Source organism: Schistocerca cancellata, chromosome 7 (genome assembly GCF_023864275.1).
Source record: "Schistocerca cancellata isolate TAMUIC-IGC-003103 chromosome 7, iqSchCanc2.1, whole genome shotgun sequence".
NCBI classification, from domain to species: Eukaryota; Metazoa; Arthropoda; class Insecta; order Orthoptera; family Acrididae; genus Schistocerca; species Schistocerca cancellata.
In genome coordinates, this window is record NC_064632.1 from 264,441,081 (window position 1) to 264,513,169 (window position 72,089).

Here is a 72,089-nt window from a genome sequence, read left to right on the forward strand (position 1 = left end):
GAAAGATTAAGGAAAGGCAAACCTACGTTTCTAGCATTTCTAGATTTAGAGAAAGCTTTCGACAATGTTGACTGGAATACTGTCTTTCAAATTCTGGAGGTGGCAGGGGTAAAATACAGGGAGAGGGAGCGAAAGGCTATTTACAATTTGTACAGAAACCAGATGGCAGTTATAAGAGTCGAGGGGCACGAAAGGGAAGCAGTGGTTGGGAAGGGAGTGAGACAGGGTTGTATCCTCTCCCCGATGTTATTCAATCTGTATATTGAGCAAGCAGTAAAGGAAACAAATGAAAAGTTCGGAGTAGGTATTAAAATCCATGGAGAAGAAATAAAAACTTTGAGGTTCGCCGATGAAATTGTAATTCTGTCAGAGACAGCAGAGGACTTGGAAGAGCAGTTGAACGGAATGGATTGTTTCTTGAAAGGAGTATATAAGATGAACATCAACAAAAGCAAAACGAGGATAATGGACTGTAGTCAAATTAAGTCGGGTGATGCTGAGGGAATTAGATTAGGAAATGAGACACTTAAAGTAGTAAAGAAGTTTTGCTATTTGGGGAGCAAAATAACTGATGATGGTCGAAATAGAGAGGATATAAAATGTAGACTGGCAATGGCAAGGAAAGCGTTTCTGAAGAAGAGAAATTTGTTAACATCGAGTATTGATTTAAGTGTCAGGAAGTCGTTTCTGAAAGTGTTTGTATGGAGTGTAGCCATGTATGGAAGTGAAACATTGACGATAAATAGTTTAGACAAGAAGAGAATAGAAGCTTTCGAAATGTGGTGCTACAGAAGAATGCTGAAGATTAGATGGGTAGACCACGTAACTAATGATGAGGTATTGAATAAAATTGGGGAGAAGTGGAGTTTGTGGCACAACTTCACTAGAAGAAGGGATCGGTGGTAGGACATCTTCTGAGGCATCAAGGGATCACCAATTTAGTACTGGCGGGCAGCGTGGAGGGTAAAAATCGTAGAGGGAGACCAAGAGATGAATACACTAAACAGATTCAGAAGGATGTAGGTTGCAGTAGGTACTGGGAGATGAAGAAGCTTGCACAGGATAGAGTAGCATGGAGAGCTGCATCAAACCAATCTCAGGACTGAAGACCACAACAACAGCATTATCTATGTGATCGTTCCAGTTTAAATTATTCGTTAATGCCTAAGAAGTGAGTTGTATAGACAGCCCTCAGATTTGCATGATTCGTCGTGGAACCGAAATTTAGTGGATTTGTTTTAGTACTTCACACGTTCCATTATTTAGAGTCAATTGCCACTTTTTGCACCATACATATATCTTGTCTAAAGCATTTTGCAATTGGTGTTGATCATCAGATGACTTTACATGACGGTAAATGACAGCATCAAGTGCAAACACATAAGAGAATTGCTCAGATTCTCTCCTATGTCGTTAATACAGCTCAGGAACAGCAGAGGGCCTATGACACTTCCTTGTGGAACGCTAGATATTACTTCTGTTTTCATTGAAGACTTTCCGTCAATTACTATGGACTGTGACCTTTCTAACAGGAACTCACGAATCCAGTCACAGAACTGAGACCATAGGCACGCAATTTGATTAGAAGTCGCTTGTGAGAAACGATGTCAAAAGCCTTCTGGAAATGTAAAAGTATGGACTCAATCTGACACCTCCTGTCAATGGCACTCATTGCTTCGTGGGAATAAAGAGCTAGTTGTGTTTCACAAGAACGATGTTTTCTCGAACGCTGTTGGCTGTTTGTCAATGAATCGTTTTCTTCGAGGTAATTCATGATGTTCGAACACAGTACGTTAGTGATATGGGTCTGTAATTCGGTGGCTTACTCCTACTCCCTTTCTTGGGTATTGGTGTGACTTTTGTCACTTCCAATCTTTAGGTACGAATCTTTCGACGAGCGAGTGGTTGCACATAATTGCCAAGTATGTAGCTTTTTTATGAACATACTCTGAAAGGGACCTAACTTGTGTACAATCTGTGCCAGTGGCATCCCTTTATTAAGCGATTTAAGCTACTTCGCTTCACCGAGGATGCCTATTTCTAAGTTACTCATGTTCGCAGTTGTTCTTGTTTCGAATTCTGTAATATTTACTTCGACTTCTCTGCCAAAGGAATCTCGTAAAATCGTGTTTAGTAACTCTGCTTTAGTGGCACTGTCGCGAGTAACATCATCATTGTTATCGCGTAGTGAAGTTACTGATTGCGTCTTGGCTCGGTGTGCTTAACATACGACCAGAACCTCTTTGGGTTTTCTGCCAGATATTGAATCAAGGTTTCGTTGTGAAAACCATTAAAAGCATCTAGCATTGAAGTTCGCTCTAAATTTAGAGTTTCTGTAAAACTTCTCCAAGCTTGGAGCTTCTGCGTTCTTTTAAATTTCGCACGCTTTTTTCGTTGTTTCTGCAACAGTGTTCTGACCTTTTTTGTAAACCATGAAGGATCGATACTTTCTCTTATTAATTTATTTGGTCTGTATGTTTTAATCGCCATCAATACCATTTCTTTGAATTTAAACCACATCTGGTCTAGACTCACATGGTCAGATTCGACGGAGTGGAGACTGTCTCTTAGCAAGGCGTCAAGAGGATTTTTTCTGTTTTTTTAATAGGTATTTAATTAAAGCTTTTTGTGTTATGGTAGAATATTAGTTGATTAAGTGTCGTACCAGAATTTTTCTTTCGCGAACTCAGGGTTATGAGAATCTTTGGAGATGACTGTATCGGAGAAAGGAAGTAGTATAATCGATTACGATGAATTAAACTAAGTAGAATGAGGATTTGATATTTCGTCGACATCAGCGTCTTTTTAGACGGAGAACCAACTCAGACAGAACTAGTTGAGCGTTGAAATCAGGCACTACCTTCTCGAAGTTGCTAAAAAAGTACGCACGCAGGCGCAATCTTTCACAAACCACACAAAAGAATCACCTACTACGAGATCAGACAACCGTGAAGGCCAGTGGTGCAATGCGACATGCGACGCGGCTTTGGAGATGACTGTATCGGAGGAAGGAAGTAGTATAATCGATTACGATGAATTAAACTAAGTAGAATGAGAATCTGATATTTCGTCGACATCAGCGTCTTTTTAGACGGAGAACCAACTCAGACAGAACTAGTTGAGCGTTGAAATCAGGCACTACCTTCTCGAAGTTGCTAAAAAAGAACGCACGCAGGCGCAATCTTTCACAAACCACACAAAAGAATCACCTACTACGAGATCAGACAACCGTGAAGGCCAGTGGTGCAATGCGACATGCTTGCGCCCCTTAGGCCGATTCACCGATGAGGTAACTCAGCTTTAAGAAACGCTCTTGCGGGTGCTAGCGCAATGGAGCTACGTCTTGTAGAAAAATGAAGTTTTTGACATGTTGTCGCAATTGCGAAACAAACCGTATCTCCAACATGTTCAGGTATGTTAACGACGAAACGAGCGAGCGACCTCCCCGCGGCTATCTTATGAACTGGATCTTACAGCTGGCGCCGAGACAAACTTTTAGTATCGATGCATACGTTAAAATTCACCCCAAATTTTTATCTTCATTCACACAGGAGACAGTCTTGTGGTATCTGATGTATCTTCTTGAGGCAGCCTGTATTATGTATTGTTCTCATAAACAGCCGGAAAATATAGTAACACAAAAAAATAATGAAATTTCGGGAATACATTTGTCTAGGTAATATATTTAAGAGATTAACATTGCACGATCTCGGGTTAATGTAAGCGCGAGATAAGCCATTGCAAACGTGAACTGCTGGCACATTAATAGCCGGTGTAACCGCCAGAATGTTGAATGCAAGCATGCAAACGTGCACTATGGAGGTGGAAAAGAATGGATGCCTTCCCTTCCTCGATGTGTTCGTCAAAAAGAAGACTTTGGTACATTGGGACATTCTGTTTATAGGAAGCCTACCCACACTGACTTGAATCTGCGAGCTGATAGTTGTCACCATCCAGCTCAGCGTGAAGGATTACTTCGCACCTTGGTTCACAGGGCCCACGTTATCTCAGACCCTGAAAGTTTGACACCTGAGCTATCACATCTCGAAGTAAACTTTCGTCAGAATGGTTATAGTGAGAGGCAGATCAAACGTGCGTTGCGCCATCGGCCTTCTGTGCAACGGGTGAGTGACGATAGCAACGAAGTGGCACCTAAGTCTACGGCCTTTTTCCCATACGCAGGAAGCATTTCCAACAGGATTGGCCGTATTTTGCGGAAATATGATGTGAAATGTGCTTTTCGACCGCCTTCTAAGATTAAGGCCCTGTTGGCGTCCGTAAAAGATGATCTTGGTTTGCGTAAGGCTGGGGTCTATCGTATTCCATGCAGTTGTGGCATGTCATATATTGGTCAGACAATCAGGACTGTGGAAGACCGGTGTATTGAACATAAGCGTCACACACGGTTACAACAGCCGAGCAAATCCGCTATTGTAGAACATTGCCTTGACACCGGTCATCCTACGGAATACAACAACACGGAGATTCTGGCTTGCACGTCCAGCTATTAGGATAGTGTTATTAAGGAAGCTGTTGAAATCAAACTATCAAGCAACCTTATTAACAGAGATAGTGGATTTTGTTTAAATGCTGCTTGGAATCCGGTTCTGTCTCTCATAAAAAAAACAGAGGGACAGAATTAGTGCTACCTCACCTGTTGATTAATAGTAACTATCGATATTTCTGATGTTGGTTATCTTTGTTTGTGTTGACACTTGTTCTGTGTGTGGTGTCTTCCTTGTTCCTCCTCTGTGAACCGAGGTATTAAATTTCCTTGCACATTTCTTCTTCCTTGCATTTGTGCCTTGAGAATGGCAGGGTGTGCTCCTGTCGAAATATCGGCGGTGTTCGACGTCAGCCGGCAGCAAACCCGTAAGTTATTTGTTCATGCATTGTGTTGTACAAGTGCCGCAAGTCAGTTTGTAGGATAGATTTTCATGCCTGTTGCACTTGGTCGGTCAGCGTAGGGACTGTTAATGCTGCTTGTGGATAACGCTGGTGTTGGCGTCCGACGATGTCCCATATGTGCTCGAATGGAGACAGATTTGGTGATCGAGCAGGCCAAAGTAGTTATGTCGACGCTCTGAAGCGCATATTGGATTACAACGGCCGTATGTCGGCGAGCGTTATCGTGTTAGAAAACAACCTCTGGAATGCTGTTCATGACTGGCAGCGCAACAGGTCGACCTGTCAGAGACCATAACTCCAGGTGTAAGTCCAGTGAGTCTAGCATGCGGACAGGTTGGTTGCAGGCCCTCAACTGGGCTCCTTCAAACCAACACACGGCCATCACTGGCACCGAAGCAGAACCAGCTCTCATGAGAAAATACAACAGACCTCCACCATGCCCTCCAATGAGCTCTCGCTTGACACCACAGAAGTCGAAAATGATGGTTTGGGATCAGTGGAATGCACGCAACAGGGCGTCAGGCTGAGAGCTGTCCTTAAGTAACCGATTTGCAACACTTCGTTGTGTCACTGTGCTGCCAACTGCTGCTCAAATTGCTGCTGCAGATGCAATACGATGCGCCAGACCCATGTGCCCAACAAGATGATGTTCCTTCTTGGTAGTGCCACTTGGCCATCCGGAGCCAGGTCCGTACATTCCCGTGACCGCCGCTGCCAATAATCATGTACAGTGACTACGATACATTCCTGCTCAGTCTTTCTACAATATCGCAGAAGAAACATCCAGCTTCTCGTAGCAGTACTAGACGACCTCGTTCAAACTCAGTCAGGTATTTATCATGGCGTCTTTGTCGCCTTAAGGGCATTCTCGACTAACATTAACTCACCAGATCTCATAGGTAGATAACGCTCACGACCGTTACAGCGCGCATTTAAAGCAAATCTGATTTGCATCTTCGCAGTGGCACTATTGGTGCCACTTACGTGACTGGCTGTAGGAATCAGCATGAGTTTAGAAAAAGACGATCGTGTGAAACCCAGCTCCCGCTATTCGTCCACGAGACTCAAAGGGCCATAGAAACGGGTTCCCAGTTAGATGCCGTGTTTCTTGACTTCCGCAAGGTGTTCGATACAGTTCCCCACAGTCGTTTAATGAACAAAGTATGAGCATATGGACTATCAGAGCAATTGTGTGATTGGATTGAAGAGTTCCTAGATAACAGAACGCAGCATGTCATTCTCAATGGAGAGAAGTCTTCCGAAGTAAGAGTGATTTCATGTGTGCCGCAGGGGAGTGTCGTAGGACCGTTGCTATTCACAATATACATTAATGACCTTGTGGATAACATCGGAGGTTCACTGAGGATTTTTGCGGATGATGCTGTCCTGCCTTGACACCGGTCATCCTATGGAATACAACAACACGGAGATTCTGGCTTGCACGTCCAGCTATTAGGATAGTGTTATTAAGGAAGCTGTTGAAATCAAACTATCAAGCAACTGTAATGCAATGTAACTGAGGATTTTTGCAGATGATGCTGTAGTATATCGAGAGGTTGTAACAATGGAAAATTGTACTGAAATGCAGGAGGATCTGCAGCGAATTGACACATGGTGCAGGGAATGGCAATTGAATCTCAATGTAGACATGTGTAATGTGTTGCGAATACATAGAAAGAAAGATCCCTTATCATTTAGCTACAATATAGCAGGCCAGAAACTGGAAGCAGTTAATTCCATAAATTATCTGGGAGTAGGCATTAGGAGTGATTTAAAATGGAATGATCATATCAAGTTGATCGTCGGTAAAGCAGATGCCAGACTGAGATTCATTGGAAGAATCCTAAGGAAATGCAATCCGAAAACAAAGCAAGTAGGTTACAGTACGCTTGTTCGCCCACTGCTTGAATACTGCTCAGCAGTGTGGGATCCGTACCAGATACGGTTGATAGAAGAGATAGAGAAGATCCAACGGAGAGCAGCGCGCTTCGTTACAGGATCAGTCAGTAATCGCGAAAGCGTTACGGAGATGATAAACTCCAGTGGAAGACTCTGCAGCAGAGACGCTCAGTAGCTCGGTACGGGGTTTTGTTAAAGTTTCGAAAACATATCTTCACCGAGGAGTCAAGCAGTATATTGCTCCCTCCTACGTATATCGCGCGAAGAGACCATGAGGATAAAATCTGAGAGATTAGAGTCCACACAGAGGCATACCGACAATCCTTTTTTCCACGAACTATACGAGACTGGAATAGAAGGGAGAACCGATAGAGGTACTCAAGGTACCCTCCGCCACACACCGCAGGTGACTCGCGGAGTATGGATGTAGATGTAGATGTAAATTGCAATATACAGCATCTCTCAGATGAAACACACCTACCAACTTCTTTTATGTTGCACAATTCCTTCTTGGTGTTGCGATTTTATTTCCGTCTGTGTATGTATCGTTCAAAACCATTGTGTTGTGTGTGTGTATGTATGGCTGAATGGGATCAGCCGAAAGCCATTCAAAATAAATAAATAAGAAAACGTCATAAGCCAAGGATGTAACTGACGGAAAACTGCTCTAGGTCATAGAAAAACAGCCTGGTAGTTCTTTTGCTTGACAGGCTGTAACTGCTGTAATAGTGTCTTCCTTATTTCAAAACAAAACAAAAAAAATCGTCTTTTGAACAATGTTCAGAGAGTAAAATACTAATGTGGATTTAATTTCTGTTTTTACGTTTTTTGATGCGAATAAGTCATTGAATTCTTATAAGCTTTCGACATTGACAACAAAGATGTCACAGGCTTTCTTTTCTCCCTCTCAAGTGTTCTTTCCGCCTGTAGTGTTGCTTCGCCACGCAAATCGCGCTCCAGATCTAAAAGAACGCGGTCGTACGTGTAGCCAGCATTTTTGCCTGCAGTACTGTATTTGCTCAATTCGCTGGAAGATTAGCGTCACTTGGAGACTCGGTGCGAAACTGATTCATATGCACTTCGTGAGGCAGCGCGACGTTGTCGACCTACCTTAAATAGACTAGTAAACGAACGCTTGAGACGCGCCAACTCCGTGGTCGTGAACGCGCGTTTATGCGCTTTCTCAGTAGCGTAAGACAGAACAGAAGACCGTCACCATCAAACAGAGGCTGTCGTTCTCATAATAAACTCAAAACAACATAATATTCCCGGAAAAGCAGGCACGTACGAAGGCGACCTGCCTCCGTATTGACGCCACTGTTTTGAGTCACATGCGTAGGCACGGGCTGGCGATTGGCTACGGCTGCCGTGACGTACAACCGCCGGCGCCTCCTATTGGCTGTCGCCCCGCCACGCGCTTCCAAGCCTCAAGCTTTATATTCACCGCCTGAGGCGAAGGACGCGCCAGTTCGAGAAAAAGCGCGCCTGAGACTTTACAAATAACGATTTGCGACCTGTTTTCGCTGTAGTGTGCATCGAGAGCGGACCGAAGATGAAGGCAATCGCACTTGCTCTAGTTTTCGTCTTTGCGGTGATCGCCGCGACCAGCGCCTTCCCGAGTGAGTATCGCTCTCATTTCCAATTTGGACCTAATTTTGTTAGTATTACTGGGCTCAGTTATTAACCTTTATCAAGGTACTACGTAATGTACGACTCGCTCATTCATACTCGCTCCTGAAGTTCATCGCTATAAGTTCGTCCGTATCTCGCTCGGAGCTGCACCTGGAAGCGTTGTGACAGAAGTTGCGCCATTTAAAGTTATAGTTATGTTTTCCGCGATCTGATATGTTTCCGAAGTTTATTATGCTTACTATTTCCAAAGAGCCCTCGCTGTTACTATCAAACGTTACTACTCCTACTTTGTGATCATATAGCAGTATACTTTTGGAGAAAGAAAATGTGAGTTAGTGCAGCACTCCAAAAAATTTCTGAATGCATAAAAAAATCACTTTTGGGTGTGTCTAATTAAGAATCAGTGTAATAACAAAAAAAGGTAAGAATTTCCTCGCAAGTATTGGAACTGTTGAGGCAGCAAATAGGAACCACTCTGAAGGACGGAGGAGATACTGTTTTTCATTTGCAGTACTTTAATAACAGATATGTAATGGGTTAGTACCAAGATAATTCTCGAAGATTCACGGTTCTGATTACGGTAATATATGTTAAGAACGCATGTGAATGGTACGGTATTTATCCAGTCTCGTTACTGAATTGGGCAGTCGTCCAGTGAGAAATGGGATTTGGGTTGGATCAGGTAGATGACTAACTGGCATCTTGCTTTATTGGTACACAGGTTAGCCGAGATTAGGGTCTTTATACGTAGCCTAATCGTTACTTCGGAGTTTTCACATGCTACTTGTAAGGAATGCCACTTTTGGGTTATTCCTGTAACAAATGCAGTTTTTAAACCGTAGCTTTACATCGTTACTGTAGAGATAGTATTCGAAAAGAGTCTATATTTAAATAACAATGCTCCATTCTGTCGCACATTCGTAACAAGTTTACTTGATAAAGATACTTCAGTAAGAGTTCCACTCAATATTTCGCGTCTGACAAGGCCTCGAGTGTATTGTTGTTCCTGTAGACATTTCCGTTGTTTCTTTGTAAGTTTACCATTCTGTACATTGTCATCTCTTAAATGCACGAAGAGATAAGACGTTGAGCCATCGCAAACATTTACGTAAAGTGATAATGAACCAGGCACACAAGAAAATGTTATGGCACTGACGAGGCATTATAGACAGAACGTTACGCAGTCAACACTTTCAAGTTTGTTACATGTACGTCATTAGACACGATTTTTTTAAAGCAGTTGTACGTTGTGTGCGCGCTGAATACACTGTTCTGGCTAGTATTCCAGCGACCCATTTCCGACCCTTTCGGAACAGCTGCATCGGCCGCGTTCTTAATAGCAAGTCGGGTCAGATGTACAGAAATAACTCCCGACGCCACCACGGCGATCCGCTTGGAATACCGTTCATTCCTAACAGTTGTTACACAAATAGGCCGTTTGGTCATACTCTCTGTTTGCGACCCGAATACCACCTCGTATGCACGCCTGGCTCACAAACAAACAGCGTTTGCATCCTTAAGAGTTGCGTTTGTTATACGGCTGTCGTTTGTTTTGCATCGAAGCGAAGTCAGCAAAGCACTATCCCCGTTCTGACGATGCTACACGTGACTGTTCTGGAAAACAGTTGCGTCAGGCTCATCAGTGCAATGTGTCGCAACGTTAAATAGGCAGGTGGAGAATGTTACGACACGGAAGACTGGAGGTGTCGAAGTCAAACTGGGCGTCTATAAACAAAAATAATCAATTCTATGGTGCTATACTGCTTTCGAATTTTCGACGGCTGAAAGAAGACTATGGGGCAGAAATTCCGAAACAGTAGCCAACTTTAATAATACACTTCTAATGGCCCGTGCATCAGTGAATGGCGGTCAAGAACAGCACTGCACAAAAATAATCGCTATCTTCTGAATGGGTGCGAGACGCTTACATGGTACTTGTCTGTACTTACATGTCGTCAGTTTACAGCGACGTCCGGTGATTCCGCTTTCCTCCCGGTTCGGAACGGATCAGTTACTACTTCTTCTTCCGCAGATTAGTAAATAGTTTAGTGCGCGTTATGTAAATACATCATTGTAGCACAATCACCAATTTAGCTTTGTGGCAATATATTGTCTATAATCACATATAACGTTAATTCTACTTGTGTACCCGTATAGCAGCAATAGTAATTCAAGTCCACAATCAAGCTTTTCACAACCGTTTCATGTAACTCCTCTGACTTGCACTTGCATGAAGCTCTTTGCATACAATAATTCTCGTTATAAATGCGTACTGATTTTAACAAAAGTTTTGATGAGAATTGATCTGACATTGTCGTGATACTGCAATCAATGTTCAACATAATTTTACATTCCAGTGGGTATTATGTGAAAACTTGCTTTTATTCATTGACCTTTGGAGGATAAACATACAGCAATAATTAAAAAAGTCAGCGTCTCTATCATAGCTGGAATATCAAACGCTTTCCAAAAAAAAACCGCCACACACACACAGAGCAGATGAAAGCTTGTTGTTACAAACTAACTTAATGTTGCAGCAAAGCAAAAGGGATTTCATTTAATGTGACACTGATAATAGGTAGGTATCCTTAGAGACAGCTCACCATCTCAACTGGAGAAGAAATCGACCTTACTTTATTGAAAGAAAATCCTAGTATTTGGGTGAAATGATTTAATAAAATCACAATCAAACTAATCCGAATGGCAAGACGCGAATCTGAACCACACTCGTGTCGAATACGATTCCAGCGACTTATCCACTGTGACTCTTAGGGTGGTTGCAGTGCAGAAGCAACTTCGTAAGTGCATTGTGCTTGTATAATACTGAATATTGTTTCGCGCATTGTCATACATATGTTCTGTCAAAGATGGACGAAATATTATCAACGCAATTGAGCTGAACATTCCAAGCACTTACTTCTTCTTGCAATTGTAGTTGGTTATTGTGTTCTAACAGCAACAATCTCGTTATTTGAAGGTTCAAGATACGTCAAACCCGTGATAGATAAACGAACCGTTATTCAGCATTTTTAGTCATTTCTCTGTAGAAGCACTGAGATACTACGCGTACTAACGCCACTGCGTTAAAAAAATGTGAACACAATCAGTTTTCAATTTTTTAGGTCTTCTTATTTCCCTCACAGGATATACACCCTGTGGTCATTTAAAATGAAAAAAAGCTCCTACGTTCCGTATCTGCTTACCACAACGAAGCGAATTAGTAGTAACTCGATCGAATCCGATTGAATGGCTAAAGATCTGTAATTCAGGAGTATTGGGCGTAGGAAGAAACAAGTTTAGCATCTCGTAGACAAACGGTTCAAATGGCTCTGAGCACTATGGGACTTAACTTCTGAGGTCATCAGTCCCCTGGAACTTAGAACTACTTAAAATTAACTAACCTAAGGACATCACACACAATCATGCCCGAGGCAGGATTCGAACCTGCGATCGTAGCGGTCGCGCGGTTCCAGACTGTAGCGCCTAGAACCGCTCGGCCACATCGGCCGGCATCTCGTAGACAGACGTGTTAGTTAAGATGCAGCACTCCGTCATATTACACACACACACAAAAAAACGAAGGAACTGCCTAGGTTCACCAGAAGGACGAGTGGGATTCGACCCTTCCAAATTAAAGTGCAGTACTACTAGCCACATGAGCTTGGGACTCTGTTGCGTGTGGTGGTATCTGAAGTATTGCGACTCCGAAAGAATTTGTGTCTATCTCGGCCATGTTAATGTTTTTCATTTGTTTCCATTAAATCGTATAGCTGTGGCCGTAACGTATTCGCAGATTGCGAGTAGATTTCATGAGTCAAGGTTGACAGCTCATTAGTTGCCGGCTATGCGATGGCACAGTAGTGCTCAATATCAAAGAGCTGTTTGCTTTTTTCGAATGTGCGGACTATAGACACGTACTGAAGGATAGCTTCGTAGCAACTGCTATAATCACAAAATTTGTATTGATTCAGAGCAGTTGGATGGATAGAGCGACAAGAAGCATTGCAAATGCGTCTGCCTTTGGTTCCTGAATAGAACGGGAATTTAAAACATATATGTCTTCCCTTTTTTCCTGTTATTTCCTAATTACTATCGCTCGAAAATATCTGCCGCCCATAACGCCTGGTAACGTGTGCGCTAATGGACAAGTTTAAGATGTTGTCAATAGACGGCACTGTTATTTCTTTTAAGGATCTTTTGTTTCCTGTACAGACTGTCGGAAAAGTCACGCAAATAGAGTGGAGTCCTACCATCATATATATTATTCCTCAAATATACATCCCTTTTTCTCAACATAGCCGGCCGGAGTGGCCGAGCGGCTCTCGGCGCTATAGTCTGGAACCGCGCGACTGCTACGGTCGCAGGTTGGAATCCTGCCTCGGGCATGGATGTTTGTGATGTCCTTAGGTTAGTTAGGTTTAAGTAGTTCTAAGTTCTAGGGGACTGATGACCTCAGATGTTAAGTCCCATAGTGCTCAGAGCCATTTGAACCATTTTTTTTCTCAACACATATTAATCGTGCAGGGATGAACGAGATATCATTAGAAAGATTTCTTAACCTTTTGACGTTGCATAGCGATTTTGCGCTAAAACTTACTATTTGTGGAAAATTTTAACATAAAAGAAACTTTTTAAGTGTCACAGGCAAAAGAGCATCACGGAGGCACAGCTCCATACCCATACTTTACGAAAGTAACTTATAAAACACGTATAAGAGTCTTCGTTTTCGTATGACTTTCCTAAGCGAATATACTTTCCGTAACGACAAATATATTTGTCATTGTCACCTTGAACTGTGATTTATCTACTACTACTACGGCATAACGTGCTTACTATTACTGAAAATGTTAGTCGAATTGAAGTTATAGGTTATGTGGCCCTACCATAGATCATAGATATAATTTATGGTCTATGGTCTCTCTCTGCACATCGTGCAAGCCAGAACAAACGTTTCGAATGCAAAACACATTTTCGGACACGTGGAAATGTATATACAAGAATGTATCACAAATTCGTGATTATTATTTAACGTCGTTCGGTTCATTTTCAAAGATACTTTCCATCCATTCCCACAACTACTCTTCTCCCAAATAGTCATTATTTAAAACTATAAAAATGCGAAAGTTTCGCACGTGTCGCCTTAAATTTACTTGACAGTTTCGTCGGAATATCATATTTAAATAGCCAAATTAGACACGCTAAATGAAGGATTTTGAACAGTTAGCTAAAAGTGAACGCTTGAATAACGCAATAATTCTTACTCACAGCAGTAATTGTACATAAACGTTGATTTCCGAAAAGCATTTGACTCAATACTGCATCTACGCTTGTTGTCAAAAGTACGATCATATGGACTATCAAGTGAAATTTGTGATTAGAGAGAGGACTTTTCGGTAGGGAGGATACAGCATGTTATCTTGGATGGAGAGTTATCGTCAGATGAAGAAATAACTTCGGGTGTGCTCCAGAGAAGTGTGTTGGGACCCTTGCTCTTCATATTGTATATTAATGACCTTGCAGACAATATTAAGAGTAAAATCAGGCATTTTGCAGATATGCAGTTATCTGCAATGAAGTACCATGTGTGAGAAGCTGTATAAATATTCATTCAGATGCTGATAAGGTTTGAGCATGGTGCAGAGTTTGGCAACTTGCTCTAAATGTTTAGAAACGTAAAATTTAACACTTCACAAAACCAAAAAATCTAGTATCCTATGACTACAATATTAATGGGTCAAACACTTTGTAGCGATGTGGAATGAAAAAGTCACAGAGGTTCAGTCGTGGGTAAAATAGGTGGTAAGACTTTGGTTTATTGGTAGAATACTGGGGAAGCGCAATCAGTCTACAAAGGAGGTTCCTTACAAATGACTCGTGCGTTTGGTTCTAGAATATTGCTGAAGTGTGAGGGATCCGTACAAGATAGGACTAGCAGGGGATATTGAACGTATACAGAGAAGGGCAGCACGAATGGTCGTAGGTTTGTTTATTCCGAAGAAGAGTGTTACAAAGACAATGAAGGAACTGAACTGGAAGACTCCTGAAGACAGGCGTAAGCTACCCCAAGAAAGTCTGCTACCAAAGATTCAAGAACCGGCTTTAAATGATTATCCTAGGAATATACTACATGCATTTCTCAAATGAAAGAATATTCGTCACTTCTTTTCCTTTACTTTATATACCGTTTACGCTGCTTGTACACCGCGTGCCAAGAGCTTGTTATGTAGCCTGTAAGACGAGGAATTAATTCGTTTTAGTTTAAGGCAAGACGAGGAGGAAGGGTCGCTGCTTCGAATCCCAGTCAGAGGTGGCCACTTTTTTATAATAGTGAAAGCTCTGAGACAATAACAGTCTGTTCCAGGGAATGATATTTCTAGTTGCGGTAGAGGCACTCAGAGGAGATCGAAATGCGGCATGTCGCGTGAGTCACACGGTAAAGGCGACGCGAGTGTGAGACGTGTGACCGCGAGGGGAATTCCGTCATAGCCTGCCTGTCGTATTCACAGAGCGAGTGATTCGACGCCGGTGGCATTTCCCGCGGGCTGCTCGCTCGGCCTTCAGAGTCGCACCGGCCGCCTGCCGGTTTTTTGTAAGGTCGCTCTGAGGTCGAAACTGGCGTGGAACAGGTAGAGGCAGGCACTGGCGTGTGGCGAACTGCACCGGCAGGCAGCGTGGGATTCCAGGTAGCAGCAGCCGATCTGACGGCGCCTGCCATTCCACGTTGTGCAACGACACGACACGACACACCACTTGCCGGCTTCCTAGGAGCGCAGACAAATGTGGTCGCATTAAGGGCATCGGCGGTCGTCCTTGCTGATAGAGGCTCCCGTAGAGGTGAAACCTCTCCCGTGTTCCTTTAGCAACCTGGGAGGGACAGACACGACAGAGATGGTAATCGGAAGAAGGCAAAAGGTCTAGAAACCTCGACGGATATATTGTCGGACTTTCCGCCAGCTGTGTCTGGACGAAGGACAGCCATTACTAGGCAAGAACGGAGGATTAAAGTTCTTGAGCAGGACGGGATGGGCAAGTTGTTACTTTTTTTTTAATTTCATTATTTTGGCTTTGGGTTACAAGGACCTTACAGCCAACAACGCTTATAAAGCGCCAAAGAAGCATAATTGCAAAAAAGTGAAACAGCACAAAATTACGAAGTTAGCATGCAGACACACTCTCTAAAGTAAAATAAAAGCGCAATTAGACAAAACCCAGACAGCCGGAGGCAGGGAGACCTCCCCCCCCCCCCCCCCCGAAATCCAACTTGGCGTCACCCCCACTTTTAACAAGCTGTAGATACTTACAATGTCAATAATAATAATAATAACATTTATTACCAGATACCCAGAATTAAAATTTTTAACAGAACAACGACTAGCTGATCAGATCCATGTAATAATCAAAAGTAACAGGATACCCCAGTCAGACTCAGAAAACATCAAACAACAAGTACAACAAATACTGGAACAAAATAATATGCAATCAGAAGAGGAAGAAAATACAGTAATGGACTCAAACAACCCAGAGCAAACAAACAAAGAACAACACGCATCAATTGAACAATTAGAGGAAAACGAAATCTTAAGACAGCCACCAGAACAAGTACAAATAGAACACGAAGTGACACACATGTTAGATATAAAAGAAAAATTTCAGCTGACATATATAGAATACAAAGACACATATACAGACATTAGACCATTCTTGCATAGATCCCCAAATAACCCACAAGTCGAAACAACAATAACAACTATCAACACAATCATACACAACAAAATGAATGAAAATACAACTATGGAAGAGTTACAAATACTGGTTTATATAGGAGCACTCACAACAAGAAGCGATAGAGCAATTAGATGAAAAGAAGCAGAAATTACAAGCATTGGCCAAACTACTTAGAAGATATAAAAAAAGTGAAAATAGAAGGAAACAAAGCCAAACATTCAACACAAACCAAAAGAAATTTTATCAGACAATAGATAACACACACATTAAAATAGACAATCCACCAAACATAACAGACATGGAACACTTCTGGAGCAACATATGGTCAAACCCGGTACAACATAACAGACATGCACGGTGGATACAAGCAGCAACAGACACATAAAGATGATACCACAAATGCCTGAAGTGATAATTTTGCAACATGAAGTCATCCGAGAAATTAATTCTATGATTGCAATACAGGATCAAACAATAAACACCAGATATTACAGCAAGCATATTATTAAAGATCCCAGTACCACAACAGATAAATGCAGACTTTGCAAACAACAAATAGAAACAGTAGATCACATCACAAGCAGATGTACAATACTAGCAAATACAGAATACCCCAGAAGACACGACAATATAGTAAAAATAATACATCAGCAACTTGTCATACAATATGAACTAATAAAACAACACGTCCCCACATACAAGTATGCACCACAAAATGTACTGGAGAATGATGAATACAAATTATACTGGAACAGAACCATTATAACAGATAAAACAACACCACATAACAAACCTGACATCATACCCACCAATAAAAAGAAGAAATTAACACAACTAATCGAAATATCCATACCCAATACAACAAATATACAGAAGAAAACAGGAGAAAAAATTGAAAAATACATCCAACTGGCTGAGGAAGTCAAGGACGTGTGGCATCAGGATAAAGTTGACATTATACCAATTATACTATCAACTACAGGAATCATACCACACAATATCCACCAGTACATCAACGCAATACAGCTACATCCAAACGTATATGCACAACTACAGAAATCTGTAATTATTGATACATTTTAAATTACCCGAGAGTTCCTAAATGCAATGTAACGTATACCACACAGTTAAAAGGAAGTCACGCTTGATCAAGGTCCACGTCACTTTCCATTTTTAACCAGACATAACGTCTGAGAAAGGAATATAACAATAATAATAAAGAAATAGCCAACAAAGCAGGTTTAAGAACTTCCGTAGAAAAAACAAAATTTATGACGAATATAAAGAATGCTCCAGAAATCCTAGTAAGAGATGCGGGATAAATAAAGAAGGTTAATAAATTTAAATATTTGGGAGAAATGATTCAAGAAAATGCATTAGAAAAATTCGTTATACAAGACAGAGTACGTAAGGTGCAAAGAGCATATGGTGTAACCAGGAAAATTCACAACAAAAGGTCTCTGTCTAAAAATTTGAAAAATAAAGCTCTACAACGCAGTAGTAAACTCAGAACGTCTCTATACTAGTGAATGTTTAGTAATGCGTTACAAATTACACAGACTTGGGAGTCCTGGTAAGAAGTTATTGTTGTTGTTATCTTTAGGGCGCTCAACATCAGTCGTCAGCGCCCGTACCTTGACTGTAGGAGGCGTTTGGGGCGAGAGCACACACCACGCTGAAGGCGATTATCATTACTTTAGTATCATTAACACCGAGAAAATATCTTTACGTACTGTATCTTTAGCGTGATGTATGTAGCTGTGTGGTGTCGGTGAGTGTCATGATACAGGTTAACAGTAATTTCATCTTCCTGAAATTACTGAGAGAAGGAAGCCTACTCTTCTTAAAGAGTCCCGTCTTCATGAAAGACTACGAGTTGTTTGCACCTTACCGCATTGAAACCGGTTGACTGCAAATCGTCGCCATACAAGCGCGGGTTTCGGCACTGCCGTGAATCATTTTACTTGCCTTTTTTTCCCAGCTCTCCAGGCCTAAGTGTCTTCCTTGTCTTTTGTCATGATCGTGTAAGAAACAGAGGTCGACAAAGTCACGCTGTTTGGGGGAGATGCATAGCGACGCGCCAGGGCGTCCTTTTTCCGGCTGTGCTTGCATTACGCCACACGGCGCCCACACGCCCGGCATACGAAATCCGTGTTGTAGTCCGTAGACTCGCTTGGGAACGCAGGTCACGGCATGTCGTCAACGTGACACGCCCCCGTAAGGACTTGCCCGCGGTTTAAAAGGCTCTTGAGGTCCTCCGTCCCTATCTCGCGACTCCGTGACGCGCATAGATATAGCATCTTCAGTGCATTGTTAAAACATAACCCCTCGTGAATGGTACGGCGATGCTTCGGCATATCCAGAACCTGTTTCAGGTAATTTGAGCTTCTGTATCAAAACCCCTCGACCATTACCACGGGTTAACCGGAATAATCGTGACGGTGTGCTGCTGACTGCCTTAAGACGGGATGTGACTGATGAACCCAAGAAGGACGAAAAAATACAGAACGGAAGACCATATTGTTGTTGCTCAGTGGTCTCGGATGACTGAAATAGCCTCTGTTGATCCATGTTGATCCGTCATGGCAGGCCGCGGTGGCCGAGCGGTTCTAGGCGCTTCACTCCGAAACCGCGCGACTGCTACGGTCGCAGGTTCGAATCCTGCCTGGGGCATGGATGTGTGTGATGTCCTTAGGTTACTTAGGTTTAAGTAGTTCTAAGTTCTAGGGGACTGATGCCCTCAGATGTTAAGTCCCATAGTGCTCAGAGCCATTTGAACCATTTTTTTGATCCATCATGCATAGGGTACATCCGTTGGTCGAGCAATTGTCAATGAAATCTGCCAACAGCCGTGTGATTCAGATGTTATTTTATTTTCCCTACCAGTTTCGGCATTACACTGTGGAGTCTTCAGGCCCCATGTGCATAGTGGTTTGTTGAAAGGTCTTCTCATACAATCTTAGGTGCTAGTTTTGGTTATAAATCTCCAGTCAGTTCACATCACAGGCGTATGTCCGATGTGCAATGGTCACAGATGTAGCTGGAGTATTGCTTTCAGTTTAGGGGAAAAGAAACGAGGAATGGTTTAAGACGATTGACGAAGCGTTCATTTCAAGCAAAGAAAACTTTGGCGGCAGCAGAAGAAATAAGACGTTAAGAGTAATAAGAGTAGGTATCGTCTCTTCAGCGCCTAGACAATCAGTTCGGTAACGAAGGAGTCGCAACCATCAAAGAGAAGCAACCATTATACTAGACCAGAGATTTACGATCATTTCTAAAGGGCACAACTAAAAAAAAAAAGTAGCAACGGAACTCCACGTTACTCACTGCCGACGATGAGGTAGTGATGGCAAATCACTAAACAATACGAGATAAATGAGGGCCGCCCCAAGTGCATCTTGTTTGTTAGTCTAAACATAGCAGTGTCGCCCCAGCCAACATGCCGCCCCCTGATCGAGGCACAGCTGCCTAGGGCGACACCCCCCCCCCTCCCCCCCACAAACACACTGACCGTCCAACACAGCCACCGCAAATGCCCATCGTTCTGAATGTGAAAACACTGCTCTGTAACAATTGTACTGAACATCACTGCATCTCTTATAATCGAGCATATATTACAAAGGTAAAAAAAAAAAATCGTGACGATTATTAATGCCCTGTCTCCACGAGAATAGGTCCAGTCTATTTTCTTTTACTTTCACAGAATGTCCTCGTTATTTCGACACCATCATCGAAGTAAAGAAAAACTGAGAATTTAAACTCCGAAGAAAAAAATCTATGTTGAGCTATTTCTTTCAGCTTGATGGATAAATTACACGATCTGAAAGCATCTCTCGCGTTCAAGGCAGTGTCTGTAAATAAACTGTCATGCACGTGTGTATTACAGACATTTCAGACACCTGAAATAACATCAGAAAATACAATCATTCACGCCATTTGCCCAAATGTTGGAATAAAAACAACCATTTTACGTTCGACGATAAGCTACAATTCAAGAGGCTGTTGCTGTTTTGTACACTATGTCAAATCCTGTTTTACCAATGCGCAAATATATCACACCGTTGTTTACGAAACAAATCGTGGGAGCCTCTCTTGTAATAGAACCTCCTATAAAATTTTACCGCCTCTGCCTCTCTTCCGTTACGTCGAAACCAGACTGACCTTAGTGTGAAATTTCTTTCATCCAGCAGACAATCTTTCACAATAGTATCAGATTTTTGCGTTCTAGTTCTGCAAGCAATTTGATCATCATATAACTCTTACTCATGCTTTTGTGCCCGGAAAACTTTAGCTTGGCTTGATGAATTACCCCAAAAAAATAATCCCATATGACATTATGAAATGAAAATAAGCATGGTATGCCAGCTTTTTCATTTTTATATCCCCTATGTGTGTGACAATTTGCGTTGCAAATGGAGATTTGTTAAGACACTTCAGCAGTTCTGTGGTGTGCTCCTCCCAGTTGAGTTTATTATCAAGCTGTAATCCCAAGAATTTAACACTGTCCACTTCTTCTATCTGTTTGTCATCGTATATTAGGCATATACTCGTGGGACACCCCTTACAAGTTCTGAACTGCATGTAGTGTGTTTTTTCAAAGTTTAGTGACATAGAATTGGCTAGGAACCAGTGATTAATGTCCACAAATATTTTAGTAGCCGATCTTTCTAAGACTACACTTGATTTGCTATTTATTGCAATGTTTGTATCATCAGCAAACAAAACGAACTTGGCATCTGATAATGTTACTGATGAAAGGTCATTGATATACACAAGAAAAAGTGAGGACCCTAAAATGGAACCTTGTGGGACCCCACATGTAATTAGTTCCCAGTTGGATGATGCCTGATACCTTAATACGTGTCTCTTTCCTAATAACACCCTTTGTTTTCTGTCAGAGATGTAAGATTTGAACCATTTTGCAGCATTTCCTGTTACACCATAATATTCTAATTTACTTAAAAGGATATTATGCTTTACACAGTCAAATGCCTTTGTCACATCACAAAATATACCAGTTGCCTGCAATTTTTTGTTTAATGAATGAAGCACATTTTCACTGTAAGTGTAAATAGCCTTCTCAATATCAGAACCCCATAGAAATCCGAACTGCATCTTATACAGTATGTTATTTGAGATAAGGTGGTTATAAAGCCGATTGTACATAACTTTTTCTAAAATTTTTGAGAATGCTGACAAAAGTGAAATTGGACAGAAATTTGATGCTATTTCTTTATCTCCCTTTTTAAACAGTGGCTTAACTTCAGCATATTTCAACCATTCAGGAGATATTCCACTGATAAACGACTGGTTACACAGATAGCTTAATATGTTACTTAACTCAGAATCACATTCTTTAATTAACTTTGTTAATATTTCAACACACCCAATAGATGTTTTTGAATTTAAAGACTTTATGATGGACATTATTTCTGCTGGGGTAGTGAGGGCCAAATTCATATTATAGAAGTTACTTGAAATGACTGGTCTTAGGTATTCCATAGCAGCATCTACAGAACCGGACAACCCCATCTTTTCAGTAACAAGGTTTCCAAGGTCGTCCAACCACCCACTTCCCACATCCGAAATACATGCACATAGATCGTCGTATATAGGAAATGTCTTAGGATTAACGTAGGTTAGCAAATAAGACAGGTAAATATTCTTGTACAAAATCTTTATTAACTTTTGCATATACATTTAGACACAGAAAATAACTCTTTCCTTCTTCTTATTAGGCGTAGTTTTAATAACGTCCAATTTAATTTTTAACTTATAACTTAAATCCACATCTGTATCATCTATTTCTTTCTCCAGCCAGTAATTTGACAAATACAGAGAAGGTATATTCTCGAATTCTAATACATACCTAATTTTCTTTCTGTAACATACTTGCTTTATGGCTTTAACTATTAGCTCGGTTCCTTCCTGCAGTTCTTCTAGCCGAGAGCATTCGGGGATTTTAATTTTTCCTCTTATCTCCTCCATGATGCTGTTGTTAAAGCATTCCACGTCTTCTTGCGTGTATGTCGGCAACCCTTCAGCTCCACATTGTTGCGGGAGTTCTGTATAGAACTTTAAGTTTACAACTTTTGCAAACGAGTGTCCATTAAATGTAGTTATTCCATCAGTTTTAAACTCGGCAAATGGCTGTTCTGTTGCTAGGTGGACAACATCCAGCTCGCCACACTTAGATAGAATGTAACCATTCTTTTTAAGCTGATCCAAATGAGAACAGAGCGTAATAAACACATTTTTCGTGTATCCCTTAATGTAGTAAACATCCTCGGTTTCTTTGATTATGGCCAGTGCTCCAACACATGGCCACTTTCCATTGCTGTTTACTGTGAATGCCAGTATTTTATACTCCCCCTTTGGAGACAGATTTCGCCACACCTTATTTTTAAAATGATATGTAAGCCTTGTCTGTACATTTTTAATAGCTTGTTCCTTCTCCAATGGCAGTTTGTATTCTTCCCGCATGGCAGTTGTCTTCGTCATATACTCTCGTTTTCTTTTCTTTTCTTCAAGGGCCTCCAGTTCCAATTTTCTTTTCCTTACACTTAATACATTAACTGCATTTAAAGGAGTAATTTCATTAATGGGGTATGGTTTAAGCCTCTTTGATACATTGGTTCTTTTTCTTAAGACTTGTGGTATAACATTATTTGTAGGAACCAGTCCCAATTCGGCGATATCTATATCGGATGGTATTGTGGAGAACAATGTTCTAGACTGAGAAAAATAAGTTTCTCCTGCTTTAACGTAACACTTATATCTAATACTTATATTATCTTTGTTGGAGTCAGAGTTAAGAATCTCCACGTAGTTCACAGGTAGACGGTTAAAACTGTATGCAGACAGAGCATAACCTATAAGCTTTTCTCGGTCTTGAGAGTCTGGCAGACTTACTTGCACACCAGTCAATTTTCGGGTGTTCTTATTGCCCCAGTAAACAAACTGCAGAACTTTATTAAACACCACACAACAACTGTTCTGTAAATTATTAGTTAACTGGCACCACATGGACGCAATTGGCACAGAATAAAGTGGAGCACATTGTAAATACTGCTTGTTGGTGTGTAATACACTTAAACAGCTTTGCAGTGGGTCGAACACACGATCTATTCTGCAGCTGTATATTGTAGCCTCCAGCCTGGTAATGCCATGCTCCTTAGCCAAAGAAGACGTAAAAGTTTCTCGTAGTCGCTTGTCTGGACACTTTATAAAATCTATAAGATGGTTACCGATAACTTTGTTTACTCCTGGACTTGTGATCTGACATATAAATTTGTTATACATCTTTACTCTATAATTGGAGCTCATCCACGTCAAACAATCTATTCCAGCGCTCTTATCGTCGTCCATAATCACATTGCTGCTTCCCTGGTGGTCTCCTTCCATGCAGAAGTCATGGGTAGATATCAGGTAGTCGCACATCTCCCTTTTATTAAAAATTCCGCCAAAGTCCTGCGTTATGTCTAAATCCAAAAGGTAAAAATCGTCTACAAGTAGCTGCTGCAATATTCCAGGCAACTCTTCCATTAGAACATCCAATTTAACATCGGCTAATTCCACTTTATATGGTACAGCCACAGGATTTTTATATTTCTTCAAAGTGGTTTCCAGTGCTCCCTTGCTGATTTTATCCAATATTCCTCTTGCTGTCACACTGTCGCTTTCATGTAGGAGAAATGGTAGCTTCGCCTTGACACCATGTTTTGCAGTGACGAACTTTGAGAATTTACTACGTAGATTACAATTAAATAAACCGCACATCTCCTTCTTTAACATTACAGATCGCCCCTTCTCTAACTGCTCCTGACAATCCCCTTGATCACAGATTTTAACTACCATAATGTTATCGCAAAACGGTTCTGTAATAGGAGTAAGCATATTTAAATTCTTATTACTAAGTAAAATACCATTTTCGGTGTAATTTATGTTACCAATGTCAGAAACAAGATTGTCCAGGTTCTCCAGTAGCAACCATAAACCAAAGCGTTCATCGGTTGGTCTCGTCGTCCGTCCTAATAGCTGAGGCGTGTTAAACACTTCGGAGGAATCCATATTGACACTTCCACTTACCAACTACCACAGAAGACTGATCGGTTGCAGCTGTAGAGCCTCCTTTTATACTCTAAAGATAGAAGATGACGTATGTATGACCGGTAGATCACGTGACTGGAAGTGCTGCCATCTAGCATCCATCTAAAAGATGACGTAATGTTGGACATTGCACAAGTCCCGCCCATTCGCTCCCCTCCACACCTATCCATACTCTAAGTCCCGCGCATGTTCCGACATCAAAGTTGTAAGTATCACAGATATTCCCGCCACAAAAACAAGGGAGATAAAGCAGTAATTAATACGAAATTCAGTTTTTCCAGCATTATTGTGAAAAGAGCGTATTATTAAAGAAATAAAAATATATGTACATTGTATATGTGAGTTGAAAGCGCCAATTTCCGCCAACTCGTGTAGTGCAAGAAATTCAGTTGGGAAATATTTATTGGCAGTAATGCCAAGCATGCAGTCTATTAGCTCGATTTTCTAAAGTCAATTTCGTGTACAAACAAGCCAAAATCGATGTCTTGGTGTGTTTCTGACTAGGTACCTCATCAAAATTAAAGAATATAAGAGTGAGATAATGTAGAAATGCGTAATGCAAGCAGTCAGACATGTATGTATGTCACATACTTCATTAGTATTTGCATGTGTAATGGGTGAATTTTTACTTGTGATCTCTTGTGACTGCTTGCTTATTGCAGACACGAGATTACTTTGAGTTCTTCTTCAGTGTTTGAGAGATTTAGAGCTGTCTCTTGTTAAAAATTTGTGTATAATTTCGTCAGTGTCATTCCACCCCATCTTAACGAACTTTGTCTGTTAGGTTTCAGTTTTGACAGCAGTTGGTCACAATTGTCAAGATTAGGAATCTTGTGTATGATAATTTTATTGAAAGTGCATATCTATGTTTCATTCTGACAGTGTATTAATTCTGTAAATATTAGCATTTCCAGTTTACTGTAGTGTATTCACACAGTTTGACAACCTCCTGACAAATGATCAGGGCAATAAGTATTCAAATGTTCTGTTTTTTATTTCAAACTTTATGACTTGTTCTACACCCATGAGAATCATATCATTTTTGAGTCTATGGAACGAAAACTGAATCTAGTTAGGTTTAAGTAGTTCTAAGTTCTAGGGGACTGATGACCTCAGATGTTAAGTCCCATAGTGCTCAGAGCCATTTGAACCATTTTTTTTCTCAACACATATTAATCGTGCAGGGATGAACGAGATATCATTAGAAAGATTTCTTAACCTTCTGACGTTGCATAGCGATTTTGCGCTAAAACTTACTATTTGTGGAAGATTTTAACATAAAAGAAACTTTTAAGTGTCACAGGCAAAAGAGCATCACAGATGCACAGCTCCATACCCATACTTTACGAAACTAACTTATAAAACACGAATAAGAGTCTTCGTTTTCATATTATCTTTTTACGAATATCATTTTATTTGTTTTAATGTACCTATCAACTGGATAATTTGGATACAGCGTTGTCGCAGACAGAAACCCTGACCATTGCAGAAGTCGATTATCTATGCTCGACGTACAAGCTGACTTTCCTAAGCGAATATACTTTCCGTAACGACAAATATATTTGTCATTGCCGCCTTGAACTGTGATTTACCTACTACTACTACGGCATAACGTGCTTACTATTACTGAAAATGTTAGTCGAATTGAAGTTATAGGATATATGGCCCTACCATAGACCATAGATATAATTTATGGTCTATGGTCTCTGCACATCGTGCAAGCCAGAACAAACATTTCGAATGCAAAACACATTTTCGGACACGTGGAAATGTATATACAAGAATGTATGACAAATTCGTGATTATTATTTAACGTCGTTCGGTTCATTTTCAAAGATACTTTCCATCTATTCCCACAACTACTCTTCTCCCAAATAGTCATTATTTAAAACTATAAAAATGCGAAAGTTTCGCACGTGTCGCCTTAAATGTACTTGGCAGTTTCGTCGGAATATCATATTTAAATAGCCAAATTAGACACGCTAAATGAAGGATTTTGAACAGTTAGCTAAAAGTGAACGCTTGAATAACGCAATAATTCTTACTCACTGCAGTAATTGTACATAAACGTTGATTTCCGAAAAGCATTTGACTCAATACTGCATCTACGCTTGTTGTCAAAAGTACGATCATATGGACTATCAAGTGAAATTTGTGATTGGAGAGAGGACTTTTCGGTAGGGAGGACACAGCATGTTATCTTGGATGGAGAGTTATCGTCAGATGAAGAAATAACTTCGGGTGTGCTCCAGGGAAGTGTGTTGGGTCCCTTGCTCTTCATATTGTATATTAATGACCTTGCAGACAATATTAAGAGTAAAATCAGGCATTTTGCACATATGCAGTTATCTACAATGAAGTACCATGTGAGAGAAGCTGTATAAATATTCATTCAGATGCTGATAAGGTTCGAGCATGGTGCAGAGTTTGGCAACTTGCTCTAAATGTTTAGAAACGTAAAATTTAACACTTCACAAAACCAAAAAACCTAGTATCCTATGACTACAATATTAATGGGTCAAACACTTTGTAGTGATGTGGAGTGGAAAAGTCACAGAGGTTCAGTCGTGGGTAAAATAGGTGGTAAGACTTTGGTTTATTGGTAGAATACTGGGGAAGCGCAATCAGTCTACAAAGGAGATTGCTTACAAATGACTCGTGTGATTGGTTCTAGAATATTGCTGAAGTGTGAGGGATCCGTACAAGATAGAACTAGCAGGGGATATTGAACGTATACAGAGAAGGGTAGCACGAATGGTCGTAGGTTTGTTTATTCCGAAGAAGAGTGTTACAAAGACAATGAAGGAACTGAACTGGAAGACTCCTGAAGACAGGCGTAAGCTACCCCAAGAAAGTCTGCTACCAAAGATTCAAGAACCGGCTTTAAATGATTATCCTAGGAATATACTACATGAATTTCTCAAATGAAAGAATATTCGTCACTTCTTTTCCTTTACTTTATATACCATTTATGCTGCTTGTACACCGCGTGCCAAGAGCTTGTTATGTAGCCTGTAAGACGAGGAATTAATTCGTTTTAGTTTAAGGCAAGACGAGGAGGAAGGGTCGCTGCTTCGAATCCCAGTCAGAGGTGGCCACTTTTTTATAATAGTGAAAGCTCTGAGACGATAACAGTCTGTTCCAGGGAATGATATTTCTAGTTGCGGTAGAGGCACTCAGAGGAGATCGAAATGCGGCATGTCGCGTGAGTCACGCGGTAAAGGCGACGCGAGTGTGAGACGTGTGACCGCGAGGGGAATTCCGTCATAGCCTGCCTGTCGTATTCACAGAGCGAGTGATATGACGCCGGTGGCATTTCCCGTGGGCTGCTCGCTCGGCCTTCAGAGTCGCACCGGCCGCCTGCCGGTTTTTTGTAAGGTCGCTCTGAGGTCGAAACTGGCGTGGAACAGGTAGAGGCAGGCACTGGCGTGTGGCGAACTGCACCGGCAGGCAGCGTGGGATTCCAGGTAGCAGCAGCCGATCTGACGGCGCCTGCCATTCCACGTTGTGCAACGACACGACACGACACACCACTTGCTGGCTTCCTAGGAGCGCAGACAAATGCGATCGCGTTAAGGGCATCGGCGGTCGTCCTTGCTGATAGAGGCTCCCGTAGAGGTGAAACCTCTCCCGTGTTCCTTTAGGAACCTGGGAGGGACAGACACGACAGAGATGGTAATCGGAAGAAGGTAAAAGGTCTAGAAACCTCGACGGATATATTGTCGGACTTTCCGCCAGCAGTGTCTGGACGAAGGACAGCCATTACTAGGCAAGAACGGAGGATTAAAGTTCTTGAGCAGGACGGGATGGGCAAGTTGTTACTTTTTTTTTAATTTCATTATTTTGGCTTTGGGTTACAAGGACCTTACAGCCAACAACGCTTATAAAGCGCCAAAGAAGCATAATTGCAAAAAAGTGAAACAGCACAAAATTACGAAGTTAGCATGCAGACACACTCTCTAAAGTAAAATAAAAGCGCAATTAGACAAAAACCAGACAGCCGGAGGCAGGGAGACCTCCCCCCCCCCCCCCCCCGAAATCCAACTTGGTGTCACCCCCACTTTTAACAAGCTGTAGATACTTACAATGTCAATAATAATAATAACATTATAACATTTATTACCAGATACCCAGAATTAAAATTTTTAACAGAACAACGACTAGCTGATCAGATCCATGTAATAATCAAAAGTATGGAACGAAAACTGAATCTAATCTGAACTAAATAATTTGGATGTGGATGTAAGAAACATGTTAGCACAATGGAACAGTATGAAATAAGTACTACATAGCCTTCTTTATGGCCAAAACCAATGTTCTTGATTGCATTGCTGAATTATTTTCCCACCCTTAAAACTTTACAGCAAAACTTAAAACTGTATGAATCACACACACAGAAAGTTTGGGTTGCACTGGCAGAAGTAGAGTGATTTGGCTCCCCTGCAGAACTTCAGCCAAAATTTATGTTTTGTCACAGAAACTGTCTGAATTCTGAAACTTACCTCTCAGTTAGAGTGTTACTCTACATTCTCTAAGTTCTTTTCATTATTCTTTTTCTTATTGTGCTACATAAATATGCCCCAAACATTGAGGTTTCAGTATTTGCTTTTCATCACAGAGGTCTATTTCTTCCTAAGCTATTCACCTAAATACCAAGTACTGGTGTTTAAAGAAAACTGGTGTGAGTTCGGGTGCTGTCTTGTTCACCTACATTTTCTGTAGAAGTTGCTGTCACAGGTGAAACCAAATCAGCAATCGTTTGGTTTTGTAATATCTGTCTTCCAACTTGGTGGAAAAGCAAGGATACTTACTTGTGCTCACACCTGAAAATCCTTGAATTCTGTACTCTTGCATGACTTTTATATGTAATGCAGTTGCATGACTTTGACTTGAAATCCATCTTTTTGAAATAAGCACTTCTTTTTTTTATAGTTTGCTATATGATGTTAGCCAATGCCACTGTGCTTCCTATCATTGTACATTCCATAATATAAATGTGACATTAATTTCTATAGATATCACCAGGTAACAACACACTGATATTAACAAAGGTTCCACTGCAACCCAGGACACCTTGACTGCTCTCCAGCAACAGCCTGGAGTAGGGAGGGAAAAGTAGCTGTTGGAAGTGAGGCCATGTTATCTAATAATGTAAAGCCCTATTTAATTTATTTTCCAATGAAAAAATTTCCAGTGTGCACCTGTACTAGAATCTCAATGTAGTCCTTTAACTTGAGACATATATGTGTTAATTTCATTGTTTCTGAATTTGCAAACCTGTAACTTTCCACAGAGTTATCATGTACCATCTACAAATTGGTATATTTCATATCTTACTCATATCAGGAATGTTTAAGTTGAAAATGTTTTCCTTTTGTGTTTACAAGGATGATCCATTAATGTAAGATATCTCATCACATTCTCTCAGAATCAAACAAATAACCCTGCCCCCCCTGTCAACCTATTTTATTTAAATTAGGTTATTTAAATTAGGTTAGTTCAGCTGAGTGTCAACCTTTGCCCTCGTAGAAGCTACCACCCACTTAACACTAATCCAAATAAAAATGTTTCCCACTATTACAGTTTTTTATGCAGAACAAAACCAGAAAGCAATTACATTACTCACTATTACTCATTTACATCCACAAGGTCTATTTCTCACAAAAATGTAACACATGTCCACATTTGTGTAATTTTATAATGTACACTAAGTTTTGTTTGTGTTGTCGGAGGATTCATAATGTAATAGTTCATTCCAATATAAATACATTACCACGAGAATAGCAAGCTGAAGTTTGTGTTTACAGATTCTCCATGTAAAGTATCAAGGCAGATCGCTTTCTTCAGTCACCTACATGTAACTAAATGAATTATAGAAAACTGTGTGCATGTGTTTCTTTCTTGTATATAGTACCTCAAAAGATCACTTTTCAGATTATATTTTGTTTCCTGTCACCCCACACTTTCATATCCCTTGTGTACTCGCATTTTTTGTTCCAGTTGTCCTGTTTCAGGCAAAATCATTCACTCCATGAGCTGTCTTTCAAACATTAATGGAAGATTGAAGTATCCCTTCTAGGTTGTGTAGTGCTCTAAATAATCAGGTACCTGCATTCAACTCATGGCCAGTTCGCAATTCTGACCTTCCATTAATGTTTCAAATAAAATCGAACAATGGAAAGTCAATAAAACTATAAAAAGGATAGACTGATACTCTTCATAAAGATACATTCTGTAACATACAAACTTTTGGCCAGTGACCTTTTCAGAAAGGAGAAACACACACACACAAACACACACACACACACACACACACACACACACACACACACACACACAAGGACAGCTCACACACACAACTGCTACCTCCAGCCAGACTGCAGCAGAAACATGTTGAACAGGAGCAACAATCCAGAGAAGAGCAGGGAAGGGGGAGGGACAGTGAGATATGGATGAGGGAACAGGAATTGGCTCTGCCTGGGGGAATACACTGTGAGTACAGGTGGCAGGATAGGGCTGACAAACGCAGTGTCAGGAGACTGTGTGAGAGGGAGAAGATGGGGGCAAAATGGAGAACAGAAAGTAGAGAAGGACAGAAGGAAAAAAGACCGGTGGATGCAATAGCAGAGAACAGCATGTAGCATGTGTAAAACAGTATTTCGTAACAACGTGCTGTGAGGATATCCGATAGCCAGATGCAAAAGGTGACACTAGGTGGCTATAAAAACTCTGCAGATTGTGAATGGAATTTTATGCAGAATCAATACTTACAGGAAAACACTTCACGTACCTCATTAATGCAAGGTCCCCCCTCTCATGCAAAGAATCTTTTAGCTTTGTTTCCTGACAGTTTCATAATCATTGAAAACAAGTTCACTGTAACCGCTTAGAGTCCCTGAGTCTTCTGTAAAAACACCAACTGATGATAAATGAAATTGGAAATTATTCTAAGAGTTTTCACATATCTCCAAGAGACTTTCAGTTTTATAAATTGTTTGCTGTGTGGGGTCTAATATTTTAATTTTGAAAAGGCTAGATTACAGCTCACGTCATGGAGGAGACATTGAGTCACAGACAGGCACAACAAAAAGACTGCTACACGTGTGAGCTTTCGAGCAAAAACCTTTGTTTATGACCAGACGTAGTGCTCATTTGTGAGCGAGTTGTGGTTGCATGAATGTGTGCATATTTTCTACATTAGAAGAAGGCATTTCAGCTGCAAGCTCATACGTATAGCGGTATTTTTGTTGTACCTTTGCCGGCCGTGGTGGCCAAGCGGTTAAAGGCGCTACACTCTGGAACCGCGCGACCGCTACGGTCGCAGGTTCGAATCCTGCCTCGGGCATGGATGTGTGTGATGTCCTTAGGTTAGTTAGGTTTAATTAGTTCTAAGTTCTAGGCGACTGATGACCTTAGAAGTTAAGTCGCATAGTGCTCAGAGCATTTGAACCATTTTGTTGTACCTTTCAGCGACTCAACAGCTCATCTATATGTTATCAGTCTACCATTTTCTTAATATCATTGTTATTCCATCGTGGATTTTCCATTGTTTGAAGTCAATTCTGAAAATATTTTCACACTGCAGTGTACGTTTGACCAACCAAAAAGAATCCTTGTGAGGAAATCATCTTCGCTGTTGAGTGTAGAACTACACATTAAGAACTATGTGCATATAGCACTAAAAGTTGTCAACACTAGTTCACAACTCTGGAAACCACAGGTACTGTGAAGGATATAGGAAGCACATTATTAAATAGTCAATTTTTTTTTATGAGTGAGAGCTGAGACCATACATTACCTACTTTTACTGAGAAGCAACACAGCACAATTTTTAAGGTGTACATGACTACATAACATTGCTGGGATGACAGTTTCGTTAGTAAATACCTGCTAATCTTCACAAGTGATAAGCTTTTAATGACATCACTTCATATGTCCAATTCTTAATTAATTATTATGTAAAATGGGCAAATCAACAAGATACAAATTCTGTAAGAATATACCTTTATTGACTCAGTAATATTCTTATAACTACTACTGACATATGAATAAAAAAAATCCAGAAATAAGTTGTATGTGACCTACTATTGGATATCTTTAGTTCAAAATAGTCAATCAACTGGCTTTGGTAGAGCCATACACCCAACAATTTGTTGACAAAGTCTGATGGTTAGGAATGATTTTACTCTTCACTATTGTAGCGGAAAGTGCTTACTAAAATGTACTTATCCAAACGAAATATTAAACTCTGAATATTTCAAGAAAACAAAAACATTTTTCCCACTGTGCCCAAAATTTTAATATTTCTCAAAAGTTTTGAAACAAATAAAACGATTTGGTGTGATTATTCTTTAAGGGAGCCAAGTATTTTAATTGGTGAAACACAGATAATACTGTGGTTGAAACAAATTACAATACCCATCACTACAATTATCTAAAACTGAAAACCAGTATTTGATTAGTAAAAGTCACGCAAAACAACAAAGTATCAGGCAAATACAAAAAATAAAAAATGAATGTACTGTGTAGATTCAATTACACTCTATGTTAGGTTTCAAAATGTAATAAATTATGATAGCGATTTGACATCACATGGACACTGTGTAAATAAAGTCAAAAAATTGGGCACCAAAATTATAGAAAATTGGGAATCGGATCTTCATATACCATTGATCAAAAAATAAGAAATGAGTTATCACATTAACATTCATTCAGTTACACTGAAACACACCGGCTACAAGCTGTAAGCTCTCAGAGGGATCAGAGTAGATGCATAGTTTTAGTTCCATATACATACATGTACAGTGAGGAGAACCTCACAGATGTAGACTCCTGCAGAGAACAAATACATAATACATAAATGAATTTTTGGGTTGTCACAACAGCCTCAATAAATCTGAAGGAGAACATTATTCCACCAGATTGTATTTCAAATTATATTGAGGAATGGTGCAACTCCTGCAAATGTACTTCAATTTAACAGTATCAGCTCTTCAGTCCAAGGAAACTAACACACAATAGCAATGTTAATAATTTAATAGCCCTAAGCTACTTCCAATGTGGCTTCTCAAACTTGGAAAAAAAGAATTCCCTGAGAATTCCAGGCGAGACTGACGATTGTATCAGTATGCTGTTGATAAAGTAATGGTGCGAGGAGAAGAGGGGGCAGAATACCACAATAATGGCTTTTCTTTTATCTGAGTTACACTATATGCCAATCATAAGCAGTAGTTTAACCAGTTTTTAAACATCGATAATTTATATGGAATAATATTCATACAATTAATGCACTTGAAATATTAAGTATTTTAAAATTTGCAATTTATAAAATTTAATCAAATTCAGTTTCAGTGCTAAACTAAAATGCAGAATTCCCTGGCAATTTAATAAATTCCTGAAATTCCCTGCGATTTTGCAGGTAAAATTTAATTTCCTAAGAATTTCAGGTTCTCGAGAGGAAACACCACCCTGTACTTGTCAGCTGTTTTGTGTAATTAAAAGTATTTCAAATGAGTGCTTTTAAGTGTTAAATTTGTGGAAAATAATACAATTATCGCAAGATTCTGGAGCAAAATATTACCAAAGTGCACTCACATCAGCTGAAAGAAATCATAACGCATGTTACAAATAATGAATCTTCATCTTCCTACCAGTGCTACATATTCGACAAGAATATTACCTGTAAAAGAAATTAAAATCCCACCAACGAAACACACATGGCATAGTGTGACAGAAAACATTGAACTGTATGTTGTGTACATTTGAAGCTGATGCTAAAAAGTTTTGGATTGATCATAAGTTGAAAGAGAAAATGGAATGCGCTACATAACCGAAGTTTGTCAAACACTGTGCCACTAAATTTGTTGACGATTGAGATTTTCACTCTGCAGCGGAGTGTATGCTGATGTGAAAGGCAGCTCTCCTGCGAACCAACCAGAAGGCAAAGGTCCCGAGTTCGAGTCTCGGTCTGGCACACAGTTTTAATCTGCTAGGTTGTTGACGATTGCTGCACTTGTAAGTATGTTTGCCTTTGTTCAAGCCAGTTTATCTCCCAAGGTGAAGGGATAAGACAACTAAAAATGGCATGAAGCAAGAAAATCGATGGAAAGTGTCCTGCAGAGATGAAAGTCCTCAATAAGGAAGGAAAGTGTCTTGTTAATTTTTGGTCGACTCATGTTGGACACGATCTAGATTTAATATCTATATCTGACATCACAACAACCAGAGAACACTGCTGCGCATTTTGCTGTAGGGCTCTTGTTCTTGACAAAATTCGATCTACAATGCAGGATTCAAATTTGGAGGGATAACATCTCACAACGATGCAGGGCTTTATTAATGTTGGAGAGTCTTATAGTTTGACTTCATATTCAATCACACACGAATGATTCAATCACCATCGAAGATTTGGTACACAAAGTTAAGCAAAGTGATAATCCACGTGTACTGCTTTTATAAGGTATAGTAACGTGTACCTGGAATTAAGAAGCGAAGATTTCATGTTAGTAATAATTAATGGTTCAAATGGCTCTGAGCACTATGGGACTTAACATCTTAGGTCGGCAGTCCCCTAGAACTTAGAACTACTTAAACCTAAGGACATCACACACATCCAAGCCCGAGGCAGGATTCGAACCTGCGACCGTAGCAGTCCCGCAGTTCCGGACTGTAGCGCCTAGAACCGCAAGACCACCGAGGTCGGCTAATAATTAATAATGCACATGGTAAATTGTTAGCAAAATACAGAAATGATTATATTTGTGTTGATGGAACTCTGTCTAAATGGCTATGATTTTGAATTTACCAGGATATTAGTACTGGATGATATGAGGCATGGAGTTCCATGCACTTTCCTCATTTCTGATAGACAGGACAGCGATGTGTTAACTATATTTTTCAACTACATAAAGTCACAGGTTGGAGAGTTCTGACCCCAGGTATTCATGTCAGATCTGTCGGAGTCCTACAGTATTGCTTGGAACAGAATAATAGCGGCTCCTAAAATGCACCTGGCATGTGGATAGGGCATGGAGGAACAACGCCAAGGGTACAATTTTGCATAAGGACAACAGAAATGATGTGTAGAAGCTTACTAAGATATTAATGCAGGTGACAGAAGTTGCTATGTTTGAAGAATCACTGCAAAAAGCACTCCAGAAGCTCTGTAGTGAGTCAGATATATCCGAATTTGGTCAATATTCCAAGACTTACTATGAAAAAAAATGCGAAGTGTTGGGCATATTGTCACAGGACCCAAGCAGCACTCAACACAAACATGCACCTGGAGAGTATGCACAAGGCTTTGAAATACATATATGGTGATGTGAAGCAAGTGGAACGACTGGACAAAGGTATATCTGCAATGATGTTTGTAACAGTGAAGCTGTTCGATATACTTGTTGTGATCGTGATAGGAACAATAACTAGTAAAGTAAAAGACATTCGCATTAGGCACAAGTCTATTTTAATAGACGGCTTTACTACTAAGGTAGACAGTGGTTGAGAAGTACCTGCTTCAACATCCTCTGAAGTTTATCTTGTGAATTAGTGTGCAGTAAATGTTAAGTATACATTCATTGGTATTCTTGCACATGCATTGATTACAGTATTAAATATGTGTAGCCACATTCATATTGTTTGTTTTTAATGAGTGGGATGCAATTATATATCAAGTAACTGTAAATGCTAACTTCAGTACCCAAGAAACAGTATCAGATGAAAAGAAAAATATTATTGGAATGCTGCTGGAATGTCACCTAGCCAAAAAATGGTGACATCATTGACGGCAAAAGTAGGATGCTTGAAACCATAGCAGCAGTTCTTTCACTAGCCCAGAAAGGAGTCACAAGAGGAAACTTGTACCACAGAGGCCGTTTTCTAAGAACGAAACAGATCATCATGCCACATCCTATAGCAATGTCTGCAGTTATCTCTCACGTTCTTTTGGTGTCAGATTCAAATTATTTAAGTCTACATCCTGTTCGACATGAGTCAACACAAACTTAACGAGGCACCTTCCTTCCTTATGGAGGATTTTCATCCCTGCAGGGCACTTTCCATTATCTTTGTTCCTACCTACCGTTTTTAGGTGTCTTACTGCTTCATCTTTGGAGATTAACTGACCTGAACGATGGTAAACATAGATACTGGTTGAGTAATCATCAACAAACTTAATGCCACAGTGTTTGAGGAATCTGGATTGTGTAATGCGTTCCATTTCCTCTTTCCACCTTAAAAATTCGCCTTCACTAGAGAACTCCAGATTTCACACTGATGAGCGGATTGGAAATAATCAATCCAACACTTTTTAGACTCAGCTTCAAATGTACACATCACACACTTCAACCTCTTCTGCAACCTCTTGCAATATGAATGTTTTGTTGGCGTTTTAAACTTCTTTTGCAAGTAAAACTCTTGTCGCTATGTGGCACTGGTAGGAACTTGAAGGTTCATTATTTATAACATGAGGTACAATTTCGTTCAGTTGTTGTGGATGCGCTCTGGAAATATGCCGCCTTAGAGTCTTCTCGTAATTATATTCGTTTCAACAAATTTAACACTTAAATGTACTCATTTTAAATACTTTCAACTACACTGCTAGTACAAGCACTCGCAGTTAAAAAAACGTGGACTACAAAAAGGCGAGGGAAAACAAATTCTCTCACTGAATGCTCACGCTGTAAAACACGGCAAACAAGCAAACGCTCACTCTGCAATGCAATCACTACAAAAAGCGAGCAACAAATAAATGCTCTCGCAACAAAACCAGCTTAATAAAAACAGGTACCACACGAAATAACGACGACCAAAGACCATGGGATATGTGCTACAGTGCGTGGACAAAAGTCTTTACCCTCGACTGTTCCGGATAGGTGTGGAGGGTGGTGAATGGGTCGGACTTGTGCAATGTCCGGGGCTGTCGCTAATGTTTCGTCAAGATGGCGTGTGTATGACTGGAAGGTCACGCAGCCGGAAGCGCAGCCATCTTGTTTTTCAGAGTATAAAACGAAGTAAACTTGAAAGTTCTATACAGAAATCCGGCAAGAATGTGGAGCAGGAGGATTGCCGACGTACACACAGGAAGATGTATAATGCTTTAACAATAGCGTCATGGAGGAGATAAGAGGAAAAATTAAAATCCCCGAATGCTCTCAGAAGAACTGCAGGAAGGAACTGAGCTAATAGTTAAAGCCATAAAGCAAGTATTTTACACGAAGAAAATTAGGTATGTATTAGAATTCCAGAATTTGTCAAATTACTGACTGGAGAAAGAAATAGATGATACAGATATGGATTTAAGTTAAAAGTTAACAATTAAATTGGACGTTATTAAAACTACACCTAACAAAAATAAGGAAAGAGCTATTTTTGTATGTAAATGTATGTGCAAAGGTAACAAAGATTTTGTATGAGAAATTTACCTGTCTTATTCGCTAACCTACCAAAAAGGGCGACATACGAAATAAACAAGTTTCTTCAGTGTAACAATTCCAAAGCCTGATACATAGAGGATTCAAGTGAAGTAATGAGCTATGATGCAACTTGCTAGTACTCAGGCTGTTGTTGTTCTGGGCTGCGACCAGTCGGGAGCGGCGCTTATGTCCTCTTCGCATGGAGGTCACTGCTGTCGCGTTGTCGTCCTGGAGAGGGGTTGGTCAGCGTGCAATTGGCTGACGTCGTCTCACAGCCATCTCTTCTCTCTCGCTCCTGACTGGTGTGCCAATGCTTGGCTTTATGCCGTAATACGTAAACTACAGTAACCTAACCTTCCTCGTCTGTATCTGGCTAGTTCCCATGTGTTAGCGGCTGCACTTGAACTGTTTGTCCACAAGGACCAGGGTTCGCGTCTTGGAAAGGGCACCGCCATTGTTAATTGCCCGCCAATTCCCGGGTGGGGTGGGATGTCAGCCCAGCGCTGGGACAAATAAATTCCTCCCAAAATTCGAAATGCTCCCTAAAATTCGAAATTCCCACAGATAGGGTAGGAAGGGGAGGGGTGGGGAGGAGGGAGGGTGCGGAGACCCACGTGCTGGCCGATGAAAGCATATGGCGTCATCTGTAGGTGCGGGTAATTAATTGATCAATGTAATTAATTTGCATATCAATTTGATATCAAAATTTCACCTGGCGCCTCAGTACTCCACTACTATGGCCCTCATTTCGCTGTCGTGTGATGAGAGCGAAGCAAGTGGGCGTCGAGTAGAATAGCTACGCAAAAGTTCGACTAGTGATGGTCTGGGGCATATATTACACGTATAGTTGCTAAATATGGTTAACATGACAGAACTTAGCCCGTACACAGCTGTCGCGTTCGAAGTGTTGTAGACGTGACTAAGATAATTGTGAATAAAGCAAACCTATCGTCGCAGCAACACATTCTGTTGTTGTCTGCATGGTGAAAACACAGGTGTGTAGAAAGACCTTGCGTCAGAGAGAAATGAAATGCGTACTGTCGCTAAACGTCTTGAACTGTTGAACTAAGGCCCACGGGAATGATTGACGGTGGTTGTGACCGATGGCGCTCGTACAGATGGTAGAGAGCAGTGCAAACGTATGGTGACGCTTGAACTGCATCGATCTATTGGAGCAGGTGGTTTTCTGGTACCCTCCGCCCGCATGAGCGCCTGTGCAGTGTCAGAGGCGCTCAAAACAGGCTGCTGCTAGAACGTCACGCACTGATAGCATCCTGTGCCTGGCAATTTTCCATTTATCGCTTTCGTAAGCAAGTTGTTGTTGGGCGCTTGTGAGCTAAGACAGGTGGATGTTAGTTCCGATTAAAAAACATTTAAAAGGCGTTTCGTCATTGATTTTCACTGAGGTTGAACAGCTCGCAAATAATGCTTACCAGTAGTCATGGAAATTGAGTGGTAAGCAGCGTGGGTACGCGCTGAACTTGGCTCTGAGAATACGCCGATTTTCCACGGCAGTCTAATCACCAGCCATTTGAATGTCCACTCTGGGACTTTTTCATTACACGCTTCCATATTATTCCTACAAGTTTCCTTATGACGTCGCTCCACCGTCCATTACATCGTTTTCTTCGTCTTTTCTTATCTTTAGAATTCACCGAAGAACTACCTTGGTCCATGTACCATCCATTCTCCTGGCTATCTCTCTTAATTTACGTTCCAGTCATAATTAAATCGTCCACTCCAATCTGTTCCTTGCTCCATTCATTAGTTTTCGTGTTTCTCTTGGTACTTACCAACATGCATTCCTCCATTACTTGCTGAACAAACCTCAGTTTTTGAATAGATTTTGCATTAAAAGCCCATGTCTGACTGCCACAAGTCAGAACTACTAATAGACTTTCACAAGATTTCCTTTTGATTTTTTGATTTAGTTTTCACGTGAAGTTGGAGGAGCTATCTCTGCAACTGGGTAATTGCATTGTTTGAAAGTGGTTCAAATGGCTCTGAGCACTATGGGACAGGCAGGATTCGAACCTGCGACCGTAGCGGTCACGCGGTTCCAGACTGAAGCGCCTAGAACTGCACGGCCACACCGGCCGGCCATTGCATTGTTTACCTGACCACTGAAGCACGAGACTGTACAAACCAACTCTTCGGTTGACGACTGCTTCACAACAAGAAATTATATGGTCCAAGGAAAATTTTAGGTCTGTGCTACGGAGCATGACTTACAGGAACTTTTTTAAAGTTCGCTCGTCATCCATCTGTGGGTGTAGGAACGCACTGAGCAAGCGTTGTGTGCTGATTCAATACACAATGGTGTGTGAAGGTTTTTTTTCTGTACTTACGAAGTGCTTGTAGTGCTGGAATCAGAAAGCTTCACCAGCGGATAAGGCTAGCACACACAAATAGCATTTATTCAGATGCACGGAGAGATAACCTCAGTCGTTAATAGCGACCACATTTTTCTCGTCAACAAAGCGGTCATTTTAGCTGCGTTACGTGTATACGTGAGATGTGATTTGTGGACGAATATCCTGCTCCCGGCGTTTTTTATTTCAATACTTCCCCCACTCTCTCCCCCAAAAAGTGCAGCAGGTCGTCACTGTTGGTTTCATAACACACAGAAGCATTCCTCAGACTTACAACATACAAAAAATGGTTCAAATGGCTCTGAGCACTATGGGACTCAACTGCTGAGGTCATTAGTCCCCTAGAACTTAGAACTAGTTAAACCTAACTAACCTAAGGACATCACAAACATCCATGCCCGAGGCAGGATTCGAACCTGCGACCGTAGCGGTCTTGCGGTTCCATACAACATACATTTCTTCTTTTTTTTTTACGGGACCTTTTAGCAGAGTTTCTGAGAAATAACAGAAACTGAAATCGATTTTTCCAAACCTAAATTTGAACCCCAGATTTCACAGATGCGAGTCCATTGTCTTGAGCGAAACAACGATTCCGCCATTATAAGCGTCAATACTGATTTCTGCAGATAACGTCGGATTCACTATCGTCTGCATAAAATATCCTGTTGACGTTAACAAAATGAATCGCCTCAACCAGAAATCAGGTCTTTCGTTGTCTAACTGGTATGGTTACCAGCTTCTTCGTACAGTGGCTTGCATCAGCATGCTAGTTAGCTTGTGGGCGGTAAGAGCAGCCTAATTGCCTCCTAGCACAACAATTACTCAGTCGTCAGCCGCTCTCTGTTCCAGTGCGAGTCCCCTGTAACCCTGTTTCTTTCAGCACAGTCGCCAGTTTAAAGTTTTCTGGCAGTTCTGCGTATGTTATAAGCCGTTGCGTATTCATAGCATCAACAGACATCCTCATCTTCATACGTATCTTTATTCAATAGTAAAACCGAATTTGTGGAAGAGAAAAGTAAATGTGCACCAGGTGTCGTGTATAAGAATAATTTAAGTTACACTGTATAGAGATGTAATTCATAAGTCAGTTATTATTGATTTTTCCGGCCTAAGCTTACTTCAGTTGTTGCTGCGAAAGATGGCCATGCAAACAAACAGATTATCAGAAGATTTCACGAAACTTTTTTTGCTGTCGAAGTGTGGTTTATACGCACTCGACAGTGCAATCATTAGTGCCGGGATTAATTAAATACACAAAGACATGAATATGAAAATTAAACAAACTCCACATCGAAGCTGTGTTCCTTCCCAACACTGAAAAAGCTGGGAAGATTTAACAAAATTTCAGTAAAAGACTGGCACTTGGCGTGTAGTTAAGAGAAATACACATAAGTCCCCAGCTATATTATGGCCTTCCATCTCGTGTACAAACACGTAGCCCTGGGCCACAAGAACCGCACTGGTGGATCCTCTACTCCACTCATTGGAGGGGGATCTATGCGTCATAGGGCAGTGGCTCACTTCAGAGGCAGGTGAGAACGATTTCGTTTCGCACTCGTGTCTGATAACTGTCACTGGTTGCACCTTGTTATGCTTCATCATATTCGGCCACTTCTTCTTCCATTCATGTATGTCTCCAACAGCAAGGACACTGGAAGTACGCGGACAAAACACTGCGTTACTGCAGGTGCTGTAGACGCCGCCTTGGCTGCTGTATCTGCTGAATCGTTTCCCGTTTTGACTCCTACATTGCTCCCTACCCGGCAGAACACATTTCCTCTCTCCCCATCTCCCTCCACCAAGTGTTAAAGTCAGAGGAAGATTTCCGGATGGACTGGGTGAGTTCCTCTGGCAGCTACAGGACTCTAGCTGGAACGAAAACACTATAAAATCAGTGAACGACTAAAGCAACTTGTAACTGAATGAGAAAACGGCTAAGTGGAATAGCCAGGGAATCCATTTCAAAGTTCAGGGCAAGAGAGGAGTCGATCACGTCTCAAGTGTTCAAAAGAAGCTTCTGAATAATGACCACTTTACTTAACGACTGATTAAATTACCGAACGAGGAGTCGTATGCAGAAGATACAAGATAAGAGGAAGAGGAGCATCGGTTTATTGCAGATCGAATGCAGCTACTATGAAACTACCTTCAGTGCAATTATGTCCAAATCATGACTCAAGACAAATAAAATCGCACATGGTACCATTTGATATTACAGATGAGTTTTATTTACGATGAATCACCACTGACTTGGATATAATTGCACTGAAGACAGCAGCAGAGTAGCTGTACTCGATCTGTAGTAAACAGATTAAAAATTTACGACCGATGCTGCCCTTCCTCCTATATTGGATCCCGCTAATTTAGAGCACGCTATTCCTGATGGAAACAAACCTGTATTCGAAGCACATTCATAAGGGTTTGGATTTTAATATATGGGGTGATAAAAAATTCGCGCCCTCGGACTTCACAGCGCGATTCGTCACATACTGGCAATTCAAAACTGTGTCTCACGAAATTTCGTCCTGCGCATATTTCGGACACTAAATGGACGTTAAAGATTGGCAATCTGGCAACACTGTAATCACATGTACGGAAACTACCTCTGTCAACAGATAGACTAGAGCTGTGCACTTGCTGCACAGGATAGCGTTCTGGATTAGCATATCTGGCGTCTTAATCGTTATTGAGCGATTACAGTGGGTCTCCTACAAAACGTTTGCAGTTATGTACTACTACGGTCAGCTTTTAAAGAAGCCTTTTGCACGTCGTGGACACGAATTGTTTCGCGCCACTGTACCTGCTAGATCCCAAACTTGTTTTGGGTGTACCCACCCCCTATGGTCCCACTGAAATTATTGGCAAAGCGCTTTGCTAGCCCTGCTGGTGACATAAGCCCCTAACGAAATGTGACGGGCCTTAACGTGGCAAGAATAATAGTTGCTATTAATCGGTGGGACGATTGGGGAAGGATACATACAAAACAAGTTTGGAATCTAGTAGATGCAACGGTGCAAAACAACTCGCGTCCGCTACGTACAAAAGGTTTCTTTAAAAGTAGACCAATGAAAACGGTTCTATTTCTATTTCTATGTTCGTAGTACATAACTGCAAATGTTTTGTAGAAAACCCACTGTAATCGCTATATGACGATTAAGGCACCAGATACCGTACCACGCAGACTACTTTTAGCGAATAAAAACAAATAAGCCTCGATCCAGAATCGAACTCTCGACCTACTGCATGCTAACCCAAAACGTTATCCACTGCATCAAGTGCACAGCACTACCGCTAATCCTGACTGAGGTATTTACCGTACTCGTGATTACAGTATTGCCAGATTGCCAATCTTTAACGTCCACTTTGTGCTTGAAATGTCCGCAGCTCGTGGTCTTGCGGTAGAGTTCTCGCTTCTCGCGCACGGGGTCCCGGGTTCGATTCACGGCGGGGTGAGGGATTTTCTCTGCCTCGAGATGACTGGGTGTCATGTGTCTTTCATCATCATCATTGACTCGCAAGTCGCCGAAGTGCCGTCAGCTAAAAAGGGCTTGCAATTTCGGCGGCCGTACGATCATTTCATTTTTGTGCCTGAAATATGCGAAGGGCGAAATTTTGTGAGAGGCATTTTTGTATTGCTAGCACGTGAGGAAACGTGCTGCGGAGTCAGAGTGCGCGAATTTTTCTTCACCATGTATAAGTTACCGGAAATTTGGAAATCATTCGTTGAGATCCTTCGACCTTCTGAAACTGACATAGCGCTCCGTCTACGAGGCCCCTTCTGTACGGCGGGAGCGGTAAATACCAGTTAGAGAAGTTCAGTGGCTTCACGCATTTCGGGATGCGGTTCCCAAGGATAATGGAGGCATCAGGAGCGCTACAGTAGCTGCAGCGGACTGCGCGTTGGACGCGTGCTTCCGGCCGCGTGCAGGAACTTGCTTGCGGATTCCCGGAACTGTAGCCGGGCCGGTGTCGGTGAGCGTGTTGTTCCAGCCGGTGGCTCGTGCGCAGGCGCGGTCCGGGACGGCCTCGCGTCGCCGCCATGCGTCACCGGAGTTGCCGCATGGCTGGCGCGCCCACCCTTGGAGCACCTGTTGCGCCTCTGGCAGCTTATCGAGAGCGAACTGAGTGGCGCGGGCGACGGCTGGGTCCCACAGAGGCATGTTCGATGATCGTCGATATTTACATACTGTAATGACGATGTTTGAGTGTCGACAGATTGCCAACTTCGATGTTAAAAGGGAGACCCCACCTGAGGTTGTTCGGCGGCCTGGTGCAAGTCCTTATATTGTACACAACTTTGGCGATTTGCGCGTCGAATCGCTTTGTGAACATGTCTCTCTCAACGACACCACTGCAACACATCCGCCACCTGCCAAACGTGGCCACGGGTTGGAGGTGGCGGGGCAATATTTTTGAACGAACTATGGCAAGAATATCGGCTATTCTCGTTGCTGAGCGTGGAATGAGGAGGTCACTGACACGAAGGAGGTACACGGCGATAGCACGTGTGTACTAGAACGAGCTGTGATGAGCAAATCCTGCTCTGAGATGAAAAGGTTGACGCGGCAGAGGAATTTGTGGTGGACTGTATCATCAGAACAGAGAACAGTTGGAGGAGTGATGTTCACCCCCCCCCCCCCCCTCGTTCCCGCGTATGACCCCGGTTGCTTTTTGCGCCCTAAAACAACCACCTCGGTGTATATATAGCACTACTGCCAACAACACGAACAGCGTTTTCGATGCTTATCGAATTCCTACCACTGTTAAAATTGATATACAATGTAACAAAACAAACCCCACTGATTTTTGTTGAAGGGGGAGGGAGGAGGGGAGGAATGTTGATAACACGACGTATCCAGAACTCTTTCTTTACTCATTTCCGGACAAAATGCTCGAAAGATACACGAACACACACACACACACACACACACACACAAATACAAAGTTCACGACGACACTACGATGGTACAGTACGCTACTTGTGTAGGTTGATGATGAATAGGGCTCTATTTACTCAGTCATTCGGTTTTCGCGAAGACAAGACTAGGAGCCGAGATATAAAGCAAGATTTAGAAAGCATAGTTCCTGCGAAAAACAGCACGAAGTGTTGAGGGCTGTTGACAAGGGAGTTCAAATTGATACCGTATTTCTAGATTTCCAAAAGGCTTTTGTCACTGTACCACACAACCGGCTAGTAGTGAAATTGCGTGCTTATGGAATATCGTCTCAGTTATGTGACTGGATTCGTGATTTCCTGCCAGAGAGGTCACAGCTCGTAGCAAACGACGGAAAATCATCGAGTAAAACAGAAGTGATTTCTAGCGTTCCCCAAGGTATATAGGCTCACCTTAACTATGTAAACGGAAAATTTTGGAAATGGGTGGTAAGGTCTCATGGGACCAAACTGCAGAGGTCATCGGTCCCTAAGCCTACACACTACTTAATCTAACTTAAACTAACTTACGCTATGGACAACACACACACCCATGCCCGACGGAGGACTCGAACTTCCGACGGGGGGAGCCACAAGGACCGTGACAAGGCGCCCAAGACCGCGCGGCTACCCCGCGCAGCAACTATATAAACGATTTAGGAGACAATGTGAGCAGCTGTTTTAGGTTGTTTGCAGATGATGTTGTCGTTTATCGTCTAGTAAACTAACCTGAAGATCAAAACAAATTGGAAAACGATTTAGAAAAGATATCTGAATGGTGCGAAAATTGGTAATTGACCCTAAATAAAGAAAACTGTGAGGTCATCCACATGAGTGTTAAAAGGAATCCATTAAACTTCGGTTACGCGATAAGCCAGTCTAATTTAAAGGCGTAAAACACATAGAAAGTGTTGTGGAGAAGGCAAACCAAAGACTGCATTTCATTGGCAGAATACTCAGAAAATGCAACAGATCTACTAGAGTCTGCCTAAAGCACGCCTGTCAGTCCTTTTTGGAGTACTGCTGCGCGGTCTGCGCTCGTTACCAGATAAGATTGACGGAGTACATCGAGAAAGTTCAGAGAAGAGCAGCATGTTTTGTACTATCACGAAATAGGGAAGAGAGTGTCACGGACGTGATACAGGATTTGGAATGGACACCATTAAAACAAAGGCGTTTATCGTTGCGGCAGAAATTTCTCACGAAATTTCAGCCACCAGCTTTCTCCTCTGAATGCGGAAATATTTTGTTGACGCCGACCTACATAGGGAGAAACAATCATCATAATAAAATAAGAGAAATCAGACCTCTCGCGGAAAGATATAGATGTCCGTTTTTTCCGCGCGCTGTGCGAGAGCGGAATAATAGAGAATTAATTGTGAAAGTGGTTCCTTGTACGCTCCGCCAGGCATTTAAGTGTGATTTGCAGAGTTCAAAATGGTTCACATGGCTCTAAGCACTATGGGACTTAACATCTGAGGTCATCAGTCCCCTGGAACTACTTAAACCTAACTAACCTAAGGACATCACACACGTCCATGCTCGAGGCAGGATTCGAACCTGCGACCGTAGCAGCAGCGCGGTTCCGGACTGAAGCGCCTAGAACCGTTTGGCAACAACGGCCGGCTGATTTGCAGAGTATCCATGTAGATGTACATGTAAACGTTGGGCATTGTGAAGAGCTCTCCACCACGCAACGTTGTACATTACTCTAAGCGTAATACGCCACTGGCCACTCCCCTGGTTTTCCATTGCCGTATGACGCGTGGTTTTTTAAAACTGTTTACCTTTCCTCTTGTAAGCGCATTGGCAGTCCTTCGGCTGGCATTACGAGTTCGCTCAGGTGACAGGTGGCAACGAGCCCGCATGCAGGGAATACAAAGCACCACGACGCAGGGGCAAGGAGCACCGCCCCACATACCGGCCGAGTCAGCAGCCTCGCGGCACGCCCAGCTCCCAACACAATGCGCCTGCGTGCGTCAGTATTAAGGCAGTCGCTCTGGGCGTGGCCTCTCTGCTGCAATGTGCTGACACCCACCGCCTAGCTGCAGGTGCGCCCGTCACGAGTTGTGCGACGCAAAAAAAGTGCTTTTGTTCTGAACACGTAGAGCCCTACACAGCAAATTTAATAGAAATCAGCAAAGCGTATTCCATCGTAAATGATTCTTGCGTATGCACTCAATGATTTTTAGTTACATTACTTCGATACAGAAATGGCAAGCATGTTTTATTAACATAGCCCCTATGCTGCGTATTTGGTTCTCAGTTATTAATATAAATGCCATAATTTAGAATAATGTCTATAACTACACTACTGACCATTAAAATTGCTACACCAAGAAGAAATGCAGATGATAAACGGCTATTCATTGGACAAATATATTATATTACAACTGATATGTGATTACATTTTCATGCAGTTTGTGTGCATAAATCCTGAGAATTCAGTACCCAGAACAACCACCTCTGGCCATAATAACGGCTTTGATACGCCTGGGCATTGAGTCAAACAGAGCTTGGATGGCGTGTACAGCTACAGTTGCCCATGCAGCTTCATCACGATACCACAGTTCATCAAGAGTAGTGACTGGCAGATTGTGACGAGCCAGTTGCTCGACCACCATTGACCAGACGTTTTCAATTGGTGATGACGAATACACGCTTCCAATGTGCGTTCACCACGATGTCGCCAAACACGGATGCGACCATCATGGTGCTGTAAAAAGAACGTGGATTCATCCGAAAAAATGACGTTTTGCGATTCATGCACCCAGGTTCGTCGTTGAGTACACCATCGCAGGCACTCGTCTGTGATGCAGCATCAAGGATAACCACAGCCACGGTCTCAGAGCTGATAGTCCATGCTGCTGCAAACGCCGTCAAACTGTCCGTGCAGATGGTTGTTGTCTTGCAACCGTCCCCATCTGTTGACTCAGGGATCGAGACATGGCTGCGCGATCCGTTACAGCAATGCGGATAAGATGCCTGTCATCTCGACTGATTGTGATACGAGGCCATTGGGATCCAGCACGGAATTCCGTATTACCCCCCCCCCCCCTGAACCCACCGATTCCATATTCTGCTAACAGTCATTGGATCTCGACCAACGCGAGCAGCAATGTCGCGATACCATAAACCGCTATCGCGATTGGCTACAATCCGACCTTTATCAAAGTCGGAAACGTGATGGTACGCATTTCTCCTCCTTACACGAGGCATCACAACAACGTTTCACCAGGCAACGCCGGTCAACTGCTGTTTGTGTACGAGAAATTGGTTGGAAACTTTCCTCATGTCAACATGTTGAAGGTGTCGCCGATGGTGCCAACTTTTTGTGAATGCTCTGAAAAGCTAATCATTTGCATATCACAGCATCTTCTTCCTGTTGGTTAAATTTCGCATCTGCAGCACGTCATCTTCATGGTCTAGCAGTTTTAATGGCCAGTAGTGTACATCTGTACTCCGCGAACCACTGAAGTGCATGGCAGAGGGTACGTTCCTCTGTACCAGTTATTAGGACTTTTTCCCGTTCTATTCACGTTTGGAGCACAGGAAGAATGATTGTTTAAATGCCTCTGTGCATGCTGTAATTAATCCAATCTTATCCTCACAATTCCTACAGGAGTGGTAAGTAGGACATTGTAGTATATTCCTAGGGTCATCATTTATAGCCGGTTCTTGAAACATTGTTAGTAGATTTTCTTGGGATAGTTTGCTTCTAACTTCAAGAGTCTGCCAGTTAAATTCTTTCAACATCTCAATGACACTCTCCCTGCAACCATTCATGTTGCTCTTCTCCGTATATATTCAATATTGCCTGCCCATCTCATGTGGTACGTGTCTGACACACTTGAGCAGTATTCTAGGATGGGTCACATGAGTGATTCGTAAGCCATCTCCTTTGTAGATGGATTGCATTTCCCTAGTATTCTACCAATAAACCAAAGTCTGCTACCTGCTTTACACACAACTGAGTCTGTGTTATTGTTTTGTGGAGCACTTCTGTTACCTTTCCTGTAGATGGGTGTGACCTGGACTTTCTTCTAACTTCTGGGCACACTTTTCTTTTCCAAGAGATCTACAGAAGAGAACAGTTAGAAGAGGAGCTAACTCTGTGGAGAATTCAGTATAGAATCTGATAGGAAGTCCATCGGGCCCTGGAGCTTTGTTCAGCTTTAAAGTTTTTGGCTTCTTTGCAACACCAGACACACTCGTACTTATCTCACTAATCTTTTCAATGGCGTGAGTATTAAATTGGGGCAATTCTTCTGGGTTTTCCTTTGCAAAGGAATATTTGAAAACAAAGTTAAGCATTTCTGCTTTTGTTTTGTTACCCCACAACTGCAGTTCCATTCTTGTCGGTGAGTGACTGGACACTAACTTTGGTGCCACTAACAGCCTTTACGTAAGCCCAGAATTTCTTTGGGGGTGTGTAAAAGATCATTTGGTAATATTCTGCTACAGTAATCAGTGAAGACTTCATGTTTCGCTTTCTTGATCTGCATTTTTTTTTCATTCAGCACCTCTCTATCTACAGCACTATGCTTTGTTCTGCACCTATTATGCAGTAGTCTGTTTCTTTAGAACTTTCTTTGCAGTGACTGTATATCATGGAGGATCTCTCCCATGAACTGTCCTACTGGGTAAAGATCTGTCCCAAAACAAAATCATTCTTAAAATTAAATCCAACATATTCAACAAGTTGATAAAAAAAATTTTTTTTTTCATATACCAACAATATTGATACTCACGGAAAATTAAAAACCTGCAATAAAAACAAATCACAACAAATGAGGAAAATACTGTTGGGCAGCAACAAACAATGAGGAAAAAATGCTGAATTAACACTCTCCCAAGAGGAGAAACAGAAACAAATCGCAACGAATGGCGGTACTTCCTACCACATTAGGCAATGATAAATCTGGAATTTACTAAAACTGCACACAATTATAGCAAGAAATAGGTAAGACTTTTTTAATAAATATGAAGCCTACACCCCAGATTTCAGGAGTGACAAATGGCCTGCCCTCCCTTCCCCCCCCCCCCCCCCCCCCCCCCCTTGTGGACATCTATGGATGGGTACACATTATTGTTCAGTCGTTAAATCATCACATAGTGCGAGCTTTGGAGTGAATCCCACCACTGCATTACCAGCTGCCGTATAATTCTTTGCTTATCTGAGCTGTACTCAAGCAATTATATTTCTGCATTATTAAAGACTGGCCTGAGTGTCTTTGTAAATGAAATGTAAGTGTCTCTCCCAGTAAATAAAATAATTATAGTATCTTCATTACATTTTTATTATTCAAAACATACAGCTGTGTGTTGACTGGAAGCTTTTTTTACATTATGTAGTTGAATTTTCTGTTATTTTGGCCCTGATTATTGACATCACTTTCTGGATGTTCAGCAGCAGAACTGTCTGCTCTGCTATTAATTTTCCACCCATAATGCAGTCTCTTGAAAGATTTATCTATACTTTGTGAAACAAATATACTTTCCATGTGTTAGACAGCATTTTCTCTGTCACAAATTTAACACCAAAATGATTTTTAAAAATAAATCAATTGACAGGAAAACAACAGATCTGGGCCTGAGTCAGGCACATGGATTCATATAACTGACAAAAGAATAGAAAATGATCAGCTTTCCTTTCTGTCTCCTGAAACTTTGCTGTACAGAAGTGTGCTGGTTGTGTAAAGTTTTTATGCCACTGAAATATTTTGTCAACCACCGCAACAGGACACAATTACTGTCTGATAACATGCCTATTGATTTCTTTTCAGGGACACCTTCTGATACAGAATTGGTTTTTGTGCCTCTCGAATCGAGGGCTGGCGTAACGGAGAGTGTGGAAGATGTTGATGACTCTAGTGATGATGATGATGATTTCATCTTCCCATTTGGAGGCTTCTTTGGATTCTCCAGCTTCATGCAAGGTTTGAATACAGTTCTCTTTATTAATTACCATTTCTTTCAAATTGCTTTTGTTCATTGTGTATGTGGGCACAATAGGTAAATTGAGTTGATTTAACAAGTTGAGAGGGCACCCATGGAATTGGCATCATTTCTGTCATAATGCAACTGTTTTATTTAACTTTGAGAATATATTTATATCAAGTAATCTTTAATATAGATATGGGCCAAATTGCATTTTCATTTTTAATAACGAAATGTTACATCAGCAAAAGGAGTGAAGTACACTAAAAATGAAGTAGGCAGAAAAACAACAGCAGTTCACCATTTGAAAGTCCTCTTACATAACAGTGATTAGCTAATGATACTACATTCCATAGATGTTTATGAAATGTGACAATCAGTCATACAGTTTATACAGAAAAAGGTTCATGGTCCATATAGTCACCTGCAAATGTAGGACGTGATACACAGAATTTTAGAAATAAATGAATAATGTTGTTTGGTTTGAACATAACAGAGTTTTACTAGCCACAGTTGTACTGGAGGTGACAAATGACCTAGACTTCCACTTACCTGTGAACTGACTTAATCAGTTAATTTAATGCGGACCTTGAATGACAGTGCAAATCAATATTTATCACACTGACAGAGGAAAAAAAAAATGCCTAACCAGCAATCAAACTGTAGACCTTTATTTGCTCATCTTTCTTCTTTAAATACAGTCTCCATCTGGTGAATTTTGTTTTGTGGCCATTAGGCTGTAGTCAAAGGCCCAGTTCTCTGTCTAATGTTTGATCATCCCCAGCTGGAGACCTCATCAGAGACTACAACAACTCAGAAAGTCTCCATTATAGGATGCAATGTAAAGTGTGTAAAGGTGACTACCATCTATTTGTTTGCTGTACAAAGCCACAATTGTCTCAAGAATGTGAAGTAGTACTTTGTTATTAGGTGCACAAGACACAGACTATGAAATAGACTTTTTTTATTATTCCAGATTTCATGAGGAGAATCACTGATGTTCTGAAGGGCCTTCCAGATGGAGCATTCAATTTTGGCAAGGAGGGTAACACCACATCAACCACTAAGGTATGTATTGCATAAATATGGTTTTGACTAAAACATATATGTGATCATTTCACCACATCTAAAATAAAATCCCGAGTAAGACATGAGATTTCAAAATGGAAACAGAACATAGTCTCCTTACATCATACACCCACAGTAGACCCACATATTTTTGCCTATACTATTTTTGCATAAATAAAAAAATTAGTAACATTACTGCATTGGAAACAGGCTATGGAATCATCTCTAGTAATAGATTTAATTTATTGCCTTACTGTTGTTTACTGTGTGGGAGAAATGAATCCAGCTACTTTACTGTATTATTTACACTGGTCAGCCAGAACATTATGACCACCTAACCAATAACTGGCATGTCCACCTTTGGCATGGATAACAGTGGTGATGCATCATGGTGTGGAAACAATTGGTAGATTGCTGGAGGGAGTTAGCACCACATTTGCATACACGTCACCTAATTCCCATTGATCCCATTGTTTGATCAGGTTCAGATCTGGCAAGTTTTGGAGGCCAGCACATCAACTGGAACTCACCACTGTGTTCTTTGAACCATTCCATCACACTCCTGGCCTTGTGACATGGCACATTATGCTGTAGAAAAATGCCACTAATCTCGGGAAACATGATCACCGTGAAGGGGTGTATGAAGTCTGCAATCAATGTACGATACTCCTTGGCCATTATGGTGCCTTACACAACCTCCACTGGATGCATGGATGCCCATGTGAATGTTCCACAGAGCATAACGGGGCTGCCACCAGCTTGTCTCCAGCCTGCCAAACAGGTGTCAAGCAGATGTTCCCCTAGAAAACAACGGATTTGTGCCCTCCCATTGGCACGATGAAGAAGGTATCGGGATTCATCAGATCGTGCAAAGCTCTGCCACTGCATCAATGTCTAGTGCCAATGGACACATACCTATTTCAGTTGTAGTTTATGATGCTCAGAAGCACTTGTACTCTGCCCAGCATTAAAAACTGATGTTGGTTCTGTGACAATTCACTGCCTTTCCTGTTTTACCAATCAGCCCAACCTTTGGTGCCTGACATCTGTAATGAGGGGTGGCTGCCCAATCATGAGACATCTGAATGTGGTTTCACCACATATTGAAGACACTCACCACAGTCCTTGAACACCTGATATATCCTACGGTTTCTGAAATGCTTGTGCCGAGCCTCCGGGCAATCACAATCTGTCCTCGGTCAAACTCAAATAGATAGTGCACCTCCCCCATCCTACACATGGACAGCATGCTAACTGATACTACATGTACCATGAGAGTGTCTGACTAGCAGTCATCTCTTGGAAAGTGACACTGCTATTGCCTGGAAGGCTTTATGTTGATAGTAGGTCAGTGGTTATAATGTTCTGGTTGGTCAGTGTGTAAAGTTGTATGTGTCTGCTTTTGCAGACAACTCTTCATTGTCACTGCCTGTAACAATACTGAAGTACATGGACTAAAGCATACAGTAGACCCTTGAAGTTAATGATTAGAAAAAACTAAGATCATGTTAAATCCATCTCTAAACCAGATCAATGAATGAAGTACACATTTGACAGAACTACACTTCTTTCTTTGTGTTTAATTGTAAAATACAGAAAACCATTAAATTTTGATGTATAGTATTCTTCTTTTCACTTATTCCATGTCTTTTGCAAAAGACATACCCCATGCCCTCAAAGTGACATAGACTGATTTTTTGATTTTTAAAATTTTCCAACTAAAAAATTCCGCTTCTAAGTCATATTTGCATACCATTTCTGGTGTATAGAAAAAGATGGCGCAGAATTTAAGATACTAGACTCGCAGATAGGTGGGTTTTCCTAAATTTCTTAAGGTAACAAAATACTGGTATTGTCCCATTCAAGGGCAGCGGGGGCAGGGGCAGCTGCCCACCACCCTCGACTTCTTTTTACGTGGACCGAACACCCATACTGCTCAGCCAAACTGATATGCATATTAATTCAGTATCAATTTGAAGAAAGCCATAACATATAATGGATACTGAATAGCAGAAAGAGTACCTAGAGCAATTTGCCATGATATCTAAAAATTTATTTTCTTACTTGCTGCAAAACCAACGCAAGTCCCTCTTCAACCTGGATCTGTTGCTATTCGTGCTTGTAGTTTCTTTAAAGACACAGCTGACTTTCTTCCCCATTTGTTTCCAATCCAAGCTTGAACCAGTTTTCTATTTTCTCATTGCTGACAGAATGTTGAACTACAGTAAAATTTTGCTTAATTTCACAGAAAGCTTTCAAAGACTGTATTGTCCTTATATTAGAATACAATTTAACTTTCCAACAGAAAGTATGACAAATATAAGAAACCAAGCAAAAATCTCCAAAATCTACACCTCTACTTCCTTACTAAATAATAAATATGAGACATTGTCCTTTTTCATAAACTTCAGAGAGACATATAGAAAGTATAAAAACATTATCATTTTTTTTATAGGTTGTCGGAGGTCACGTCATTACTGTCAACGAGACTGTTTACAAAAATGATGATGACACAGGAGTCTACAAAATTCAGGTGATTGAAGTAAAGCCAACAGAAGGGGCTATTGATTCAGAGCAGAACCCAACTGAAACATCTGATTCTGCCTCACCTGAGCAAGTCAGTGAAAATGACAATGAAATCCCTAAGGGAAAGGTGGGTTCTGATGGTGATGAACTTACAGCTTGAAGTTAAGCAGTTGCAAGTGTGCCTGCATGAAAGACTGATGATACCTTGTGTGATTTAAAAGCTGCTTGCATAGAATTTTTGCATCAAAACATCTTCAGACCTGTCCTGTATAAAATAGCAGCTTAATAACTTACGCACACTACTCACATTTTCACCTTTGAACAAAAATATTATTGAAAGAAACCAAATGAGCCTTGTATACTGCAAATTTTTATTCCATAATTTTAAAAGCAGTCTCACGTACTGGTATATGTACATAATTTATGTGTAGTATTATATAAAAAGTGCATTTTGCTGTATATAAATTGCAACAGTAAAACTCTGCTGTACTTGACAATAGTGAATCTCCATGAGGCAGTATTATAAATTGGAATTAGCTGATTCAGTATTGTAGGCTTGTGCAAAAATCTGTAACCATAGGTTGTTATTTTTTCAAAGTGTATTAATTTTGTAACAGTATGTAATGTATTACACAATGCTTGTGCATGTGAAACAAATATAAGCACAATTACATGACTGAAAGTTTTATGATTCATTTCGGAATAAACCATTTACCAGAATTCCTTTAACTAATTAGTTAAATATCTCTCTCTCTCTCTCTCTCTCTCTCTCTCTCTCTCTCTCTCTCTCTCTCTCTTTCTGTGTGTGTGCCTAATTATTGTGTTCGCATGTCTGCTTCCTGTTTTGCTTTTTTTTTTTGCATGTTTATTTGTAACTAAACACTATGCTTCAGCCACCTTTGTGATGGGATTTTACTAGTTCTCTGTTTTATAAACACTAATACAAAAGCAAACGCACTCAAACTGGTAAATTCATAATACTTTGAGCAATAGGATTTAACAAAAATTCCTGTTAGGTAGTACTTTCTAAATTAATTACTACTAGTATTTTTAAACGCAGCACGCTGAACCTTAGATGAAATGGTAAAAGGGGAAACTAATGAAAAATGCAAAAACATCTTTTACTGTTTTCTTTGAATTATTGTGAGACAAAATTTTGTAGTAACTAATCAAAAATTCCTTTTCTCATTGTGGTAATCTGTACGTGTTTTTATAACTGCTTAATTATGTTTTTCTTTCTCACTCTAGTAATCTATGTGTGTCGTATAACTGCTTAATGATGTGTTTGTATTCTATCAAAAACTGTTTCTAAATAATTTGGGGTTAAGGTTTTGATTTATTTTATGTTTTATCATGTTTGTTGTTACTTTCTCTATCTGCATGATACTGCTGATCTATTACATGTTTTTTTTCATTTCTCTGTTAATTTCCCTAATTTAGACTGAAGACGTAGCCGAGAGATTTGACAGAAGCTACTCTGAGAACACAGAACTACTTGAGTCTCCTGAATATTATTCTTCTGTTTTTTATGACAACTTGGACAATACCATAGATGCTGGAAGATATGTCGATCTCAGTCGTGATACTTACGTCAACGCAGTGCTCAGTGATCAAGCAGTAAAAGGTGGAATGGTCATGATTGACCCTGATGCAGAATTAATTGATGTCAACACCGGTGAAGTAATAGATTTCTCAGGCTTACAGAACACCATCAACGAAAAATTCAAATGACAAAGCAGATTAGTGTTGACTATCACCAAAGATTATTCATGACAATAATTTGTGGCATAACATCTGACAGAAAGGACTGTTAATGCAACTTGCCATGAGGACTGAGAATGCTACATGTCTCTTGCCAATATGTGAAGACGAAGATTGAAATTAATTTATTTATTGAATCCATGCAACGTAACTCAGGATAAATGTTTTGTACAAAGTGAGTGTGTTTTGTTGTATGTGTGTGCGAGTGTGTAATACAATTTTTTGAAATACAATTATTTATGTGTATGTATGTGAAAAGAGAAAAAAGTTTGTTAATTTTTTAAATTATTGTAATTAAATTTTTAATTGGAAATCTTACATGAAATTCTTTATGTCAGTAAATGAGTTAGTTTAAACAGGTAACTATCACACTGTCTGTGTACTGCACTTCTTGCAACCATACAACTTTTTATTCTGGATGCTCTTGGTTCCTCATCATAACACAGCATGGGTATTCTGGCACATTCTGTGAGAACTAAGTTTGCCTTCTTGTGTTTTCAAGCTGTAATGTATTGATAGTGCCCAACTTTTAACATCAGTCATACTTCAACTGCGAGGGTAGGCTAATCATTAGATTCTTAATGCACACAGGCCAAAGAATATTTGGATGAACAACAAACATCTTGTAACATACGCAGTTTGATAGTCAGTCAGAAGATTTGTTTATGTTCAGGAAAGAAATTTTCCACTCATGCTTAAATGATTTCCATCAAGCTGACTGAATTTTTAACTTGTTAGAAGCAATTTTTTGGAACTGTGAAAAAGTAAATGTTAGTGCTGAAGTATAATGAAAGAGATGAATAATTGACAATTCATGTCACATCATGTACATATGAAATCCTGATTAGGTAACACATTACAACAGACACAAGGAATACATATGAAACATAAATGTACACAGAAATATTGGTGTACTGTCCATTACTCTGCTTTCATGACATTGCATGAAAACACTGGCTTGCACAGTGCTTAGATGACTGGAACTTTACAAGAAAGTTACCAACAACAGAGAATTATCAACATTTTGAAAACCTTGTCATCATTTAAATGTCATGTAGTGATCTTAATTTCTACCTTGGGAATGATATTTCATATGGCTTTCAATTTGCTATAATTACACAAAGTTTCATGAGATGCTATTGTCCTTAGCAGCTCTTATAAATATAGTACAATAGTCCTTACTGAAAACTTATTCCTATTTCACCGGTTTTTACACTTTCTTATTAATTTCTTCTTATTTGGTCATATGTTTTCCTGCAATTTTGAAGTATTTGATCAGAAAGAAAACCAGCTGTTGCTTCTTTTGTGCTATCCATTCTTGATTAGTGTAAGGTAAATTTTGTTTTCCAAATAACATTCTGTGTAATGAATCTGAAACTATTTGTACACTAGTTTCCTGCTTTTCCAGCTGTATACAATTAAAGGTTTGATTCTAGAGTGGTGTCATCAGTTTAATTTTTGTCATAGTTTTCAAAGGTACCTCAAATAGAACTTACGGCACATTATTCTACAAAGTGAGATTGACTGAAGTTGAGATTCTCATCTTTGAGCATTACTATATAGATTGTTACACAATGTGACAAGTGCAAACATTTGTTTGGTACTGTGATCTTTTAGGTATTGTTGACACTTACTCTGTTTACAAGTGAGATCATGTGGGTCAGGGAATATTGATTAATTATGAGGTTTAAAATGAATGCAAATACAGGGTGACAATTATTGAACTATATGAAATAAAATCATTGTAACTGCTGAATGGTTTTTGTTAGGATGTTTAAACTGCACGGTGGCCATGGGTGGTGGTGGTGATTAGTGTTTAACGTCCCGTCGACAACGAGGCCATTAGAGACGGAGCTCAAGCTCGGGTTAGGGAAGGATTGGGAAGGAAATTGACCATGCGCTTTCAAAGGAACCATCCCGGCATTTGCCTGAAACAATTTAGGGAAATCACGGAAAACCTAAATCAGAATGGCTGGAGACGGGATTGAACCGTCGTCCTCCCGAATGCGAGTCCAAGTGGCCATGGGGCATGATGGGAATTAGTATGTGCATGTGCACATGCCTTGTTTTTGAAGCCCACTTTCTTTTGGATAGGTTCATCAATAAGCAAAATTGGCTCATTTGGGGGACTGAGAATCCACATTTCATGATCAAGAAGTCTCTTCACCCTCAGTGGGTGATTGTGTGGTGTGCAGTGTCTAGTCATGGGATAAATGGTGCAATATTCTTTGATGGCACAGTGACTACCAAACAGTATGTGAAGGTTTTGGAAGATTGTTTCATCCTCATTACCCAAAGTGACCCTGATTTCGACAAGAGGTGGTTCATGCAAGACAGAGCTCAACCCCATTGAAGCAGCAGTGTTTGATGTCCTGGAAGAGCACTTTGGGGACCGCATTCTGGCTCTGAAGTACCCAGAGGCCACTGGCATGGGCCTCGATTGTCTGCCATATTCTCCGGATCTGAACACATGTGCCTCCTTTTTGTGGGGCTATATTAAAGACCATGTGCACAGCAAGAACCCCAAAATCACTGCTGAATTGAAAACAGCCATTCAGAGGTCATCGAGAGCATCAGTATTCAGCACTTCCGCAGGTCATGCAGAATTTCATTATTTGTCTGTGCCACATCATCGCCAATGAGAGCAGGCATATCGAACATGTCATAACCTAAATCGAAATATCTGTAGTGATGTCTACATGTTGAATAAAGTGTGTGCAGGCCATAGTTTCTAACTAATTTACATATTTTGTTTCAGACAGTTCAATAATTGTCACCCTGTAAGAACCACACTTAAGTCACATCATAATTATCAGTTGCCTGTTCCATGATACACAGCAACTAATTGAAGTTTTCAGTGCTTTAAGTCACAAATTAGCTATCATATCTCATTTTCATAGTCTTACTACGTTAACTGGAGCACATTATTCTGTGATAAGCATATTTTTTGTAATTATTATCACCCTTTTTCCAGTTGCCAATACTGAGTGGTAGATTTTTGGCAAACTGATTTAGAATATGGAGTTTCAGAGCAATAAAATTCATTTTGTAAGTTTTGGTGGCTCTGAAAATGTATCTCCCCGACTTGATGATGATGATGTTTGGTTTGTGGGGCGCTCAACTGCGTGGTTATCAGCGCCCGTACAATTTCCCAATCTTTGCTCAGTCCAATTTCGCCACTTTCCTGGATGATGATGAAATGATGAGGACAACACAAACACCCAGTCATCTCAAGGCAGTTGAAAATCCCTGACCCTGCCGGGAATCGAACCCGGGACCCTGTGCTCGGGAAGCGAGAACGCTACCGCGAGACCACGAGCGGCGGACATCTCCCCGACTTGACTGACAGTTACATGTAGGTCTAGGAGCTCTACTGCAGATATGGTGTCAGAGAAGACCTCAGGGTACCATCCTATGTCTCCAGTAAGTATGAAGTACTGTTTGAAAGTGAAATTCAGTGACACTTCTCCAGTTGGAAAGACTAAAGCATTCCATATGGAGGTAGATAATGGAGTTTTCTATTAACTGTTCACAATCTGATGATATGGCAGCCCATATGGGAGATGTTAGAAGCAGAGGGAATGGCACCAATATGCACAGTGTTTATTTGGCTGGAATACATACTGAACAAGAGACCACACCAGCAATCATGACAGCATAGGGTGCAACCAGATGTATCGGGTTATAGGTTGCAGTCTATTTGTGAACAAGTGATGCCCAATGAGTGGATCACATAATTGTATTTAGAGAGTAGTGGAGAGGTTAAAGATGAGAAGTGACATTCACAATATTCCAGAAAAATCTTACAATCTGAAAAATTGTCTACATAACTGACAGAAGTTCTTTGATTTTGAATCAAGACAAAAATCTGAGAAGTATGTGATTATGTAGATAAGGACTTGACAGTCATTTGTGCCAGTAGAACAGCATATAACTTACTGAACCAGAAGTTTGTGTGTGTGTTTGTGGGGGGGGGGGCTAGCATTATCTCCTCTCCCACTAGATAAAAATGATCTTTATGGACCAAAGTCACATATTGCTCCACCTTGAGTGCAGGTGTCTGTTCACTACCTGTTTGAAGAAAGATGGAACATAACTTATTTTGACTACTGATTACTAGCAAGTGCAACCAGAAAAAAGTGTCAAGATATCTTAGAACTTCCAAATAAACAATAGCCTTTCATTTGCTTTTTGTAAATCTGTGCCTGTGTAGTTGTTACTTCAAAGTATCTGCAGAACAAGAGCTGTGATTCATTTATCATGTTGTTAATGGCCAAATTTTTACTGTTTTTGAAGGGCACACTTAAATTTCTCTACATTAGAAGCTAGCTGTGGATCTTCACAGCAGGCTGACATTTTGATAATATGTAACTGGATACAACTACAATTTTCACTAAAGGTAATTTCCTCCCAAAGATAACTGCACTGTCTGCAAAAATTTCTAAAGTGTGAGCAATGTAATCTGCTGTGTCATTAATGCACAAGAAGAATGACAACAGTTCTACCAAACTTTCCTGGGGCACAGATAAAATTGTTCGTGTGATTGTGGAAAACTCTCCATGTACAATATTTTCCTTTTCAAAAAGTTATCAGTCCAGATGTAGGTGAATATCTGGTTATTTTGTTTAGTAACCATCTGTGTGGCACTGAACTAAACTCTGAAGACTCCAGAAGCACCAAATCTGTATTGAAACCTCTGTCTATGGCTCTTGGATATCATGTGTGAAGAGCACAAGTCGGGATTTGAATGGGAATTGCTTCCAGAATCTATATGCCATTTGCAAGAGAGGAAACTGTTGGCATCTAGTTAGGTAATTATGTTCGAATTCAGAATGTCACAATTATTATATATGTAAATGTGAGGCTTGTGAGGTAGAAGTTTTATGAATCAGTTCTACAGATTTTGAAAACTTGTTTTGTTTCACACAGTGATGACATCTGAGTGGTAATTAAAATGCTTAATTATGTATCATTTGATTTCCATGGAATTATGAGTTCATACATTTCCAAATGCAGTAGACAGTACAATGAGCAACATCTTGTACCCACAATTGAGAACTATGCTGTCATTAAGAAAGTGGTACCCTAAAAAGTAGAACAATCTTTATAACCAGTTTTCATTCACTTTTTCGGTAAGATGATACACAAACAGTCACAGCAAGAACATGGTCATGGAAATTTAATATGGACTGGAGAAATAAAATTTTTTAATTACTAGCGCAGCTTTCCGCAGAATGAGAGTTTGAAAAATTGATGCTGCAGTACATCAGAAGTGACACTGGTTAGAGAGTACTTCCACATCAACATTGTAATGAACAAGAGCTTACAGTGCAAAGAAAGCACTGTAGTAAATAAACAATAAAGAGTTCAGCCTATAAAAGCAATATCTCAGTAGCATAATACAAACATGACAAAGAGATGTCACAACATTCCAGACACTGAAAACATAGGACAGGAGTAATTGGTTTTGAACTACTCTATTTCCTTCTGAATAAGACCACTGAGGTCTGAATACAACTCTAAAAATACTTCATGAGTGCTATCACCACGGCTGACTAAAGGTGGTGTATATACTTTACAGTTTATTACTACAATGGGGAAAAAACCTCAAAGTCATTAAACATAACTAAAGATGGTGCTACATAATTCATCACATAGGAACAAAGACAGTCCACATTCTCAATTACATGTTTGCTTGACTGGTTGCATCACCTTAGAGCCCCTGCCCCTCCTCCTGTAGAATGGAGCTCCTGCGATGAAAGGGAATTTGTGCTGAAATGCGTTGCCCACTCATGCAGACCGGCACTGGTATTGGTAAGTGAGAGCACTCTTTGAGAGGACAAGGCCTGGTGATGTGAGGATCTGTAGCAGCTGACTACATTGATGATGGTGGGGCAGTGGATGGAGCTGGTGGAGTGAAGGCCTGGCCAACAGGGGAAGGTCTAGAGGCAGGCATCAGTTGATGAAAGGCTGCCACTGTGTTTAGCGATAACTCAAGAGCATCATAGTGTGAGAATCTCCTAATAATGGAGAGAGACTAATCTAAGGCAGTTGCGCAGATGCTCTGTGACATCTTTGTGAAGCACGGCATGGTTACACTGATAGCGGTCTTTATGGACAAAAATGGGTGGGTTCACTTAGTGAAACACCTTGAAGGTCCAAAATTTGAGGTGTAGTTCCTCATTTAGAACACCAATAACTGAGCACTTTCAGGATGTTCTTGTTTCATGGAGAGAAAATCCAATGGAAGTCTCAGTTTAACTGTACTGCATATCTGCTGCTGAAGTGCCAAGATCACTTTTAAACACAGTCCACAGCCCAAGTAATACCAGTGGCAAGGCAGTCAATCAGGAAAACTTGTGTGACACAACAACAGTTCTACATTTACATCTACATCTACGTGATTTCTTTGCTATTCACAATAAAGTGCCTGGAAGAGGGTTCAATGAACCACCTTCAAGCTGTCTCTCTACCGTTCCACTCTTGAACGGTGCACACTGAAAATGAGCACTTAAATTTTTCTGTGCAAGCACTGATTTCTCTTATTTTATCATGATGATCATTTCTCCTTATGTAGATGGTGCCAACAGAATGTTTCCGCTGTCGGAGGAGAAAACTGGTGATTGAAATTTCATGAGAAGATCCTGTTGCAATGACAAATGCCTTTGTTTTAATGAATGCCACTCCAATTCATGTATCGTGTCTGTGGCACTATCTCTCCTATTTTGCAATAATAGAAAACGAGCTGCCCTTGTTTGTACTTTTTCGATGTCTTCCGTCAGTCCCACCTCATGCGGATTCCACACCGCACAACAATACTCCAGAATATGGCACACAAGCGTGGTGTAAGCACTCTCTTTAGTAGACCTCTTGCACCTTCTAAGTGTTCTGCCAATGAATCACAGTCTTTGGTTTGCTCTACCCACAATATTATCTATGTGATCGTTCCAATGTAGGTTATTTGTAATTGTAATCCCTAAGTATTTAATTGAATTTAAAGCCTTCAGATTTGTGTGACTTATCATGAAATCGAAATTTAGTGGTTTTTTTTAGTACTCATGTGAATAACTTCACACTTTTCTCTATTCAGGGTCATTGCCCCTTTTCACACCAAACAGATATCTCATCTAAATCATTTTGCAATTTATTTTGGTCATCTGATGACTTTAGAAGATGGTAAATGACAGCATCATCTACAAACAATCTTAAGAGGGCTACTCAGATTATCTCCTATGGCATTAATATAGATCAGGAACAATAGAGGGCCTATAACACTTCCTTGGGGAACGCCACATATTACTTCTGTTTTACTCAATGACTTTTCGTCTATTACTACAAACTGTGACCTTTCTGACAGGAAATCATGAATCCAGTTGCACAACTGAGGTGATATTCCATAGGCATGAAATTTGGTTAGAAGACGATTGTGAGGAATGGTGTTGAAAGCCTTCTGGAAATCTAAAAATATGGAATCAATTTCACAACCCCTGTTGATAGCACTCATTACTTCATGAGTATAAAGAGCTAGTTGTGTTTTGCAAGAATGATATTTTCTGAATCCATGGTGATTATGTGTAAATAAATAGGTTTCTTCGAGATAAATACAGTATTTGTTCCAAAACCCTACTGCAAATTGATGTTAGTGATATGGACCTGTAATTCAGTGGATTACTCCTACTTCCCTTTTTGGGTATTGGTGTGACTTGAGCAATTTTCCAATATTTAGGTATGGATACCCTCGTGAGTGAGCAGTTTATATAATTGCTAAATATGGAGGAATTGTATTAGCATACTCTGAGAGGAACCTGACTGGTATACAATCAGGACGGGAGGCCTTGGATTTATTAAGTGATTTAAGCTGCTTTGTTACACCAAGGATATCTACTTCTATGTTTCTCATCTTTGCAGTTGTTCTTGATTGGAATTCAGGAGTATTTACTTCGTCTTCTTTGGTGAAGCAGTTTCGGAATACTGTGTTTAATAACTCTGCTTTAGTGGCACTGTCATCAGTGACGTCATTGTTATTATTTGAGCATGCCATGGCAGCATTCCACCATGCCATTGTTTCCTGGATGGTACTTGGTGGAATGCCAATGAATGAACCCACATGAAGTAGCTAGTTTGTTAAACAAAAAGAACTCAATTTGTTGACCAGGGTCTGATGTTACATCTGTTGGGCATCCAAACCTTGAAATTCATGTAGTCAAAATTGCATGTTCAACTGTCTCTGCAGAAATATCCATAAATGATGTGGCTTCAACCCAGCAGGCAGACCTGCCAATAGCTGTGAGAATATATTTAAATCCTTCCACTGGGGATGGTGGCCATATAAGGTCTATGCCAACAAGAGATAAATGGCAGGTCAGTTCTTGAAAGATCAACTGACAAGATGTAAAGGTTTCAAACCACAAATGACAATCAAGTTGTGCTTCCAGCCAAACATATCTGTCTGTTACCATGTCATGTTGGCTCCAGAATGTAGAAGGACAAGAATTGTGTCACAAACCTGTTTCCTACAATGGAAAAGTATGAAATGTCAGGGTCAATTCTGAGAAATGTCACACCAGATGAGGAAGTTGTATATAGTTAACTGTTTTATATGCACTCCCGTCATTCTTCCATAAGTGAAACCTTCAGGACAGGGATAGGAAATTAAAGGCAACCTTTGGAGTAGGTCAGACTTGAACACAATGGTTTCGAAGTGGACAACATCTGAGCACCTTAATACAATGTTTATTTAACAGCTCTTTTATCTTACACAGGCACACATTGGCATGAATGCAATACAATCCAGTGAGATACTCTTATACACCAGCCTTAAGTCTCTTTGATACATTATTGGCAGTTTACAAATATGCAGCAAAATATTTGGCAAATTTGGAGTTACTGCATTAACACACTCTTTAATAAACTCCAGTAATTAAATCCTTTCAAACCAAAATCTTTAGCTAAACCTGAGTTAATCCAAAACATTTAATGTCATCATTACAACTTAATGAAAGAGCATTATTAAAACTTAAAAACTTTAGCAAACACTATTAATTTTGAAATTGGTGTATGGAGCCAGTGTAGCTCCCAATAGAATATAACCCAGACCCTAGGCACTGCTCCTTCTGGGAAAATTATTTACACGGTTAAGTGGATACGGATAGACAAAATTAATATTTGGACAGAAGCCTTACTATCAAAATACTAATAACATTGGAACTAGTGAGCAGAGCAAGTGCACCTCCCAGTTAAACTTAACCCAAACATCAAGCACTGCCCCTTCTTGTGAAATTATTTACACAGTTAAGAATACTGAAATAGACAAGGATAAGCAAAATTAACATTCAGTCATGGGCAGAAGCCCTATTAGCAAAATATTGTTAACCATGAAATTGGTCATTGGAGTGAGTGTAGCTGCTGGTTGAGCTTAACCCCAGACCTTGGGCACTGCCCCTGCTTCTGAAATTATTTACTCAGTTAAGAAAACCAAAACAGACAAGGAATAGGAAAATTAACATTTACTCTCAGGCAGAAGCCCTATTAACAAAATACTATTAACTTTGAAATTGGTCAGCACAGCGAGTGTAGTTCCCAGTTGAACTTAACCCAGATCCCAGGCACTACCCCTATGTGAAAATCTTTATAGTGTTAAATATACTAATATAGAAAAACACACACAATTAATGAGCTTAAGCCTTCTTAAAATCATACAACCATCTGACAATTAAAACTTCTTAATCTGTTATATAATAAGCAACACACAGTCCACACCAAGCTAAGACATTGGGCACTGCCCTATCATAAGAAAAATGACCGCAACGAGTAGAAAGTACCAAATATGTTAATCTACTATTGGTTAAGTGTTAAGTTAAACAAGTAATTCATGGGCAAGTAAGTAATGAATTTTAATGATTGTCACCCAAAGAGAACTCGCTGTCTTCAAAACAAATTTAACTAACAATGCATTAAGTACAATGTCAGGAAACTCAAGGAAATCAGACAATGTTACAGAATGGGATGTACCCATCCATCACTGGGTACATAAATACATACATATGTACATACAGAAGTTGAAAGAAGTTACCCTGGAGCTGGGAAAGAGCTTCAAGAACCCTTGAAGTAAGGTTCTGCAGCCCCAAAGGGATACAAGGGGTCCACAGATTTGTACAGTCTCAGGAATTAAACGTTGCCTGTTCCCTCACACCATTGCATCATGCCCACACTTGATGCCAATCAGTTTCACATGCTTCTACAATGGAGAAAAGACACAGTTAAAGATGATGCAACTTTAATATTTGCTGAGAACACCTCCACATGACTACCTTAGCTACAGTTTGTCACTTCTCTCCTGAGAAGACAGCAATGCAGTGACTTGCCCATCACCAAGTGACTTGACATACCTTCAGCCTGTTCCAGAAGTGCTGCCTGCTTGACAACATGGGCCCAGTGATCCACCAAGTGAGCTCAGCAACACCAAAGCACTTGCTGCCAAGCTTAAGATCAACACCCCCTGTGTCCTGTAACCAACCTCTTCCTTGACCCATGAGTCCTTATGAAGTTTTTGCAGGTGTGCACATGCATATCAACTGGCAGGAGGCTAAAGTCTTTGCACCAGCAATGCGCTGCTGGCAAGTATTTACATGTTACAGGGTGGGCTATACCAAACCATCACAAGTACATACATACATAAGCTGAAAGGAGCTGTCCTGGAGCTGGGCAAGGGCTTAAAGCAACCTTTAAGGTAAGTTTCTCCAGCACTGATGGGCTACAAGGGCCCACAGATACATACGACTTCAGGAGGTATACCTTGCCTGTTCCCACATGCTCACAGATGGCACAGAGTAAAATTGTAACATATTCAAAGCCCACAAAAACTGATATAAATACAAGACTATTATGTGCGAAATGTGTAAAAAATGTTGGCGATAAGGACAATCTGTGCAACTCATGCGCTGTAAAAGTAAATAACTGTAAAGGTATGTTCACACGATCAAAAACGAAGAACTGTGTTTTGGTGCCACATGGTGATCACAAACTCGTAACAGACTCAGCATCGAAAGACAAAATAATTAAAGTGTTGCAAGAGGATAGAAATGTTCTGTTAGTGAGAATAAGCGAGCTAGAATAAGAACTAAGCAAATATGTAAGCAGTGAAAAGTGGTGTACCGTAAAAAGTGCATCAAACACACACAATTTAAAATCGCAACTAAAAATGCACTCATGTTATAATGTATCTACAACGTCAACAGGATCCAGAAAAAGTGCGTCTAAACAAGTAAGTGCATCTTCAGGTAAAGAAACTGTTCTGATGTCAGCTGGTAAAGAGCCAATGCAATGTGTGATGATGATGATGATGTTTGGTTTGTGGGGCGCTCAACTGCGTGGTTATCAGCGCCCGTACAATTTTCCAACCTTGGCTCAGTCCAATTTCGCCACTTTCCTGGATGATGATGAAATGATGAGGACAACACAAACACCCAGTCTTCTCGAGGCAGGTGAAAATCCCTGACCCCGCCGGGAATCGAACCCGGGACCCCGTGCTCGGGAAGCGAGAACGCTACCGCGAGACCACGAGCGGCGGACACAATGTGTAGGTGTAACTGAAGGCAGTGTTTAGACGGCAATCAGCGAAAACAAAACTGTAATGAACGATTCCAATAGTGTTCCAGAAGATAAAGCACCTGAACATATGAAACAAAGTTACGAGTTAAGGAATGCAGTACGGCATCCGAAAGTTTTAATAGTGATGACAGCCAAGGCAGGTACTGCAGAAACATTCTGGAGACAAAACTAGACACAAAATATGACATTCAAAGTTTTATTAAACCAAATGCTCCTCTCCATGAAGTTTTTAATCGAATTGACAAATTAGCAGAAGACTTGAATGTGAGTGATACTCTTATATTAATGGCAGGGTCGTACGATACTGAAGACTCCTACAACATTGTGGAAAGCATTGATAACGTGTTACCAAGTGTTCTCCAATTCAGTAACAAGACAAAAATCATTTTGCATCCAGTTTCCAAAAGATTCGACAAAGAATATATAAACGAAAAAATTGACATGGTTAATCATCATTTAGTTCAAACAGTGAATTGCTCAAAATCTTGCAACAAAAGTAGAATATCCATAAACTTTGAAATGGGAAGACTGTCTCATGATAAATTCACACATCACGGATTCCACTTGAACAGACAGGGGAAGGATGCAATAGACTGTCTTCATTAATTATAATTAACAATCATACAAACCAGACGCATGTATCTCTGAATCGACCAGTCTACCTGAAGAAATCAATGTTTCACCAAAATAAATACAATGTGAAAACCAGTGCAATACAAGTGCCTAAAATGAAACAAATGCTACTTGACAAGTGGATTACCATTAGAAGCACCACAGCACACGAAAGGCAGGGCCCAGAATCCAGGGAACCAGCTAGCAAGAAGACACCACCCACACCTCAAATCTACAAGGATTTTTTACAGCTAACAATACTAGATGTAAAAAAGAGGTAAGTGGTCAAGCAAGACACAATATAGTCCCTGCTTCATACTTTAAAGTTTAAATTGTTCCATCAGAATGTTCAGTCTCTTTCCAATAAACTGAATGAAATACAAATCTTGTTAAATGATGTGAGTGATATTTCTGTTTTATGCTTTACTGAGCACTGGCTAAATGAAGACATGATAGAACTAGCACACCTACCTCAGTTTAAATTAGCTGTCACATTTTGTAGAGAAGTATACAGGCATGGTGGTAGGTGCATATATGTTCAATAAGATATAGACTTCACTAACATAACCAAATTTGACAGCTTATCTAAAGAAAGAGACATAGAACTCTCTATAGTAGAACTGCCAACTAGCAATTCTGTAACCATCTGTGTATATAGGTCACCAGATGGCGATAAAAAAGTTTTTTATAATTATATGGAAGAGCTGTTAGAGGACTTCAACACCCTTAAAAAAATATTATCATATGTGGAGATTTCAAAGTTGATTTCTACAAACCCAGTAAATTTAAAGATGAAATCAAAGACTTACTGAAGTCCTTTAACCTAAAACCAACTATAACCAATCAACTTGTATAACCACTACTTCTGCAACAACCATAGATCAGGTGTTTGTAAATACAGATAAATATATCTGCAACACACAGACTGCAAACACTGGTTTCAGTGATCACAATGCCCAAATACTAACAATCGCTATTCCAGGAAACATGAAAGCCCAGAAAACTAGAGCTATTGTGAGGAAGTTTAATAATGAAAACATAGATTACTTTTGTTCTCTGTTGAGAAGAGAAATCTGGACTGATGTTTACAGTTCAAACCACACAGATGACAAGTTTGATAAATTTATGGCCACATACAAACATTTTTTTCAAATAGCCTTTCCCAAACAAACATCACTTATAAATTCTGTGCACAAACCAAATAAATGGATCACAACAGGAATAAAAATAACATGCCAGAATAAAAGGAACGTATATGAATACTCAAAGCAAACCACAAATCCTGTATTTATCAACTACTTTAAACAATATAAACAAATACTTAGACAGGTTATAACAAAATCAAAGAAAATGGAAAAATTCCAGGAATAAGACTAAAGCAACCTGGAGTATCATAAAAAGAGAAACAGGTACTACATCATTAGCCTACAAAAATATAGAACTTCATGAAAACAACAATAAAATAATCAACCCCACAGTAGTGGATAATAAATTTAACCACTACTTTTCTAATGTAGCACACCACCTGATTACCAAACATTACAACTCACAACCAGACAGCAATACACTCCAGTCAGATACAAAAATTCTTACAAGAACCCTATTCATGTCTCCAACAACACCTGAGGAATTATCTGTCATTATAAAAAGGTTACCCAATATGTATTCAGCAGGTACTGATGAAATACCAGATATTATCATCAAAGCAAGTGTAACATCTATCGTAGAACCATTGACGGATATTTTCAATTCATCATTCATAAGTGATATATTCCTGAAAAATCTGAAAATGGCAAAAGTGACACCACTGTACAAGGAAGGGGACAAACATGAAGCTGCAAACTATAGACCTGTATCAGTATTGTCAGGCTTTGGTAAAATTCTTGAAAAATTATTTCTTAGAAGGCTGACAGCCTTTCTAAATAAAGAAAACATAGTAAGTGATGCACAACACGGATTCAGAACTGGCAGATCAACACAGTCAGCTATTTATACCTTCTTAAATGAAATTCTAACTGCAGTAGATAATAAGCAACATGTGTCTGGCATATTTCTTGACCTTAGTAAAGCCTTCGATGTAATTGATCATAATACTCTGTTGCAGAAGCTAGGTAATTATGGAATACGATGCCTGCCAAACAAGTGGATACATTCCTACCTTCATGACCATCAACAGAGCACTCAAATAAAATACAAAGATATAAAAACACAAAAAATTTGTAATTTTTACAGTAATGCACAAAATATTACGTAAAATTGATGGAAAAACTGTCTCATCGGTGAGCGACACAAAATTTTTAGGTATACATATTCAGCAAAACCTAAAATGGGAGACACATCTTAACCATGTAAATATAAAGCTAAACACACTTACGTACGCAGTAAGAATCCTCGCACAAAATACAAGCCGTGCATCTGTGATCACAATGTACCATGGCAGTATTCAGTCACTGCTGATGTATGGTGTTATCTTTTGGGGGAACTCTGTAGGTACAAACAAAACATTTAGGTTACAGAAAAAGATTGTTAGAATAATAAACCATGCTAAGTACAGAGACTCCTGTAGACCAATATTTAAAAATCTCAATATACTGCCTCTTCCTAGCTTATATATGTATGAAATATTAAATTTCACAAAAGGAAGTATTTTAAAAGATGGAAATATCTTCAAGTATAACTGTGATTACCACCCTCATGATACTAGGAAGAGCATTACTTGCATGTCAATACAGTAAGTACAAACATTTGTAAGAGAGGAGTGTATCATACTGGCATAATGCTGTACAATTGCATGCCATCGTATTTGAAACAGATGCAAAATTTACAAAAGTTTAAAGTGAAGCTGAAAGAGTACTTGCTTGACCACTGCTTCTATTCTGTTTCTGAGTTTTTAGAGTACCAGAAAAGTGTCGTGCAACTGCTCAAATAGTCTTAATAACTCTATCATTTTATTTAATTATATTAAATTTGTCATCAATATTCAACATGTATTCAATAATTTTTAATTATTTATCCTTTCAAAATAACAATGTGTATGATGATGTACATACTGTACCAACCTGACTTGTCCTACATCATTTGTGCAAAATATGTACCTAAACACAATTTACAGGACCAATAAAGAAATACAAATACAAATACACACTAATGCCAACCAATTCCAAATGCTTCTACAACAGAGAAAAGACACTGTTAAAGACTATGCAACTTTAATATTCCCTGAAAACACCTCCACATGGCCACCTTAGGTACACAAATAACTGCCTCTAATAATTCCACCATGTGCACACACACCTCCTTTTTCAGAAACCTACACGAGTGAGTGCATACAATCCTGCTGCAGACTCACATGGAATCCACAGACAAATGTAACATCAACATCCACTCTTAAGGTATTATTTGAGGGGGGGGGGGGGGGACAACCTCACCAGAGTCAAGTTACTACTCCCAATCAGTCCCTTTTGCATCTCCTAACTTAATTTGGCTTAGGCAAACCTTGCTTCTTTGTGGGCTTGCATATCCTTAGCAATGATCAACAGCATGAGAATGCAGAAGGGAATGGAAGGAACTGCATTAAAGACA

General features: G+C 40.3%; 1 protein-coding gene across 1 annotated transcript; it reads left to right on the plus strand.

The window, feature by feature from the left end:
* Window positions 1–8,260: 8,260 nt before the first annotated feature.
* Window positions 8,261–57,722, plus strand: LOC126091916 (icarapin-like). Its single transcript, XM_049907233.1, has 5 exons — window positions 8,261–8,426; window positions 50,777–50,929; window positions 51,907–51,998; window positions 54,454–54,651; window positions 55,965–57,722. The coding sequence occupies exons 1-5, from the start codon at window positions 8,360–8,362 to the stop codon at window positions 56,253–56,255; spliced, it is 801 nt and encodes a 266-aa protein (XP_049763190.1). The 5' UTR covers window positions 8,261–8,359; the 3' UTR covers window positions 56,256–57,722.
* Window positions 57,723–72,089: the final 14,367 nt, after the last annotated feature.

Excerpts from the sequence above, each read along its gene's own strand:
- LOC126091916 (XM_049907233.1), top strand. The coding sequence starts at position 8,360 with ATGAAGGCAATCGCACTTGCTCTAGTTTTCGTCTTTGCGGTGATCGCC. Across the intron at positions 8,427-50,776 it reads CGCGACCAGCGCCTTCCCGA|GGACACCTTCTGATACAGAA; the intron begins GTGAGTATCGCT and ends ATTTCTTTTCAG. Across the intron at positions 51,999-54,453 it reads ACACCACATCAACCACTAAG|GTTGTCGGAGGTCACGTCAT; the intron begins GTATGTATTGCA and ends TTTTTTTTATAG.